The 72,089-nt window shown below is 37.5% G+C and overlaps 1 long non-coding RNA gene across 1 annotated transcript; it reads left to right on the top strand.

Moving 5' to 3' along the window:
• The first annotated feature begins 32,176 nt into the window (after positions 1–32,176).
• On the top strand, positions 32,177–63,081 carry LOC104859055. Its single transcript, XR_004515511.1, has 5 exons — positions 32,177–32,314; positions 34,404–34,647; positions 36,593–36,717; positions 61,199–61,285; positions 63,026–63,081. It is a non-coding gene; the product is annotated as an uncharacterized LOC104859055 (long non-coding RNA).
• The last annotated feature ends 9,008 nt before the right edge of the window (positions 63,082–72,089 follow it).

Raw genomic sequence — 72,089 nt, 5'->3', positions numbered from 1 at the left:
TTTCCTTTCCTGACCAAGGATTTGTCTCAGTGGTTCTGCCACCTACCTCCCAAGTGCAAGGGCCCGAGTTTGATCTCCAGTACCAAAACCCAAACAAGCAAAAAGCCCAAACATTTCCTTTCCTTCAGACACAGACCCCATTTTCAAAGCCACACCAAACAGCTTGACATTTTTTGAAACTGCGTTTCCTTTCTTCTCATATCCAAGCATTTTCACACACTATCACCTTTATCTGGAATCCCATTTACCTAGTAAGACTTTGTTTATTCCTACAGATTCTGCCTGAATACTTCCTCATCTCTGAGGTTACCTTCTGTCTATGGTAGCAGCTCTTGTCTCTGTCTTTTACTGCATGTTGCCCATCCGTTGTTATATATTATGCTGAAATTGTCCTTCCTATTACACTGTGGGCTCTATCGTGAAAAGAACTATATTACTATATTTTGTATCATCCTGTCTCATTTTCTTAGATTCAAACCTGGAATATCACATATTTAACATGGACATTGTGGACCAAAGACTGACTGTTTTTCTTAACTATTACCTCAATATGGACTGATAATGTTTAGAATCTTTCCTGATAATTAGATATTGTTTCTTACCTTTGGGATTGAGGTTGCATTCAAATTTTGAAGATCTGAGTTTAAGTTTAAGTCCTAGTTTACCACTTACTCTGTTATCTTTTTTTAAAAAAGTAGCATTTTATTTATTTAATTACTAATTTCCTCCAGCTTTATCAAAGTGTAATTGTCAAGTAATATCATAGGTATTTACATACAAATTGTGGAATGGTTAAATTAAGCTAGTTCATTTCTCTAATATTATTAGTAATATTATGTGAATAAAATCGAACATAATGAACATTTTGAAAACAAGTGTCCTATACAAACATCTCTGCCCTGTAGAGGGCTATTTCCCATGTCCGTGGAAAAAGACTCATCCACTGTCGGAACATTTATATCATCTCATGGAAAACATTTCCTCTTCTCTCTTATATATGTACATTCCTTTTTTATTTTGATTTAGGTTTTTTGGATCAGGACCAAAACATATAAAATCTGGTGATTTCCCATTAAGCATCTTATTCAGTGGCCATTTGACATCTGTTTCTCCTTATCACTGTGTATCTGAGATTGAAAGTTTAACTAACAGTAGAAATTACTTTGCATATCAGGGAAAAACTGAGTTTTATTTCTTAGATACACATAAAATATGTTTTTAAACCATTTAATGAACTTCTATTTAATATATGACATACAAAAAGTAAAGAAAATGTGACAGAATCCTAAAAAGCATACAGAGAAGCATTGCATTAAAACATCCTAACGTAAGAATATCATTACCACTTATCGAGAAGTGCCCAGAGCATATATTGACTTTTTTAAATGGATGAAATGCACTTAAAACAAGTTGACATTTGAAATTTCCTCACATAGAAAAAATTATTAATGCTAACCTACTATAACTGTAAAGGAAATTAATATAATTGTGATTCTCAAAATAAATTTTATCTACCAGAATAAATAAATCCTATAAAAATGCTAGAAATTCTCACCCCTTGTGACAAGCTTTATAGGAAATGCTTTTTTTGTTGTATGTGTCTAATCTTTTAAATGCAACTTATGGCTTTATCATTCTCAAAGGAAATCTAAAATTATCAAATATTGATGTGTATTCCTGAAATTATTATGAAATCCAAATGAATCTTCATGTATTATGTAGAATTGCTTGCTCTCTTTTCAGTTAGGAAGATTAGTTCTAGTGTGCTATAATGTAGTAGGCTAACTATAATTCATAAGTGTTTATTTATTATATGTTTTAAAAGAACTAGAAGTATTTGAAGCTTCCCAACACAAAGAAATGATACATGTTTGGGAGATCAAAATGCTAATTACCTTGATTTGATTATTATACTTTAAAAATATGTATGTTATTATTCTGTACCCCATAAATATATATGAATATGATACAACAATTTAAAAGAAAAAAACGATTATTTTGAATGTAATTGTTTAGAATCTGCCTTCAGGTCTTATCTTTGTGTACCGAGAGAATACTGCATTGCTCTTCTGGAAACGCCTGTGTTCATTTTACTGCACGACTCCCAGTACTTCTTGGCACCTCAGAAAATGCCAATACACAATTTTCTAACTGCTCGATTCTCTTATTGAAAAGCTGTGGCCAATGTAAGAAGTTTTCTTTTTTTCCCTTATTGCATCAGTATAACACAGTGTCAAAGAGTCTAAGCTTTGGAGTCAGCCATTCCTCATTCAGCCACTTCCAAAACCAAGACAGTGGGTGAGTGGTTTTTCTTGTTTTTTGTTTTGTTTTGTTTTCTTTTAAGGTTGATTTCCTTGCAGAGTTGTCATGTAGATAAAATGAGCTCTTAAAAGAAAAACACATTGTACAATGCCAGGCACACAGCAGCAAAAATATAGCTGGGAGTTATGACTCGAGTTATGACTAACTAGGGAATCTGATGAGTTTTTCCTGAATCAAAATCAAGTAGATATGATCTCAGGCAGAGGATTTCTGGGTGAACATTAACTTGTCTGTTCTCCGTGTTATGAAGAAACTGTTGGCTCTGACTTGGAAATAAAATGAAATAACCTGAAAGCTGATGTTAATATAGAAAACTTGCAATCATTGAATAACCATAGAAAATTAGAACTAGGAGGCTCGAGAAGAATGACGGAAGATAGTTTTTAGCAATAAGGGATCTGAAAACTACAGAGATAACTGATGTATTAACAATTACACAGCAAGGGGTTACAAAGTATGGGGCTGCACTTTGGCTGATTCTTTTGTAGAAGCGGCATGCACAATATTTTTTCTGCTTTAGTTCATTCATCCAGCAGATTTTTACCTAATTCAGCAAATGCAGGAAATGATGTTTTTAAAATAAGCTTAAAATTTAAATTGTATCTGATAAAACATTAAAAATAGTAAGAATTCATAAGAGAAAATGCAATATTTTATAAAACACACTACTACTGGTAATTCAAATTTTCTAACAAAATGATGGTATGTCAGGCTGGATGCACTTATTTCTCACTAGCTGACTGATTCATTTATACGGTACCCAGTTTAAGCACTCTCACTCTGCTCTCGAAGGACTGAGTGTCAGGAAGGAAAGCTGGCATTACGGTCAGAGAAGGTATGTAATCACTTCTCCTCTATAGCTTGGGTCTAGCTCCTGATAAAATCACTAGTTTACACTGAGTTTTTGGATCACTGCCTTAAAAAATAATAGCATTTGGAATGAGGGTGTGGCTCGGAAATCCTACTCCAAATGGAATGGTCTTTCCTGTATGTGGTTCGCAAGATATGTCACTGGAAGGAGCAGATAGGCTTACTAGTCCCGTGGTGAATACAATTTCTCATCTTTGTGTGGGACTGTGAAGACCATCTCTTTAAGGTCATCCGCCTCACACCTTGCATTTACTGCTTGTTCCATGGATCCAGCAGCCCTCATTTTCTTCTTCCAAATGCCAGTTTCTGTACGGGAATGGCTACGCATGGAGTGTGGGTGCTTTAATTCAGAGTCTTGTAGGCAAGATTCAGCAAGCAGCAAGGGTGTAAATGTGCATCCCCAAGGTTTGAACCTACTGATGGTGCACAGCATCTAACTTGGTGGAGGATGTTTTTGCTCTATCTGAACAGTTTTTGATTTGATTTCTCTGCTGTCATTTGCCTTTGCTATTTCTATTTATTGTGCTTTAAAATAAGAAGGAAGTTTGACCCTGGACATAGATTTCAATGATAAAATCTGTGAGCAGGATTCTGAAGGAGCCATAAAAAGTCATATTAAAATAAAAATGATGAGCTGTAAACTGTGTATTACCAACCCAAGAAAGTTTCTTGTAGGTGGAAATGGAATCAAGATATGTTTTAACCATGTTTGTTTGTGAAGTAAAATCTTGTTAGCTTAATATTAGAAGATAGTCCAAATGATCTGGAAATCAGTGGAAGTATTGCTCACTTGAAGTATAGGAAAAACAAATGGCAAGTATTTGGAGAGAAAGATGCCATTGGAGATTTTTTGTTACATCTGTTTCAGAAGGTACTAACATGTTGGCATTTTGATGAGGTGCTTCCAACCTCTCTCTGGATTTTTTCTGTAGCAGGAGCCCTGGCTCTGACACTAGATTAGATTTTTAAGTTGCCAGTAAGTGAACATCATTTAGCATTTTCCATCCTTTAAAAGAGCTCATCAAGTAATTGCTCTCTAATAGCAGGTAAGCAGCATGACAAGCTGGATGAGGTATGATGAAGCTTATGAAAATTTAAAGTGTTCTCCATTTTCTGTTGGCTCGGAGCAGGCCTATGAGAACAATGGCACTTTCATAGATCATGACAGGCTTCCTTGGATGACTGAAACAAAGGTTGCAGAAAGTAAGTTAAGGCTTTTGGTTCTCCCAAAACACAGCCTTCTCAAGGTCATGGTAATAGTTCCTGAAACATGTCTTGACTTTCTCACGTTAAACGGTAGTTTAAACTGGACAGTTTCAAAGATGAAAAGTTGGAGACTAAGATCCGTATACTTAAATGGAACTAACCTTGTAGATGTTTGATATAATGTCTGTGGAATCTATGGGACTTTCACTGTTTATTTTAAGGACCTGAACCAAGTCCTCATATTTCTGAAACTATCCTAGGGCGCTTTTCTTAAAAAATTAGGAAAGTCTCCTTATTAGATAGTTACATAATTCATCCAGTACTTACCAGTGTAGATGATTCGGGCTCAATTTTTCTAGGGATCTTTTTAGAAGCCATGCAGAATGTACTTCAATATTATCTCACCAATGGAAGAAGAAACTGGATTATTTCAACTCTTTCAGGGTTATTTGGCATTTTGGGAAACCTTCCAGGTATGGCAATCTCTTTTGGCACTGAGGCTTATGAGATGGGAATCATCAGAATTTGGGATGGGATGCTTCACTTTTCCTGAGCTGTCGCCACTGTAGCTGCAGGCAATCTCTGAGGACTGAGAGGTTATGGGACATAGCAACAATGTCTCTGCTCTCTATCTTTTGCACCCCTCCTGTTCTTTCATGTATCTTTAAGTCCACTCAGTTATTGACCCTTTGAGGTATTAGAGAGTCACCATCTCTGAGGAAGACATCACTGCAGTTTTCATGGAAAAAGAAACAACCTTCTCCACCACAGCTGGAGCAGAGATTTTACTAACATATTATTATCTTTCTCCTCTTCTGCTCATTCTGGATTCTCCTCACTCTCAGCCAATGTTTCTACTGACCTAATGCAACAGAAGTAGATGGTATGAGAGCCTGTGCTCTCTGTTTTACTTCTATGCTCCACATGTACTCAGGCCCAATCTTGATTATCTCTTTTTTTTTTTTTTTCTGCACCATGGATGGCTGCTCTGCCTCTTAACCTGAAATTGGTGGCTTGGACAGCACCCACTTCGTGGATCCAGTTACAGGCTCACTTGATGTCCATGGCTGGGTAATCTTTATTAGAGTTCAGTAGCAGGCCAAGTAGCCCTTTTCAAATGAGAAGCAGTCAGTGCTACAGAAAGCTTTGCAGTATTCCCAAGTACGGCTTATGTTGTTCCCAAATATGGAATATGTTGTTTTCAAAATCCAAAGCAATATTTTTGGTTCTAAATCTTCTTGTAGGTGGAAATAACTTGGCCTTTTGTTTAGAGAGTGTATCTTAGGATGCTCAGGATCATTTGGCCTCTGGAAACTTCACCAAAGCAGTAAGCCTCTGGATCTTTCCAGATTTTATTTCTAACTCTTTGACATGCATGTGTCTTGCAATGACATATAGGGTCCCCACTTACCAAGTCCAACTCCCATGTGGTCAGTAGGGAGGCAACCATAACTTTATGTGGAATGTTAAAATAGCCCAGATCTGTTTGGACTATGACATTAGCAAGAATAAAGGGAGTTAATAGGCTCCAAAGCAAGACAATAAATGTCCAAGATGAATACAAATACCTTCTAATTCTCCTTTCTTATGGGGATCAAAAGGAACACGCTTCTCTAATCAACAGTTATCCATGGTCACAGTTTTGTAGACATATTTCAGCCAGGATATCAACATGGTTGTCATGGCTTATATCTAGATGACCTGCAGAAGCCTTGTGTATTTTTAGGTGGGGCTTTTGGAAGAGGATTGGAACATGGGGGCTCTGTAGCTGACTTGTTAAGAGATGGGGCTTGGAAAGGGAAGCTACTCACTGGGGTTGACCTGGAAGGATATGTCTTCCTTCTGGGTTCTTCCCTTAGTTCTCTTCTTACCTGCCAGGAACTGGTCCACTTTCCTCAGCCCAGGCCCCCTGCCATGCTGTTTCTGTGTTTAAGCCTGCTTCAGGAAGACTGAAACTTCTGTGAATCAAAATAAATCTTTCCTTTAGGAGGCAGGCGTCTGTATTTTGTCCCAGTAATGAAGAAACTAAGCCAATACTACAAGACCCAGGTAAGTTTGTAATGGTCTACCATGATTTTTTTGAATTTTTCAATGATCATTTTGGTAGACTAAACCTTCAGGAATTGCGGGTGACACTAATTGCTGTAATTCTGCCACACTAAATTAGATTAAAAAAAATTTTTTTTTAATTTTAGGGAGAAGTTTCAAGACTTCCTTTTGGCTTTTCCCATTGTAATGAATCTTAATCTATAGGTCAAGCAACCAATATGAGTGTTATTCTAGCTACATCAGTAGCCCAGGGAATGACTACAAGAAGTTCATCGAACTGTTGAAACTGCTGTGAAGTAGACCTTTGCCTGTAAGTCTCCACTTCACAGGAGTTTAGCACAGCACTTTGGGTCTCCTGCTTGCAGTATCAACTGGGGTTCTATAATGAAGAACTCAAAATATCTGCATAGGTCCCATTCTTCCATGTCCCTAATTCTCTTGTGGGAAGGATTGGGAGACTTTTTTGGCATATACTCGCTGTGACATTCCAGGTTCCTCTTTAGATAAAACTCACCTTCACGCAACTCAGATTTGGATGGTAGTAAGAGTCCTTACAGGATTGCAGAAACCCTTTCCTCAAGAATCTGTGATCTTTTTGTTCTTCTCATAGTCAGAGGTGCTTTTACTAGCTCTTGTCTCATAAGACACCAGGGTTCACCAACCGTGGCTTCAAATCCCTGTGGTCCGGGCTCTCTGTTTCCACTCCGACCTTGCTTGTTTTCCCCTGACAGTTCCCCTGACGCCAGGGAGCCTGTTTCCATGAAACAGTTCCTGCCAACAGACTGGCTTACAGAGGTCTGTGGAGTGCCTTGTGATGTTGGTGTTCCCCTCACTAATGTATTCCACATTGTTTTCATGAAAGGAGTCTCAACTCAGTTCTCCCAAAAACCTGGCGTATTTCTGGTTTCATTCTGACTTCCTTACTTTTTTGATCCCTGTTCTTTTTCATCACTCTGCTAAGGCAATTCTACTTCTCTGCCTTAATAAACATTGGCCACCTTCATGGTCAGTTTCTATGAATACCATAATATCCAGGGAGAGAACCACTAAATCAATAAACTCTGACCCTGCTCCCCCAAGTTCAACACCCCATTTAAATCCACTTTACCAATGTTTTGCTATTATATATTAGCTAGTTAAAGCTCTTTAAGAATAACCTGTTTCTTCATATAGGACATTACTGTTCAGACTATATAAATATTTGACCCTAGCTATTAGTCTAGGGACCATACATTGTAATCTGAAAAAATGTGGCATTAAAGTAAAGAAAATTCTTAGCTTCAAGGTTTGCAGCCCTCCAAAAGGAGACAAAAACACAATATATCTGTGGTATTAAAATTTTATGGTGGAAGTAGTTAGGAGAGAAATATCTTAGAGGGACACTTAGGTGAGAAATAAAAATAAGTTTGAAAAACCCTTGTCTAGACACAATAGCAGGGTTTTCTAACCTCAGTAGTATTGGCTTTTTGGTCTAGATAATATGTGTTGTGAAGGATAGTCTGTATCATGTGCTGTTTAGCAGCATCATGGGCATCTATTTATTAGGTACTAACAGCACTCTCTGCTTCCCTGCCCTGTTCCAACAACCAAAAATGTCTCCGGACATTGCAGTGTTTATGAAACTGCAGCATACATTAGAATCACCTGACAACCTGGTTAAAACACAAATTCCTGGGTCCTACCTTCAAGTGAGTCCTGAAAATTAGCTTTCTAAATGATCCATATAAAATATAAAATAAGGGTAATTGTGGTACCTATTCCTAGGATTATTTTGCAGATTAAATTATTTTTATTTTGAAGATTAAATGAAAGAAGGCTCTGAATGGCTAGTTCCAAAGCTGGATGGCACATGTTTGATCTGGTCAGGAGAGAGCAGGGAGAGGAGACAGGAGCTCAGTAAACAAGTCAGGAAGTAGAGCAATGACTTAGGGAACAGGATAGGATAAGAGTACGGGCCCTAGGATTAGGGTAGAGTAGTGTTAGCATTATGGATAGGGTTAGGGTTACCATTAGTTAGGTTTAGGTTACGTTATAGTTTCGTGTTAGTATTTTGGATATGGTTAGGGTTAGGCAACAGATTAGGCTTTTTGTAGAATTTGGGGTACAGGTTTTAGTTGTGGAATGCAGTAGGGTGATGTTTTAATTTTAGACTATAAATTCAGATTAGGGTCAGGGTATGGTTTAGGTTAGGGTACAGTTTACTCTATGGGTTAGTGTATGGCTTAGGTTTAGTTTAGGGTTGGGATGGTCTTTTTAAAGGTTTAGTGTTATATATGTGTTAGTTTTAGGACTAAGCTCAAAATTAGGTTTAGGGAATGGGTCAGGTTCAGGGTTCACATAAGGGTTAGTGTCTGGTACGGTAGTGTTAGGGTTAGGGTTGATGGGAATTATTGAATTTTGTTTTTAGACTTAACAGAGAACTTATTTGATGTATATTTCAGGAGCTCTGGTGGAGAGGGAGCATTTCATATTGGTGATATGAAAGCTTCTAATCAAACATTTATGTCCGCAAGAGTTTTCCTTTGTGGAAGAAACCTAATGTGATAAAAAAATTTAAAAAGGCCCAGTAATGCCCTGAAGGCAGTAAGGCACTTTGGGTAATACAGCTGACAGGGAGTAGCATCAGAAATGGACAGGTCCTGCCAACTGCATGAGTCGGAAGCCCAGGAACAGGCGTGGCTACTGACCTTTACTTCCTGAAGAAGCCTCTCGCCCTTGTACTCATGTAGACAACTTGGAGCCCATTTATTGCATCTCCTCAGTTACACAGTAGTTATAAGTGCTTGATTTTTAGTTTCCTCAGTTATTTTTTATAACGAATAGGAGGAAACCATGACATTTTATTTACATGAGTACAGTGTCTTATGTGAACAATTTCCATTATTCCAAGCTGAGATCCCAGACAGTTTTTTACTATGGACTCATTTTCCCTGTGGGGCTTGAAATGGTTTTCACAAGGGCTATGTACACCTTGGGGCCCTCATCTTTGCTCCTACTTCTCTGCTCTCCTCCAGAATATCTGAACAAAAGTCAGGGTCCTTAAACACTGTGTCTTGACCATTCAGGTATCCGCTCTGAGACAATTTTAAGTGTTACCTTCCCTGTACTTTCTCCTTCTTCAGTCTCGTCCTGATTCTGTCCCCCTTCTCTCCCCACATCCTTTCTGACTCTGTGACTCTTGAGGCTGAGATTTCCCAGATAAAGCTTATTGTTGAGTGTCTTGTATTTATGTTTCAATAGCATCTTGTATACAGCAGACATTTAATAATTCTTGCCATGGATGAGCCGTGTTTCACTTCTACCATTAATAGGACAATTTGTTTGAATGCTTGGTGTGTGTATTCTTTGAGATATGCAAACCTCACAGATTTAACTCAGAAGTTATTCTCAGTTGAAGATTTCTTATATACAAGAAGAGAATGTTTGTGGGGAAAGGGAAGAGATTTCTTTCAGTCTTTCAACACTTACATACTTAGGAAGCACTTAGTATATTCCCCATGATGTCCCGTGTGTGGTAGGCTCACTAAGGCAAGCTGTATTCTCAGGGGATTAACAAGGAGCTGACATCAGAAAAACTGATATTAGCACTTAGAATTCTTAGAATATTGTAGGTTTGCAATAATCTGTTGCATAAATGGGTATTAAATTGAATTACTAAAGTATAAAACATATTCATTTATTTATTAGAAAAATCTGCTTTTGATTAATATCAAATTTTAATTTCAAGGTTGGAATGGAGCACAATGCCAAATCAAAATATAATTTAATATAATTTCCGTTTACCACATGTCAAAATTACGTATTTCCAAAGTTAAGGTACCTTTGTTCTGCCTGGAGATGAAGAAAAACTCTGTGAATACTGTGCCTATGTTCTCTGATCCCAAGAGCGTTTTACATAATGTTATTTGCGGTTTTGTATCACTTCATGTATTTAAACTTAAAGTGCTACATCTACAATTTTAATTGAAGACCCATGAGATAAAAGAGCACAAGTTTCTGAGCTGGATAACCTCAGACAAGTCCTAACGGGTACCTTACCTCCTGTGTGGCCTTGGTCATGTTTCTTTACCTGTCTGAGTTCATTTTCTCAATCCCAAAATGTACTTATTTAGGGAGATTTTGACGGTTAAATTATGTAATGTAGGTACTATTCCTGGAATACAACAACCTCTTGATACATCCTAGTTTGATAAAAACCTTGAAGATAGAAAACATGCATCACTTACAAAGACTTTTAAACATATTTAGTGCATATTTTGCACATATTTACACAGTAACAAGAAGAATTACGAGCTTGGTTTAATTTTCTAAGTCAAATAAAGCCTACCTGTGTTCCTTTACTCTCTAAGAATGTGAAAAATTAAGTCCCAGTAGATGGTTCTAGTATCTTTTATCTGCCCAAATTCTAAATTTGGAGAGGGAAAGATGTGTAATTGTGTGGTTATAGAAAAATGTGGGTCAAGGAAGAGGACTCAATCATTCTTCTTTACTGTGTGACTCTCTTTCTAACATCTTGCTGTGGTGGTCTGGGTTCTCCCAGAAGCAGCAAAGACAACATTAAATATACATGAAATTTTCTCTGTGTGTGTGTGTGTGTGTGTGTGTGTGTGTGTGTGTGAATCCTGCTGAAAGAAAAATGTAGAGAGACCGAAGAGAAAATTTCAATGCTACCAGATTATAATTAAGGCTTAACCCCAAAGAAAGGGATTGGGTAGAAACAACTTTAATTGCAGTTCAGGCCCAAGGAACATTTGTCAGGGCCATTGGTGTAGCATCGAGGTAAAATTCCCTATCAGGCAGCTCCCAGGGATGGGACTGCCTTGGTATCCCTGCTGCATTTGGTCATTGCCTGGAGAGGCCCATGGGAACAATGGTTTTGGTGTGATATTGTGGTGGATTTTGGCAAATTGTGGCTGTATTAATCAATTAATTATGATCTCTGCTGTTGGATATCAGGGGGCACTATTAATGGGGGGGTCACTTTCTTCTCAACTCCTTGATCTCCTCATCTTTAACAATCTTTTCCTCTCATATTTATTCACTGCCAACAGCTATGTTCAATTTTATCATTTGGTCTTATCATTGCTAAGATCTGTACCACCTCTAAAATGATTCAGGCCATTCTGTAAGCTCTGGAAGCATTCACTACTCTGACTCTGATTTCAGTATCAATTCTCAAGTCCTCATTGCCTTTCTCTCCCAGCCACGTGTCCACAGGGCCTCACTTTGACTAACACCTTGCAACTAGCTCTCTTGCTCTTTCTCCTCCACTGTATGCATCCATTATAACTCAGACTGCACAGACAGCTGGTCATTCTCTTACTTTCTTTTTTTCTTTTTTGGTACCGGGGATCGAACTCAGGCCCTTGTGCTTTCAAGGCAGGTGGCAGAACCACTGAGCCAAATCCCCGGTCCCATTCTCTTACTTTCTAACATAGAAAGAACAGTTGTATATTTCTGAAGACTCTCTTGTTCTCTGTCTCTGTTTCTATCTCTGTGTCACACACACACACATGCACACACACACACACACACACACAAATGAATCAAGTTTAATGCCATAATTGTCAACTGTGAGAAATAATAAAGTCAAAATAATTCATTTTGAAAGGGTTACTTTGGCTCATGGGCCCCAATCCAAGATGTGGATGAGCCTCTGCCACAGTCCTTTGGTACGGTTGCCAGATGTCAGTGGCAGAGATCTTGTGATGAATCAAACTGCTTACCTTGTGAGCCATGAAGAAGAATAAAACAAAGAAAGATGAGGAATCTGGAGTCCTACAACCTTTTGAGGCCACAATCCCAGTCACATAAGAACCTTCCTGCAGGGGCCCCTCCTAAAGGATGAACACCTTCCAGCGGCTTCACTTTAGGAACAAGACTTCAGCACACAGAGCTTTGGAAAACGCTTAACATCCCACTTTTCAGCTTCTCTGTCTCTTATCCATACTTTCTACTCTCACTCCTGTCTATTTACAGTCTGTAACATAAGATCCATGAGGGAAAGAAGCATGTTTTCGTTGTTCACTGACATGTTTGCAAAGCTGGTCCACAATAGTTACTCCGTAAACATTTTGTAGTGGATAGATTGACCGACTGAATAAATAACTATTATTTGTGTCACACAGGAGGCATACAGAACCAAAGGGACTCATAAAATTTCCCCAAGTGTTAGTGAAGTTTTTCACAAGTGACTACAACTCAGGACCTAAAAGACTATGAGAGAGATAGAGAGGAGGGAGTGATGAGACAGAGAGAGAGAGAGAGAGAGAGAGAGAGAGGGAGAGAGAGGGAGAGAGAAGGTGAGAATGAATCTGAGTCAGTCAAACAGTCAAACACCCTTTCCATGATCACAAAGATTGTTGGTATAAAAGGCTGCGTGTTGTCTTTTGGGATCATTTAATTTGTGAGGTCATGAATCAGCATGAGCAGATAGGAGGCTGCCATTAGAATGAGTCAAAGTGATCTTCCATTTAGTTGGACAGGAGTTTGGACAGACCTCCAGCTTCAATTACTCCAACTCTAAAATTAAGGGTTGTATTGTTACAATACCATATACCCCATCATGCCTTCACCAGGTGAGTATCAGCAGGCCGTCGTGTTTGTGAATATTACCTAGGTGGATGGTGGATTACTTGATGCTGTGAAAATGCTGTGCTTGAAACCACCATGAAAGAAGATGCGGGTTTAGAGTAGGCCTTAATTTACACAAAAATCTGTAGTGTACTATCACAATGTTATGTTGCCTTGGCATCCATTTGGAGGATGAGTTTAACCTTCTTATAGCTGTCACCCTTGACACAGTTTTGAGCTCTACATGACCCTATACTGGCTCAAGCCTGTTGCCAGACAGAAGAACTTAGGGGCATCCCTCCTTCCTTGTCTTGTCTGAGAGGTCAGGGTTGTGGCAGACTGATTATTTTCAGGTTAGTACTCAGAGAGGCCCTAGCATAAGAGCTCAGCCTGGGAAAGATGAGCAGGGAAAACACTGAACCAGTTGGCAGCTGCGGTGATCAGAGAAGCCGGGGTCCTGTTGTTGCGGACACATCACACAGATAAAGAAAGAGTTTTGTACACTGTGTATCATTTCCAGAAGCAGTTAAAATTGGCTGATTTTTGCTCTGCATGTGTTCTACAAAACTGATTATATTATTTTCTTGGTAGAAGATGAGGTGCCAGGATCAAAATGTGAGACGCAAATGAGATGCTTTCCATATTAATCCTTAGGTCATTACCATTTTCAGCACCATATTAGATAATAAAATTTGAAGAGCTCATTTTCATGCCAGTTTTAGTAACGGTTGAATTTCACACTGCCACTTTTTATTCCCATACCAACTGCCTTCAGGAAGCAGAAACTTAATTATTGACAGACTAAATATTTGCATCTTTTGGAAACCAGAATATTTCATAATTTAAAAACTGAGCAAATATTTTTCTTAAAACCAGATTTTGACTTACTTGTGGGTTGCATTTAAAAATAGCAGTATAGAACTTTCAAAATGCAATTGGATCCTTTATATTTCTGCTATCTGAATATAGGTTGCTGTTTTCCTTTTAAAACTATTTAATGTTTGCCCACATTTTCTGTTTTCTGTATTCAGGTACATAAAATACCACCTTCCAAATTGGTGGGCTGCTTTCTACTATATTCCTTCCAGGTATCGGTAATTTGCATGCCAGGTAGCTATATTTGCAAAAAGCTACCAATCAAAGTTATTCTGTGCAAGAGGGTCTTGTTTGTGACTGCTAGAGTAAGCTTTTAGTTTCATTGCTCCACAAAGGGCCTGTTTGATTAGCATCTCATTAGGTGTAAACAAATTGCTTTGCTTTGCAGTGATAGACTTCTCCAGGGAGCTCACAGCTATCACATCTCGATCTGTGGAGAAATGCAAGGTGCTATGCAAATAAAAACACTGTTATATTTTTACAGCTTCCAGGTGACCTGCATTTTGAGAATTACCTTTGGGCATTATCTCCAAGTTATTAGGTATCATGGGGAAAAGTGCTTGGTCCATACTTTCAAATCTGTTCTTCATTTTCACCTCATCAAAACAAGGCTGTTAAATGGTTCATATCCTGAAACTGACCGGGCTGGAGTCCTTTCTGTGTTTTTGTGGTGCTCAATCCATTCAACAGCTGTGTTGTGGGAAGGGCACAGAATTAAGAAACGACATAGAGTTCCAATCAGCTGCGCCACTTCCCTTCGACATAACCTTGGAAAATCATTGCGCATATTTAGAATTTTCCACATCTATAAAATGAGGATGAATGTGTTTGCCTAACTTAGTTTTTGGAATTAAAAATAATTCTGGATTTTAAAGCACTACATAAAGTTGGTTATTATTAGGATTTATTTATTGGTGTATTGTTTCTCATTAGAGAGCCCTTTACTCAAACTGCACTGTTTTAAAATTACTCAACTGCATTTTGATAATATTTCATTAGCTATAATTTGAGGAACATTGTAAGGAAATTAAAACTTCTGTTTGTATCTATACTGTAGAAAAGTAGTTGAGGTAGCAATTTATACTTCCCATAGTGTCCTTTTCATGAGTACCTAGACATATAAAGCATTTTTTTTCTCTGAATGTATCAATTTCTTTTAAATAAAGGCTTTCTATATTTATTTTAAAGTAATATATAGGTGCTTGTGTTCCCGAACTGGCTTCTTGGAAGCTCTAAATTAAATCTGTGGTCTGTGTTTAATAAAATACATGTGAATTTATGACACGTGTTTAACTTTGTGTCACTGCCTTTATGATATATAAATTTAACCATACAACTCTTTTGTCTATATTTCCTTTCACTCCCAATTTCCTTGCTTTTTCTTTCCCATGCACTGTGTTTTTGAAAACCACAAGTTTTGGAATGAGGTGATATCTAAATACCCCAAAATTACTTCTATATCTGTTATCGCTTTATCTGATACTGTGAAAGTGGATCCCTAACTGTGCTTAGTCCTTTGATTGGCACTACATACGATGTAGTTTATTTTTCCCTAAAAGGTATTGGTTTCTATATTTTTCAGAAAAACCCTCTGTGATTTAGAAAGACAGATCAATAGACTCATCTAATGGTTCTTCACAATAAATGACAAAATTCCAGCATAGATGTCTTGGCTCTCCAGTATGCATTCAGTTATTGTCAGCTGTTCTTTGGTTATTTTCTAAGCTTCTAAGCTAATGAACTCTTTCACCGATGTTAAAGATGAATATTAAAACCAGTTCAAGCACATAATAGGTGCAGGGTGAATGAACTGCAGAGAAGATTCTTTTAACCAGAGAAGATGAAAGAGGGAATTTAAAGAAAGAACAGTTCCTGTGGGGTGTGTCATGTTTCCTATGCCATCACGCTCCTGCTCCTGGTATTTTAAGAAATTTTATAGGACATTTCAATCAGGGGCTTCCTCTGAGGTCATAGAACTGATTCAGGGCATTAGACCAGCAAAAGTGTAGAAGGCTAAGAGAAAGCCACCAGTTAGGACTGAAAATAATATTACTTACTGGTTGTAATTTTATTTTAATAACCTTGAAAATCACCAACACTTTTGCCCATGTTCTTTTCTATTCCTCTTTCTCTCATTTCCTCAATTCTTCATTTCTTCCATTTTTCTCTAATAACCCCTCGCACTCAGTCTCCACAGTTTGGCTTCTTTCATTTTATCATACGAACACTGTCCCGGTACGCATTTCTTATATATCATCTTTTCATCCTGTCATATTTTCAATCCCATCATCACGGTGGGGAAAGTGTGCGTGCGTGTGCGTTTGTGTAAATGCATGATTATAGTCAGTGCATAAGCTTGTTATGCTACCACTCGATGGCTTTGCATTTGTGTGGTTGGGTTATGCATTTTCTTTCACTGTGAATGAAGGGTCAGGGTCCCCCCAGGACGTGGTTGAAGTAAGGACACGCAGAACTCACACGCCCTTGAAAAATATCCGGGAACTGGATACAGGAAGGGCTTTTATTGGAGAAGCCTTGCTCACAGGCATGTCTTGGAAAGAAGTGGACTTGAGGATGAAGCGAAACGTCATGAATATCACAGTGGACGTTTATTTTCTGGGGTGAGATTCACCAGGGCTTTAGAGGATTTCACATCACCAGGATTTCAGGGGCAGAAATGCTTGTCTAATGCCTATAACAAACAGTTAAGATGAAAATGGAGACAACAGAGGGGAGGATCTGTGGGTGATATCATTAGTCTGAACCTATTCCTTTTGAAGTCAAGATGTGAATAATCCTTACTACAAGTGGCACAGTTGGCTGGCGTTCTGAAACATTCAGATGGCCCTGTAAGTGCCCGGTTCTCAGTTTAAATCCCGGCTATGAAGAAATATGTTATGCATATAGAAGATGAGAGTTCCTTCTCTGTTGTTTTGTATCATAACCATCTGAAGGACTTTTAACTTCAGTATATTTTGATGTCAGAGAAAATGAAGCTACATTTTCAATGAAAAGCGGAAATTTCTAGTCTCCATTTCCGTTTTCTTATCCACCAGTGATTGCAGACCCTTGAGGTAATTTCCTCAGCTGAAAATCGGTGGTGTGCTCGTATAATTTTGCCATCTGTCTTTGTATGTGACACCCCAGACTGACTCTGTAAACAACGTCACAGGCCCATTTCTACCTGGAATCCCAATCAAACTTGAAGTTCGTATTTTCCAAACATGGAGCTTAGGGAAAGATGAAGAACTAAAGAGGGAAGATGACAGTGGATGTGAGCAAAAAGGAAAAGAAATAAAAAAGAAGAAAAGTGAATGCAAGCGGGGAATTAATGGAACAATAGAAGAAGATGGACACTTTTCGGGAGCAATGTTTTCCTCCCACTCTACAGCTGGGGAGCTTCACTGGACTCATTACTAGGAGAAACTCTTTAGAGCTAATAAGTTATGTTAGCTCAATTAATTTTGTCATTTACTGGAACATAAGCCCAAATGAAGTTGTTTTACCCCTTTTATTAAAATCTCTTAATTTAGGTACTATCTAGCTTGTGTTATATTTTACATAAGTCTTCACAAGCAGGTTGGGATTGATCTATTTTAGCTGATAAATCTGGAGTAAATAAAGGATTAAGAATTTATTAAATTAACTGTGCATGTAGAATTACCTGTATATTTTAAGGTAGGCCGGTATAATCACTGCTCTAAGTTTGGATAAGTGATCTCGGAGGTTTATGTATTAAAGGCTTGGTTCCCAGCTCAGTGTTACTGAGAGGCACTGGAAACATTCAGAAGTAGGGTTTAGGAAGGGTCCTCCGGCCTTGGGGGCATCCTGTGGTGGGGATTATGGGACCTCAGTCTCCTCCTCTCTTTCTCTCTCACTTCCCAGCCATGAGATGAACAGGTTTGTTCCCCCACGTGTTTCTGCCGTGACGCACTACCCCTTCCCAGACCTTAAGCATTGGACCAGTTGATCAGGGACTGAAATTTCCAAAACTTTGAGGGAAAAATGTAATTTTTCTCTTCAAAAGTTGATTTACCTCAGGTGTCTGTTTTAGCAATGGAAAACTAACACAACAATCATATTCAAACTAAAGGAGATTCTATGAATTGAAGTGAGAGAGGCATCTGCGTACCAAAGTGCCGTAAAAACAGCACGACGTGGAATTGTTAAGCTCCACTCTTACTTGTGAGGAGTTTTCTAATCAGAATTTTCTTCTTGGCAAATATAACGTTAATCCATCAAACTATAATTCCTTCTCAATGTGTCCTGGATGCAGAACTTCAATTATAGAAGCCCAAATCCAAAATCTCCATTTGAGACAGAAGATTTGTGCTAACTTTCAAACTAAGTGGGGTTTTGGAAATTCCCCAATACATTTCTGTTCCTAAGAGGACATTAAAATTAAGCAATGTGCAGACTACATTATACTTTTTAAAGGCAGAAAGTGCTTCCTGTATATGGATACTTAGTTTTTCAATAAGCATTATAGGCCACACAGCGTGATTCTATATACTTCTTAAAAGTTAGTTATTATGTGGAAAAAAAGATGTTTTCTTATTTGAATTGTGTTCATATTTTGAAACATTTTATCCATGACTAGGGAATAAATGACGACATTTAGCTTGACTCAGAAGATTTAGATAGAATGTGGGGATAAATAAAATTAGATTTATTTATAATGGTTTTTATGTTATTAAAAAATGAAATAATAACATATGCTATTTTGAAAAAAAGGAAACAACCACAGATTGTGCTATTTTCAAATTATAGAAAATTTTTATACCTCTATGCTGAAAGTTTAATTAAGTTTCTTAAATGAGTGATTTTCAGGGAAAATGACCTAAAATCAACACAAAAGAATACTGAAAGTATGACAATAAAAATTAGAGTAGTTGAGAAAAATGACACATATCCCCTCCTCCACAGTCTGTCAGCAAAAATTTATAAGGCTCTGACTGTAAACTGTCAAGGAACTATTTCTATGCTATTTATATGGTTCCAAAGTATAATGCAGAAAAAGTTGAGTTATTTTAAAAATCTCCATAATTTTAATATGAAAACCTTAAGACTTGAACAAAAACAGAAAAACAATCTCTAATCAAGTAAAATGTTTAATGATGAGATCTCAGAAAAACACCAGCAATTTTATTATAAAATGCTGCATGATTAAAGAATAACACATGGGGACCAAGGAAGATTAATTTCAAGTACACAAAGATGAACTGATGTTAGAAAAATTTTACAATATGGTTGAAAGTCTCCTTTGCTTTTATTTCTCGTCTTTCTAACTAACTCAGTGGTCTTCTCATCTGAGCCTGATCTCTGATGACTTATCCTTTCTTTCAAACACTCCAGGGTTCTCTATATTCTCTTGAGAATACCGAATATGTTCCTGAAATGTCCCTCTCAGTTTTGAAATAATTGTTAACGGCGTGTTTTCCCTCTCCTTTCACAACAAGGAGCAGAGTATTATTGAGAGATCAATGAATGGTTTTTCTTTGATTTCTCATCCTCTGACAAATGTGATACTTTGGATTCTTTTTTTTTTGGTCAACAATCAGGGCAAGTGGGTTATCCTTTGACCATCTGCATACAGATCGTCACCACCTGCGACTCCACACACGCTATTCCTGGTTCTTGAGACCCTTCTCTCACAGAGTTCATAAAAATAGGTATAGACAGAGTTCAAGGGTTCAGTACTCTGTGCTTTGCTAAGGATACCCCTTCCAGAATAGATCGTACCATCCCACTTTGTTCTGTCTGCTATATCAACGTTTTCTGCCTAGGAGTTTTAGGCTTTGTCTGAAGAATAAAAACAGTGGAAATAGTAAAAGAAAGGACTTGGATGACCTGAGGGATGAGGCTTGGAAACTTTCCCCCACCAATCCACTGCCAGGCCTATTATCTTTCACTGATATTGGTTCGGGATTCTGACGTAGGTAAGATACGAAGTTATTCAACTGTTTTTGGAACAGGAATAATTTTATTAAACACAGTGGCCTCACAGTGGTGAGTTTACATTAGTTGGTGTGTGTTTTATCATGTGGCCTAGATTCCATGTGGTATAATTTTTATTTTATTTTTTCCCCATTAAGTTTATTGGTACATGATATGTCTTGGCTCTTGTTTCTTCCCCCCTGCCCCTGTCCTCCCTTCTCCCACTTCACCCTTCCCTATTTACAAAGACTTTCTTTCCATTTTTTCCTTTTTTCACATATTTCCCTTTCCCTTATTTCTTTCCCCCTACCTGTCCCACTTCCCCTTTAGCCATTTTCTTCCTATTTCACACTCCCACTTATACCATTTGAACCTTGTTTACATTTTTAGTTTTGCACACGAGAGAAACTATTTGGCATTTAGTCAAAAGTGTGTCCTATTTATTTCACTTAAGAGTAAAGCCTCAATTGACAATGTGAAATAGGAAGAAAAGGGCTAAAGGTGTAGGGGAAGTGGGAACAGTAGGGGAAAGGTAATAAGGGAAAAGAAAATAATATGAGAAAATGAAAAAATGGAAAAAAAAGTTTTGTAAGTAGGGAAGGGAGGAGGGGATGAAGGGGTGGAGGGTTTTAGGGAAAAAATGAGAACCAAGACCTGTCATGTAAAGGTACAAGATCCCAATGATGAATGTAACTGCACTGTATACCTAAAAAGTACCAATAAACTCAATGAGGAAAAGAAAAGAGTATGGTCTCAATGTGCATCCATTTAGCTATAAATGTCTCCAGTTTCTCATTCTTGATGGCTGAGTAGTACTCCATTTTATAGAAAAACCACATCTTCTTTATCCAGTCTCCAGTTGATGGGCATTTGGGTTGTTTCCAAGTTTTAGCTATTACAAACTGTCCTGCTATAAACATAGGTGTGCATATATCACTGTGATATGATTCTTTTAATTCTTTTGGAAGGATACCCAGCAGAGGGATGGCTGGGTCAAATGGAAGTTCTAATCCTGGTTCTTTGAGGTATCTCCATATCGATTTCCACAGTGGTTGCACCAATCTGCACTCCCACCAACAATGGAGAAGGGCTCCTTTCTCCTTATAACCCCACCATCATTTGTCATTGGTTGATTTCTTGATAGCAGCCATTGTTTCTCAGGTGAGGTGGAATCTCAGTGTTGTTTTCATCTGCATCTCTTGAATGACAAGTGATGCTGAACATTATCTCATGTATTTATTTGTTGCTTTTCCTTCTTTGCCTGCGAAATGTCTGTTCATTTCAGATGCCTATTTTTGAATCAGATCTTTATATTGGGGGGGCTGATTGTTTTGAGTTCTTCATGTATTCTAGATACTAGTCCTTTGAGGAGTAGCTGGTAAAATTTTTTTCCCACTTTGTAGGTTGTCTCTTACCTCTGTTGGTGATTTCTCTTGCACTGCAAAAACTTTTTAATGCAAGGAGATCCCAGTTGTTGATTCTTTGTGCAAGTTCTTGTGCTGCTGAGGATTTGTTCATGAAGTCTTCTCCTATGTCAATGTCTTTAAGAGTTCTACCTAATTTACTTTCCAGTAAGTTTAGTGTTTCTGTTTTGATATTTAGATCTTTAATCCACTTGGATTTTAATTTGTGGTGAAAGATAGGGATCTAGTTTTTGTTTGTTTGTTTGTTTTTGGATAGGGATCTAGTTTTAGTCTATGGCAGGTTGAAAGCCGGTTTTCCAAAACCATTTATTAAAGAGTTGATTTTTCCTCCAGTGAGGATGGTCAGCTCCTTTGTCAAGGATGAGGTAGCTGAGTATGTCTGGGGTTGTTTCTGCATCTTCTCATCTGTTCCACTGATCCTCAGGTCTGTTTCTTTGCCAGCACCATGCTGTTTTTATCACAGTGGCTTTATAATAGTTTCAAGTTAGGAACTGTGATACCCCCTGCCATGTCTCTGTTGCCTTGAATGGCTTTTGCTATTATATGTCTCTTCTGGTTCCAAAGGAATTTTTGGATTGTTTTCTTAAGTTCTGTGAAATATACTGATGGCATTTTAATTGAGCTTGCATTGACTCTATATAGAAGTTTTGGAAGTATGGAAGAATCAATACAGCGATTCAATATAGTTCTACCCAGGAGCCAGGGATATCTTTCTATCTTCACATATCCTCTTCTATCTCCTTTTTCAGTGTTCTATAATTTTCAGTGTAGAGGTCTTTTGTCTCTTTCATTAGATTGATTCCTAAATATTTCATTTTTTGGATGTTATTGTGAAAGGAATTGTTTCTCTAATTTTTCTCTAAGAGAGTGTGTTATTTGTGTATAAGACCGCTTTTGATTTTTAATTGTTGACTTTGCATCCAGATACTCTACTAAATCTGTCAGTTAAGTTTAGATGTCTTTTGCCAGAGTGTTTTTGGTCTTCTATGTAGAGTATCATATCATTAGCAAATAATGACAGTTTAACTTCTTCTTTTCTTATCTTTATTCCTTTTATTTCTTTCTCATTTAATTGTGGTGGCTAATGTTTCCAAAACTATATCAAACAGGAGTGGTGATAGTGGACGTCCTAGTCTTGTTCCTGGTTTTAGCAAGAAGGTTTTCAGTTTTTGACCATTTGGAATGATATTGGTTTTTCATAGCCTTTATCAGGTTGAGATAAAGACCATCTATTCTAATTTTCTGTAGCGTTTTTATCATGAATGGGTGTTGAATTTTGTCAAATGGGTTGTCTGCATCTATTGAGATGATCATATGGTTTTTGTCCTTGACTCTATTAATAATGTGTATTATATTTAATGATTTACGTATGTTGGACCATCCTTGCATCCCTGGGATAAATCTGACTTGGTCAGCGTGTATGATCTTCTTGATAACCTTCTGTATTCTATTTGTCAGATGATTTTTATTTTAAAATTTTACCTATGCTGTCTTCAGAGGTAAGTTGAGAAAGGACAATACCTAGGATGTCCACTATCACATTTCATAAATCTTTGTTAAAGCAAAAAATTCATGTTCAAGTGATAGCTGGTTTAACATTTCTGAACTAGATCTACAAAAAAAATAGGAACAACTCTAAAAAGGCAAATAAAAAACTCATAGGGAGATCAAATGTCTAAATATATGTGAAACTTGACAAGTTTGTTCAGTCAGGTTTTAAAGTGTCACAATTTGCAGGTATACATTAGTAAACTTGTATTGAGAAAATTAACTTTTACATGAATTGTCTGATTGCAAAACAAGCTGCATTAGGATATTATTCACAGTTTTTCATTTTAAATTTAAAGACTTCATAAAAACAGGATGAGAATAGCTGTCATTTGCTTTGATTATTAGATCTGCCTTTAAAGAGTTATGTCTTTGATAGGGGAGTCAGTTCAAATCTTTGAACACTAGATTCAGTTTCTATGTCTAAAATGACCACTGTATTGCTGACCCTTCTGGGTCTGACCAGCTAAGATGGGGAGACTCATATTTTTTCTTTTACTGGAGAGACACCTTGAATTTGATCTTCTTCACCCGAGCCTAATTCATTAGCGGTAAATAAAATAACAAGAAAAATGAAAAATTATCTTTTGTTGCATCATGAAAGTTTCAGTGACTGGCATCAAAATCATGTTAGGATAGGATAGAGACTGCAGGATGGGAAATGGAAAGACTTACATTTACTCAATAGTTTTTCATTTTATAGTTCTAAGAAATTTTAGAATGTACACAGTGTCAAGTATTATGTACGGTAGAGTGACTGTGGGATTTCTAAATGATCAGTATGCTACTAAGAGACAGTTCTTCTCTTGGGGAATTTTCTCATTAAAACAAATGCTTTGCCACAGTGATATATTTTACATTTGGAATAAACTACACATCCCGAGGTTCAAGAATTACTAATGGGCTTCAGAGGGCTTTCCTGACTGCAAATCAGTAATACTGTATTGAAGAAGAAATTTTTAAAGAGAGTAACAACAATATTTGTATTCATAACACAAATGATTTGGTATAAGTCTCTAGAATTCAATGCTTTCTCACTTTCCTGTGTCACCTCAGAAAATTGAACATATGGAAGATGCAACTAAGCAGAATTTTCCATCTTCAACATTGATAACCTCGAAAAAGTTTGCATTTTTAGTGAAAAAATCCATATGTTTGAAATATTATTCAAATTTAGAAATGATGAAGTAATGATGGTATTATTTAGTTTATTTATTTTAGTCAGGTAACTTAACACAGGAAAGTCCAATGAGGCCAAAGAGGAACGGTATAGAGTCTGGGATTGTGGTAGGCCTGGCCCTTACTGCAATGGTAGGGGGGATTTGCATAGTCCGAGAGCCTGGTCTGATCACTTGCATCTCATCTGGAAAATTAATTCAAGGAATTAAACATGGTCCTAGCTCTGTCAGACCTGAGAATTCACCATTCCCTTTGAGGGAATTGTTCTACACTTGAATTAGAATAGAGATTGACACCAGTTTCTTATTTGGAAATCATTTAAAATCAGAAATTTCAGTTATTTTCAACAAGCATTTCACATCCACTATGTCCTGTTGTAGATGTTAGAGAAACAGCAGGGAAAGAACAGACAGCATTTCTATCTATGCTCTACTGGCAATTGGAGAGGAGGGATCACTGCGCAAGAAACGTGTTTCATGTCAACCTGTTTGATTTTTAAAGATAAGAAAGCAAAACAAAGTTAGTGATAAAGGAACTAACCTCAGGAAGGGCATAGTAGCTACTGATATTTTATTTTGGGAGTTGGAATGGACTTAACTATAACAACATTAAACTTTTAGAATAAGTAATGCTTGTGACTGTTTTATTTTCCAGCCTCTGAAATCCTCCTATTCCTCCACATTATATCATGTTCCAGACCAGAGTTTCAAAATGCCTAAAAGTCCCAATCCAGTTACTCTATATTTGTAAGTGATTTTCTTTCTTCCAAGTTGAACCATGATGAGAGAGTAGAGTGTCTGAATATGTTCTGTGTTGGACAAAAATGAAAAGAAATCAATAGACAAGGGTTTTGACCCTGCCTTAGATCCTCTTGATATGGGCTGAGTGAAGTCCAAGCTTGTGCTGTGATCTTTGTGAGGTCAAATTTTACCCTGAGAGCTACTTTTGCTTTCTGGGCAAAGTAGAGATAAAGTCCACGAGAGACATTTAGATAAATAAACTGTTGTCCATATATAGACTTTAATTATCTCATCTTTGGGAAAAAATTGTTACTTAGCGTCTAGACTTGAAAGTCTGTTTTTTATCATGGTTCTTCTGAACCCCACTTCCATTCTGATTGATTCCTAAAGTCTAAGATTTCAGAACTCCTTTTTGTCCTTCTTTCTAATTTACTAGTCTCTGTGTTGGAAAAGCCTGAGAGGTGGTTTCCTCCAATCATGCAGCCAAATAGGCTCAGGATAGCCATTGTGAATCAAGGTATTAGTGTAGACGTGGATAAAACACGAGTGGGTAGTGGATGACTGTGCCCAGGGCAAGCATGTGCCACGAGGAGCAAGAGGGCCTCTTAATTTCTCATTCTTGTTTACCATGGAGGAGTTACCACACATACTGACTAGAAAATGTATCTTGGGTTATTTGGCCCGATGGGGATAGAACGCCATACTTTCGTCTCTGACATATAGCTCTCATGAACGAAGGAAAGAAGTGAGCTGAGTGTGATGGCTAATCGTGGTGGTCAGCTTGCTTGGCTTGAGAGATGCCTCGGTGATTGGTAAAGCATACTTTTCCTTATGTCCAGGTGGATTGTGAGGGCCTGACTTTGGGGACTTTACCTGGCTGTTGGACCTTTCTTAGATAGTGATTCCTTGCTCTCTTTGCTTTCCAGCTGCCATGTTCTTCTGCCATGATGTTATGCTTTGGATCCAGCTGATTTACCATGCACTGACATCTCTGAAACCATGAGCCAAAATAGACCTATTCTCCTTTAACTTGTGTAGGTCAGGTGCCTTAGTTACTTTTCTAGATGCCGAGACACACTATTCGACACCGCAATTTAAAGGAGGAGAGGATTATTTTGGTTGACAGTTACAGTTGTGTGGCAAAAGGGCCTGTGTAGAGAAAAAGATGCTCACATTATGGTGGTCAGAAAGCAGGATGCAAAAGGATGAGCTGGGGAAGGAGACATGCCCTCCTACGATACGCCCAGTCACAGTCACCCACCTTCAGCCAAGTTCTACCTTCTCACAACAAGGCAACTGTAGTTCTCACGCAGTCCAATCACCTTCCAAAAGCCCCACCCCTGAGGACACAAGGTCTTTAAGAGACACTTTATATATAAACCGTAACATCAGGTGTTTTGTCCCAGCAACAGAAAGCTAATATACTGAGCCAAGGGTACTGATTGGAGGGGCCCATTTACAAATACTGTTTAAGGATAAAAATGTCTAGCTAAACCATGAAACAATTATATTTGCTGTCTGCCTTGAAATTCTGACTCGGATTCTCTATATGTTCTCCACTTAGAAATAATCTTCAGTGTATGGTAGTGCATGACTATAATTGAAGTTACTCAGGAGACTAAGTCAGGCAGATTACAAGTTAGGGATCAGCTTGGGCAACTTAGAGAGAGACCGTGCCTCATAATGAAATTAAAATAATGGCTTGGGATGTAGCTCAGTGCTCTAGGATTTAATCACCAATATTGTAAAATAAACAAAACAAATCAGCCAACTGACAAATGACAAAATCTAACAACAGAAAACTCTTGAATTGGAAATACATGCATACCTAATATAGATGCAGAGTTTGTAAGTTCATAAGTTTGTAATTCAATGAATTACTTGGCATAATGTGAACACACCTTTGTAATCAACTCCTAAGTGAAAAAAAAAAAAATAAAGAATATTGCCAGCGTCCCCAGATCTCTTTGTTCCCCTTCCAAGCTTTTCTTCACCAAATGAAACCATCATCCTGGCTTCTAACATCTGTTTTGCCTGATTTCGAACTTTGTATAAATAGACATCCATTATATACTTTTTGTTTCAGAAGGTTTTTTCAGCACAGTATTTGTGGGAATTCATCTACACTGGTATCTGTGCAGAAGTCTGTAATTAAATCTATCTACAGTCTCTCAGGCTTATCATTGGAAGGAAGGAGGCCAAATTCCACGTGCTTCAGAGCTGGCATTGGGAGCTGGAGCCTCACCTTTTGCACCTGAAAGTCAGAAATGCAGACAAGTCGATGTTTCTTTAGCAGGCCCTGACGACTAACAAGAGCTCACATGCAAATACTCCAGCTCCCTCACTCCCTGGGCTGGATAATTGCAAACACACAGTTTATTCTGATTCTTCAGGTTTCCCAGAGGATTAAGTCCCACTTACAATGGTGTCAGGTTTTCTAATGTACTCTTTATGGGTTATGTTCTCTTCTCTTTTTATCTCCCCACTCCTCTGGTAATATTTTCTGGAGTTGCCTTCCAAATAAATCAGCTGGGCTTGAATCCCTATCTTCTGGCCTGTTTCTGGGAACTTGATTTAAAAATGAGTATTTTTATCATTTTCATTGCCCTGCGGTACATTACTGTTGCATGACCATGCCTCACATTATTTACACATTATTGTATTAGTGGACATTTGGGTTTGTTTCCCTCCCCCCCAAAATTGGGTTATCATTACTAATATTGCTATAAACATTTTAGCATATGTTTTAGTTAACATCACTGTGGAATTTATAGGCCACAATATATGCATATATCCATTTTTAGTCAATAGCCAGTATTTTTCAAGGTAGTTATAATAATTAATACTGTTACTGGTGAATTTAAAAATTCTGGCTGCGAGCTGGGCATGGTGGCCAATGCTTATATTCTGAGCACTCACAGGCTGAAGGAAGAGGGTCATAAATTCAAGGTGAGGCTAAACCACATAGAGAAACTTTGTGTCAAAAAAAAATTCTACTTTTTTCATAACTTTGTTAATGTCTAGTATATATTATCTATTATAACATTCTATTATATATCCAATGTACATAGTGTTATTTACTATGTCTTCATTTATATTATTTTAAAGATAAAAGAGCTTGATCATATTTCATATTTGTTATTTGGATTTTTTTCTTTTCATTTTTTTAGTAGTACATGTGTTCAGTACATAAAGTTTACATTCCTTGTGTGGAGTTGAGACAGGTACATAACACATGAGAATTCTTTTTTCATCCCCTTTTCCTCTCCTCCCTCTCCCTCCTTCTATCTCTCTACCCCATCCCATTTGAGAAATCTCTACCTCCCTGTTTCCTATTATCTTTTGAAAACAGGTGATGTGGACTGGATGTTCGTGTTCTAGAATTCATATATTGGAGCCCCACAGGTCAGTGTGACTGAATTTGGAGATAGGGTCTTTATGGAAGTGATTAAACTAAAACAGGTTATAAGTGTGACACCCTGATCTGACAGGATCGGTGTCCTTCTGAGACCAGATTCTGTCTCCCTCTTTCCTTCTCTCTTTCCTTTTTTCCTCTCTCTCTCTCCATGTGCATGTACTGAGAAAAGGCTGCATGGTTTGCGGTTACTGTAGGGAGGTGGCCTTGTGCAAGCCAGAAGAGTTTTTACCAGAAACCCCTTTGATTGACATGTTGATCATTGAATTCCAGCTTCCAGAACTGTGAGAAAATAAATTTCTGTTATTTAAGCCACACAATCTATATTATTTTGCTATGGAAGCCTTAGCTGACTAATAAAAATTTTGGTACTGAGAAGCAGTGTTTGCCTGGAATAAATCCTTTTAGGATCTTTGGAATTGGATGATCAGTAAGAGTCTAGAGTAGTTTTGAGAAGGATGGTAAGAAAAACTGCTGTGAAGAGGCTGTTAATAGAAATATGGATGTTAAAGGGGATTCTGGAAAGTAATCTGAAAGAAAAATGATCTGGAAAGAACACTTCCATCTTTTGGAGGATATACATCCAGAACAGAATGCTGGTACAAATATGGATATTAAAGATCACTGTGGAGAGGTCTCAAATGGAAATAAGGAACAGTTTATCAACTGTCCCTAGATGTCCAGCAACTGGTCTCAGAGCGATTTGGCTACAGATCATGTCTCAGGGTGTGAGAGCCTGGTAAAGGTGGTGACTCGAGCTATGAGTTCTAGCTTGAGTAGATGGTGAAAGAAAGACCTGCTAATAAGTGAGTCATTTATGTAACTCTAGGAATTGGTTAGCCCTGGGAATGGCAGTCCCTCCACGGACAACAACACACTACTCTGTCAAAACATGTGCAATTTGGAAGACATGATTAATCCACTTTTCAGGGTTGGACAGAAGACGTCTCAGTTTAGTTTTGGAATTGGTGATCAAGTTTTTCATTTCAAAAAATTCTCTTCTGGTCCCGAAAGACTACCTTCATGCTCACTAATTTCTGTGCCTGATATCTTTTAATAAGGTAGAGATTTTAAGAGTTTCTTTCCACAGCTTTATATTGTAAGGAACATTTTACTTTTCATTTTTAGTCTATTCATGTAACAGCTGGATCTTTCTAAATGACTGGTGTCTCCCTTTCACCCTCACTTCCTTCTCCACACAGAAACTTGTTCACAGCTACTGGAGATTCCATGAGTTTTACCTCAGGCCATGTGTGTCTTTATTCTAATCTTTTCTTCACAGGTAGAGCAAGTACAGAAAGTTTAATTTATTTTTGTTTGTTCCAGATTTCAAATTCAGTAACTTATTGGCTAAATCATGGAGGTGAATTTCCTTGCAGGAGTTTGTGTGTTTTTCTACTCTTTTTTTTTTTTAATTTAATTTTATTGAGTTTATTGGTACATTTTAGGGATACAGTACAGTTACATTCATTGTTGGGATCATGTTCTACTCTTTTTTTTTTTACAGTCTAACTTTTTCCTCTAGGACTTCATTGCCACTAACTTTACTGTGTTGTTTAAAGGAAAGTGTTTCCTACGTAAATCTCCAGAAATTATTAAAATTATATTATTATTATTATTATAATGTGCTTGTTAGGCTGGATTCCTCACAAGTAGTCTGAGATGGGCAAGTGATTTATTGAGGGAATTGCCAGAGAACTGGTTTTCTTAGAGTTTTTGTCCTGTCTGGAGGGAAGAAGGGGGCTGAACTTTTGTACCACCACATCTGGTAGTCATTGTCTGCGTGTTTCTGTCTCATAGGGGGAGGAGGTGGGGTGGCATTGGTCCAGGGCATTTCTCCAGAGGAAGGAATGTTTGGGACCATTAAGCGACAATGTAGCCACTGCAGGCTGGGCAAAGGGAATCCATCCGTGTGGCACCCACAGTGACCCTGTGTGTGCAATGGCTCTAAGGGTCAATCTTTAAAGATGCAGCTTCTCTTTATATTTCTGGTCACTGGATCTTATGTACAGTGGTCTCTTCAATTCTGAGGAAGTGAGCATCAAAGATCACAAAGAATGGTTATAGAAAGACTCAAAAACACAAAATCCTAAAGAGCATTGCTTCCCATGACATGAGTTAATTTTAAATTTAGCAGAAAATAAATACTAAGCATATACTATCTGTACTTCAGAGTATTTATGAAAAATATTACTTCTTCCAGGGGCTCGTACAGTTTGCTAATTACCCATCAGGACTCCTTTTACATTCAAATCCCTGGCAACCTGAGCTGTAGTGGAACTTGTCAATCTAGAAAAGAAGCTAATTTAGAATGCATTAATAGGAAAAACAACGGTTGTTATAAATACTGCTTCTAACGCATTTAAAGCACGGTATGAGCTGTTTCTGAGACTGAAAGGAATTGGGACTATAGCCAAATTTCATAACACAGCCAGTCAAATTAAAATACAATTTAAATTCTATTCAGTTTTGTAGCAGCATGTAAATGCTTAGAGAACAACACTTCTGGGTTTGGGGAAGACCATCACAAAGAATGCAGATCATGGGTCTTGCAGGCATCTACTATTATTAGAAAATCAATACCACAAATTAACATTTTATTCTACAGTACCATTTGCTTTTGGTAACATATGCCGATACTCGCTTGATTTACAGTGAAACTGTGGTTTACCTCCATAATTCAAAACATAATCATGATAAAATATGTTCAGAAAAGAGAGAGAAAATACGGCCATAAGCCATTTACATTTTGTTTTTAAGGAGAGATGTTAGATTATTTTTTAAGAATCTAATAACCTAGAGTATTATCTGCAGGCTTTCATTTAAAAGACTTGGTTATCTATTTTATATCAGGAATCTTACATTTTGTACTGTAGTAGAGTAGAATTCCAGAAGTGACAGTCATGAAAATTTACTGCTTAGATCTCCCCCTACAAAGAGCGTAGCTGACTAACTGCTTCATCCACAGCCCCCCAGGATCCGACACTAACTTTGTTCTAGGGCCATTCTCCTAAGATGCCCTCAGCCAATGACTCAGCATGGTGAGAGTACAAAGGCAAACTCCCTACCGCAAAGACGGTGGGCTCTTCTCTGCGTTTCTGGATCAGGGATGCTTCTTTGGCTTGGCTCGCCTTTTCTTAGAACTGTGCTGCTGACTGATTTCTCCTACTGTATCCTTACTTCCCTTTCTCTATCCAGGAGAATCACAATCTCAAGGTTCCCTCTACCTTCTCCTGCTCCCTTCTCAAATAAACTTCCGGTATGGATAATCTCACATTGCTCTGTGCTTCTCAGTGGACCTAAAGGAACACAAGAGGTAATGAGAGTGGTCCAATAGGATAGTTCTGGGATGAGGACCTGGAAGTAGTAGCAAAGATGATACCATCCTGAGCAGATCATCCCTTGGCACAAGCTGGTGGCTCAATTGCTAAATATTTCATCAGTGTTAACTTGGGAAACCTTCTGGTCAGGGGAACGCCTTAGCAGGTGTGCTGATTCAGGCATTCAAGGGATGCTGGTGGCAGTGGTGGGGGACAAGGCTCATGAAAATAGCAGAACTGGCTTGTTAGGACCAAGTTGCATTACCCTCCTGCAGAGGGAGATTGAGAAACCGGGAGCCATTAAAGTGAGTATAGGAAACATGAAGTGTCTTGGTAGCTTATGAAGGTCCCTTATCCTCCAAATCAGAGCAAAATGAAGATGGACAGAGTGAGAGTGAGTATTCCACAGACATCTGAATGCTCATTATCAACACATGGTCTGTTTTGTTTATGATGGAGACGTGGAATCCTGAAATATAAGATGCAATAACTGGGTTGATAATTCTGGGTCGGATGGCACTGCAGATCCTCCGGAATCCTCAGAGCATGAAGAATATACATTCACTTTTTCTAGAAAGCTTTTCAGTGGTTCATCCACTTAAGATAACTGTGTCCCCTTTGGGATCTCTCCCTAGTTCCTTTCCTGGCTTGCAGGCTGATCGAGGTTAAATCCCAGAATATTCATACATTTATTCATATAAATATTTCAGTTGCTAATCCTGATATGGAAGAGAATATAGACTGAAGGTATTGCAAGACTCCATTTTAACGAACCGGCTGAAGTCAGAGACCACGTAGAAGCGTCAGACATCATGGAATGCTGGAACACCCTTCTGAAGGCACACAGTTTCAGAGGTAAAACTTTGAACAAATGGGGTACTACAGTTTTGGATAAAATATATATATATATTTTAAGTCAGAAGACTCGACAATTCTCAGGGAGGTCCTAGGCCCAGGAACAAAGGAACTAAAGTAGGAGTGGCCTTACATGCTACCTTCTCAAGAACTCCCTGGGACACTGTGCTTCCTGTCCTCACCACTTTGCATTTGCATATTTGGAAATCTTGTTCTCCAAAGAAGGCTAACTCTTGACAGGGGACACAGCAAGCTTCCCACTGAACAGCAGTTGTCATCTGCCATCAGTGCCCTTTGGATTTTTGTGTCCAGGAAGCTGCAAGCAAGAGTCATTATCATGGCTGAGGTGAACAACTCTGGCCAAGAGTGGGTAAAGCACACTTTTATACCACGAGACAAGAAGCAGTCTGTGTGGAGCTCAGGTGTACTTGTGTGCTTCCTGGCACTTCCTTATTCCACTGACCCAGGAATGGATAAGTACCGCAGTGCTTTTTGGTTTTTTAAATTAATTGATTTTATTAGTACATTTAAGGTATACACTGTAATGACACTCATCATTGGACATTTGCACCTTTACATAATCCATCTTGGTTCTTATTTTTTCCCCATTCTCCTGCCCTCCCTTCAACCCTTCCACCCCTCCCTGTCTACAAAGATTTTGTTTCCAGTTTTTCTTTTTCTCGTGTTAATTCCATTCCCATCTTTCTTTTCCCCTACCTTATCCCTTCCATTTCCCCTTCCCCTTTGCACCATTTCTTCCTATTTCACATTATCTATTATACCTTTTAGTCCTTATTTACACTTTCAGTTTCTCATACTAGAGAAACTATTTGGTATTTACACATATGCATCCTACTTATTTCACTTAAGAGTATCACCTCAATGTGCATCCATTTAGTTATAAATGTCTCTAGTTTCTCATTCTCTGTGGCTGAGTAGTACTCCATTTTATAAAAAAAAAAAACACATTTTCTTTTTTTTTTCTCATTGAGTTTATTGGTACTTTTTAAGTATACAGTACAGTTACATTTATTATTGGGATCCTGAAAAAAAAACACATTTTCTTTATCCAGTCTCCCACTGATGGGCAATTGGGCCACTTCCAAGTTTTAGCAATTGCGAATTGTGCTGCTATGAACATGGATGTACATTTATCACTGTGGTATGATTCTTTTAATTCTTTGGGAAAGATACCTAGCAGGGGAATAGCTGGGTCAAATGGAATCTCTAATCCTGGTTCTGTGAGGTTTCTCCATACTGATTTCCACAGTGGCTGCACCAGTCTGCACTCCCACCAGCAGTGGAGCAGGCTTCCTCTTTCCCCACAGCCCCGCCAGCATTTGCTATTGGTTGATTTCTTGATAGCAGCCATTCTTTCTGGAGTGAGATGGAATCTCAGGGTTGTTTTCATTTGCATCTCTCGAATGACCAGTGATGTTGAACATTTTTTCATACGTTTATTTGCTATTTATACTTCTTTGTCTGAGAAATGTCTGTTCATTTCAGATGTCCATTTTTCAATTGGGTCTTTAAATTTGGGAGGTCTGATTTATTTAAAGTTCTTTATATATTCTAGATATATTCTAAATAGATACATTCTAGATATATTCTAGACCTTTGTCTGAGGAAGAGCTGGTGAGAAGTGTTTCCCACATTGTGGGTTCATCCTTCCCGCTTGCTGTGCAGAAACTTTCTAATAAGAAGACCCATATCTCTCACATGCACTAAACTAAGATCGAAATGGTTTAAAGATCTAAATATTAAAACAGAAACATTAAACCATCTGGAAGAGAGGTTAGGTAGAACTCTTGAAGGCATTGGTGTGGGAAAAGATTTTGTGAACAAAACCTCAGTTGCCTGTGAACTAGCTCAAACCGTTGACGAGTACAGCAATGTTTGTTGCGTACTTGCAACCCTCACGATGGAAGCCTTCGGTCCTCTCCAGACCTTTTGAGATAATAAAATCATGGGAGATTTAGAATGGCAAGTGGATGGGGAGAATGAATGCCGGTTGTGGCTCTGTGATAAAAACCAGTAATGGGTCTCCAGCTCATGCCACAACCTCCTTTTTTTAAAATTTTATTTGCAGGAGAGAGTCCCAAAGGCACTGTGGAGGGGCTGATCTCTGGACTATCACGGAGGAGTGGCCCTGTACCTCCAGAGTGGGGGACTTCACTGCCGAGATCTGCACAGGAAATGTGCTTAAATGATGGGCCCCGCTGCTCTTCTCCGATTCCTCTCCCAGCGCCTGTGCACCGCTTCCTGATGGCTGCTCCTATGACAGGCTTTCTGAGGCGGGCTCACTCTAATCAGACGCAGGACAACTCATACGGGTGACATTAAAATATTGATGTATGGATAAATACACACACATGCAAGAGAATGAAAAAGGTTTCTGTTATTATTTTAAATAAGATTTTTATAGTAAAAATCTCAGGAATGTCATAATTAAAAATTGGCAGAAGACATGACAATTCAGATATAAAAATACATGGAATATTTCATTTTCTCATAATTAAAAAAGGAACAGAATTCTCATATTTAAAAAAGAAGAATGCAATGGAATCTCTTATGATGAAAGAAATTAGCAGCGAAGTATTGCTGGGTGTGGTGTGCCCGCCTACAAGTCCAGTCACTCCGGAGGCTGAGACAGGAGGATTGCAAATTTGAGATCAGCCTGGGCAATTTAGAGAGACCCAGTTTCAAGAACTTGGTTCAATCCCACAAACAAGTAAATAACTCTCCCCAAAAGAAAGGAAAGCAAAATAATAATTATTTTCCTACTTTTCAGATTTGCAAAAATTGGTTGAGTTAACCCAGTGCTGGAGAGGATATTGGGATGTGGCTGACCTCATGAAACCACTTTGGGAATATTGTTAAAAAGTTGGGGGAGGGAGATTTCTATTATTTACCCAAATTTTCAACCACATTTCCTTTGACCCAGGAATCCTCTGAGTTAAGAAATTTTCATAGTTACATAAATACAAAGATATTGATCTATATCATTGTTTATAACTGTATTAGTGAGGATTAACAATGAATTCTTACTATGTTTCAAACACTGTTCTAAACACTTTATATGCATTCGTGCATTTAATCCCACATCCCCTAGTATAGGTAATTTGTGTTTCACTTTACAGTGAAGAATATAAACCACAGACAGACTCACTTCTCTAAGTCGCTCTCCATTGGTGAGTGGTACAAATGGAACTAAGCAGATTCCCTGGTTCTAAGGTTCATACTATTGACCATCATGCACGTGACAGTACTTCCTAATACATCGAGGCACTGATTCGTAATTGTTTAGCCAGAACTAGAACGCAGTTCTAAGAACTGAAAAATCTTACCAAATTCTACATTTGTTAGGAAATCTTGAACTGTCTGAATTTATATGGCAGTAAAACTTGAAGCAAACGGATGTGAAGCTATAGGTAGTATTTAGTCTAATTAATGGAATCAGGGTTTCACTGCAGAAATATTAATATGTTTGATTGCATGTGATGTGCCAAGGCTGCTGAGGATCTTTTTACTATGTGGACTATGCTGTGCATTTGGATGGATAAAATCAATATTGATGGCAAATTGGGTGAGAGGCGAGGAAGGGGCTTAAAGAAGAACTCATGTAAGCTTATATGGATGACTGAGCCATTCTTAGAAACAGAGAAGATTACAATGGGATGCCTTTGGAGGAAGAAGGAGTGCAGTTTGATGTACCTTTGAGACATCAGCTGAAGTATCACGTAGGCAGTTGGATAGATTGATATGGAAGTCAAGTACAGCTCTCTGCAGAAGAATAAAGTCTTTATTTCAGAAATAGGACATGTGAAATTCTCCTGAAATATCAAATAAGGAAGGACTTGATTTATCCACTTGTAGCTTACAGATAATTTCAGTAAAAGCTATTTCATTGTAATATACTAATATTCTTTAGAGTGCTATTGGTAGATTCTTGGACCAAAGAGAGAGTCTTAGAAAGGAAATTTAAATTTAAAAATATAAATGATGCCTTCAAGAAATTTGTCCCTTATGGGCAGAGAGGAAAAATGGTAGTGGGTGGACTCAGTGAGGCTGGAGAGACTATGGAGGGTTGGCCATACTTAGGAGTAACGTGGACAAAGCATGATAAGTCCGTACGTTTTCTGAGAAAATAGAGTGGGGCAGAATCTGAAATTCTAGTGAAGGGCTTAGCTTAAACCAGAAAAAAAACACTTGTTATGGGAGAGAAGTGAGAGAGCATGTGTTCACATTCCTGTACATGGGTCTCAATGTTTTCCTCAGATCGTTTCTCATCTGCTGTGTCATGGGTATGGAGTGCACTTGGAAGTTTCACTGGACAAGAGATTTGCGATGACTCTGCTCACTGTGGCATATCATTAAAAAGATCTCAGGACATTGCCATACAGGTATGAGAATCTCTTGAGAGTTAGCAGCTTATTTTGCTACTAAAGCACAGCACCTTCTCCAGCACGACTTTCGCCTAGCCAGGGTACAGGATTTAGAAGTAATCCCTGTTCCTTCAGGAGATCTATCCTTGTTTCATTAAAGACTCTTGGCTGCTGGCTTCAGTAAACTTGTAGTTGCCCATTTCTGAGTAATTATTTAACAAAATTTGTAAAATGAAAGTTACAGTGTAGAGTTTATATTTCTATATTCTTTTGTTTTGAGGCAGGTTCTTGCTATCTAGTCCAGGCTGGCCTTGAACTCATTATCCTCTTGCCTCCAAGTTCTGAGGGCATGATTATAAACCTTGATCTTAGAGTCAGGCAGCCTTGACCCCTAGCTGGGCAGTTACTTGAATGAGTATTTTTGGGCTTTTTAGTTCAGTATTCCTACTGCCTAAAATGGGTTAGTTTATGGAAAACAGTTCAAGAAAGTGCTCAAAAGATGTACCCTGCGCAGGGGCTCCAGAATAGCAAAGGAAAGCACTGATACACCAGGCAGACTGGCTTCAGAGTCTAGGCTTTTAAATGTCATGTTCAGAGAACCTAAATGTTAGGTGCAATTTTTAAAATTTATGAATACCATCTAAAGAAGTATGACTTTTGAAGTATGCATTCATTTTTTGTTTGTTCACTAAAAGTCAATAAAGAACAAGTACCTTATAAAACATGCTCTTCAAAGACTGTCCTTGGGTGATATAGTGGATTTACATTTTTATATTATGCTACATCCAGATCCCATGCAACACGGTGGCATTTATATTCCAGTACATGTGATTGTATCATACAAAGCAGAATCTCTTAGGAGAGCAAAGTGGTCATTCAAATAAGGAAAAATCGGTACACAAGAGACATATAAGTGTTTTGTATTTTTCAAGATAAAATGATTTTAAAATCAAAGTTTTAAGGCTTTAAACCCAAATCTGTAAAATGCTGTCATATTTTCATTTCAGTTATGCTGTTTCTCTGTTAGACAAAAGGATAGCAGAATATAGTTATCCCTGTGGAGTTATCCCTAAATCCCTGTAGTGTACGTTAGAAATAATAATGATTAATAATTAAAGAATTAAGCAAAAAGAAACATGGTTCTTTTTGTGCTGAAATTGAGGTCTACTCAAAAGTGAAAATATCTAAAAATTACCAAAAATCACTTCTAGAATAATAACAAAGCTATCAGACAGGATAAATGTCCTCTAAACTTTTTTTGTCTTATGGTTTATATTTCTGCAGATGATTGGATCCTATTTAGCAGCTTTCATTAATTTCAGGAAACATTTTCTGTTAAACTGAAATAACAACCTGGTCTTGAAAACTCGGTCAGATTGAAATTTCCGCCCATCCTGATGGAGTGTCGATGATGTTAACTTGGGTCCACAGGTTCCTCATCCCCAATTTACTCTTTGCTACTTTGACTGACAAAGATTCAGTGATTCACTCAAGCCTAAGCCTGAGCTTTATCTTTATTCTTCCCTGCCCACAGGGTACATCATGCCCCTCCTGTCCTGGCCCCTGACTGGGGCTCTTCCACTTCATCTTGATTATTTATTTATTTCTCTACCCTAAGGTCTCCTACTACTCAACTACTTGCAGGTCTTTGAAGGCAGCACTTTCATATGGCAAGTTGTCCAAGAGCGAGTGCTTGGGCCTTCTGTGGGAAAACTGTCTGCTTTTATCTTCTTGGCACATTGCTAGTCATTGTATGGAATCTTTCTCAAGGGCAATGTCATCCTTGAAGCCTTCGTTGGAATTCTTGTAATCCCTTTGCTCGTCATTTATTTTACCCACCACAGACCTGGATACCACTAGGAAGAAGTTATGTACTTTGTGCTCATTTGTAGAAGTATTCATCAAAAAAATATTGTAATTATTAGATCGGGTTTCCTGTCTACTAAACATAGAATTTACCTTATTTTCTTAATGCCTTCTACATTGCATTTTATATAGTGTATTCTTCATCTGTATTTGTTAAACTGAACATCAGATTAGGTGAACTGGAGTATTGAAAATACTGTTAGACTTTTATAGATTCAAAATTTCATTTTTGAATAGTCAGAGACTTCTGAATATGATTTGTGAATTTAAAGTATTTGTTAAATGAATAGCTCAATTAATGGTAAATGGAAAGCTCCAAGAATACTCATGTGCCAGGGTTAATTGCTCTGACTATTCCATGTGCTACTCAGCTCAGTGCTGACTGAATGGTTTTTGACTCTTCTAAAGTTTCTTCTTTATATTGATTATAGTTTAGTGTTTTCTTCCCTCTCGGTACAGTTCTCCCTAGAGAGTGTTTCCTGCTGTCTCTCTTCTGTTCCAAGGTTCTTCGTATTTATGAATGTTGCTACTTAATCGGGGACCTTTTAAACCTGACTTGTGTATTTCCCTGTGAGATGATTGCCGACTTTTCAAACCATGATAATGAAGATAAAACCTTGAGTTCTTGGAATACTGAGGAATAAGTTGCTCTGTTCTTCTCAAAGGAATCTTCTGTAGGCATTGAATTAACACTCTTGGGATTCCAAGTTTGTGCTTTAATCATTTTTGAAAGAAATATATCTTTTGTTTGCTTTACTTGTTAACAGTGTATGGTCAATTTGACATATAGACAATCTATCAGTATTATAAATATTACGATTATTTTCTTGATAGAGCATTACCTTAATGAAAATTTCAGACTGAAGCAGTAAATTGTTTTGAAAAATAGTGATAAATTCATTTCTTGAGAGAAACTCATTATTTGACTTCGAGTTAACTGTCAATTATATTTTCTTTATCCTTATTTTTTAATTTTCCATAGCTCATGCTTATATGTCCAGAAATATAGACTGTGACTCTTTGTTTTAGTGCCTATAAAAGACTATAACATAAAATGTACTTTTTGCATCAGTGTAGTATTCAGAATCCAACGAAAATACTTTCAATATAAAAATCATTGTTTTTAAACTTTGTTCCTTTGTGTTTAATCTCACTTATAGCTTCTTTCAAAAACCCTCCTCCCCGCTCAAAAAAGACTAGGGTGACATGCACAGTTTCTATTAAATGTTATTGAGAAGCAGGGTTTCATCTAACATTTGGTGCTGTGCCCAGTATGTGGTAAGGCTCTGCAGTTTGTGAAAATCGACGTTATTATTACTGTCACAACACCAATAATTTCAAAACAGAACAACCTTTAATTTAAAAATAAAAGTGAAGCAGCAGTAAAGATGTTTCTGCTACCAGGAATTCTGTACATTAGAATACTTTTAAAGCAATATTTTAATACTGTGAGTTATAGAATATTGTGTTCAGAAGAAAAGATAAAAGAGAAACAAAACATTTCTGAAGTTATTTTAAGATAAATGGACAAAATTTGAGTACTGTACCATTTAGAAATTATTCTTAAGTATAATAAGAAGAATATTCTTTCATCACCTATATTTACTATTATGAACCAAATTGAAATTATTTTCTGGTGAATTTCTTAATCATCATAAAAGCAATTTATTGAGATTTTCATTGCACATAGTACTCTTATACTAAAGAACTGTAAGAGTTGCGATAATTATGGGGAAATATTTAGCTTTTGTGTGTTTTGTTATTGCATTTGTTATTGAAACATGATCTTGCTCTATACTCCAGACTGGTGTGGAACTCCTAATGTGGGCTAGACTGGCCACTAATTTACGATCTCCCTGCCTCAGTCTCTCAAATGCTGGGATTTTTAGATGTGCACCAACGCACCTAGAAATATTAAAGGAAAATGTGTGTTTATTAATTTCATCTGGTGGGTTGTACCTTTCCTGAAACAGTAATAGAAACATCTATTGTCTAGACAAGTGTAAATGACAGCATAGAACCCATAGGCTTCTATTAACTCTGGAAAAATTTGCCTTAAGAATGGAGAATAGATCTTTTCCACAAATGTTCTGATTTTACTAAATTCTTTTTCCAATTCCCACAGCACTGACTGACATCATAAGCTACCTCTGTATTTAGAAAGACTGATTGTTTATGCTGTTTATTATAATAATCTTCATATTTCTTTTTGTAACCACTTGTAATTCCTCCTTCCCTTGTCCCTTTAAATGTGGCTCCCCTTAGGGATATTCTTTGGTCTACTTTTATTTTTTTGTGTGCACATTTTCTTGAAATGATCCTTGCAGCTTGCATTCCATAGCTTTAAGCATTTTAAAACTATATAAAGAGTATTTTACAAATTCTTGAATTCATTCTTTTATGAAAACTTATTAGGAATTTCTGTATCAATGCTAGGTGATGGGGAAATAAGAATGAGAAAGATACAGTTCCTGCTTGTCGCGAACCGGCAACGCAGAGCACTGTCCCGCAGTGCCTCAAACCTGAAAGAGCAGCGGGGTGGAGATGGGGCAGAGAGAAAGGAAGGACGCCAAGACAAGAGTCTGATCAAGGCGACGTTTATTGCCGGCAAGCACCGGCCTTTTAAAGGGAAAGGCCGAACTATTATGGGCTAGGATCACCATAGTAACCTCAACACCCGCTCCACGGGAACGAGGGTTCACACGGGCCTCAACACCTGGTCCACGCGGCCCGGGAAGCTCGCACTCTGCACAGTGGTCCCAGCGCGCCCCGCCCGCCTCCCACGCCCCTCGCCCGGCCCTCGGGGCTGTCCGAGTTTCTCCCGTGCAGGGTCAAAACAAGTTTAACACGTGCAGTCCTTAAAAAGGAACAAATGTTGTCTTTCAAAAAGCCAGTGGGCCATGGCTGGCTTCCCACACCTGCTTATTATCTAAGTACTTAGAAAGAGAGATATAGAAGTAAACATTCCTCCACAATGTTTTATAAGGATTAGATTAGAAGTGCAAAATCATTCCACAAAGGAACAAAGGGATGACTCACCAACTTCACTTTCTTAGTTAGGGCAGCTCCAATCAAGAATGGATCAGTAGCCAATTTCCTATCCAGAAAAGCATTTCCAAACTCTATTGGTCACTTGCACCTACAAGTTCTAAACAAATGCATCTTCTACTTCATAACCTCTTTTGACAAATCTAATCTGAAGCAAGAACCACTGATAGCATCTAGTTAAAAAATTATAGTGACTTAAGATACTAAAGTCTTAATATTTTTCTAATTTATGAAATAGAAAGTTTTTTTTTTTTTTGATAGGGTCAAGGAACCCATGGAGTGCTGAGCTACATCTACAGACCTTCTTTTAAATTTAGAGACAGGGTCTTGCTAAGTTGCCCAGGCTGGCCTGGAAGTTTTGATCTTCTTGCCTTATCCTGCAGAGTGGCTGAGATTGTAGGTGTGTGATATCATACTTGGGAAACTTTTTAGCATGTGTCTGTTATGGTATATGTGTGTGCACGGGTACATCTAGAGGATAGAGATGGTTGGTCTTTCAACTACATGTGCAGACAGATGGTAAAGTTGGCTGACATTTAATAGGAAAGTGATATCAGGATAGCATATTAGCCTTTCAGTCGCTGTAACAACATAGCTGACACCTGAAACTTAAGTGAATTAAGGTGTGGTGGTTAGGGTGGAATTTCAACTTGATTGGTTTTGGGATCTGTCCCGTGGATTGATAGTGTGTGCTTCTAGTTGTGTTTTAGTAGGTTCTGCTCTGGCACTCTGCCCTGTTTTGCTTCCCAGCCTCTCTGAGCTAAGCATTTTTGTTCTTCTGTGACATTCCGCCATGATGTCTTTGCCTTAGAGTCAGTTGTTCATGGACTGAAGTTATGAACGAATTAGACTCCTCCTCCTTTAAGTCATGGGTGGTGGATATTGTATCTCAGAATTGAGAAAGCTGATTAACACAAAGGTTTATTTGCCTAAAGGTTTTAGAGGGTTCAGTTCATAGCGGCTATCTCCAATGCATAAACAGCATTTCAGAGGGGCTGGTAAAGGAGAGCTGCTTAATTCATAGCAGGCAGAAAGTAGAGAGTAGAAGGAATCTGGAACAAGACCTTCCAAGTCATGCCTCAGTGACTCTCTGCCAACAAGGCAACATCTCGTAATAGCTATGAAGTACAAACTCATCAAAGGAATAATCCACTTCTGATATAGCACCTTCTGCTTCTCAGAAGCCAAACTTTTGAATACCTGAGCCTTTTAAGGCACGTTTTAGATCTAAACAATAACAGATGGAGTAGGAACTTCCAAGTGAGAAACACAAGCAAAGCAAAACAACTGGGTCACGAAATGTTCTGGGCAATTCCCTGAGTTTAAGGACAAGTTCTCCCTTAGGGCAATCTCCAAACTGTTTCCCTCTAATATTTCATCTTTCTATTTTGACTTTTACTTTTTAAATTAACCTCTTCTGCCTTTAGCTTTTGTGTTGCTTTGTGTTAAATTTAGAGATGTGATTTTATTTTTAATCACTATAGTGATTTTAAACTTTCCTTCAAGAAATCATTTTAATCAATTATTTTTAATCAGTTCTTTCCATATTTGTTTCTTTTCTTTTGAATTCCATGTTTCATTATTTCTTATTCTCCTTTATGGATGTTCTTGCCTGAATTTTCTAATTCGCCCTGTGTTTTTACTTCATCTGGACTGAACTATCCTTCCAACTCTTGCTTTAATTCTTTACAAATATTGGAATTAAATTGGCATATTTATCTTGAGTTTTCCCCACTTCTTCCTGTCTCTATTTTCACTTCGACCACTTGAAAGTCTTAGCAGTTGTCTTTAGCCAAGCCAGCCAAGCCACAAGTTCTAGAGTGAGAGAGGGTTGCATTGCCCCATCAAGGTGAGATATTGCCAGTTTGTTCACATTTCTCATGGTTGGCAGTCTCAGGACAGGTCGCAAAGTATTCTTATTTTCCTTAGTATACTTGGGAGTGCAGTGGGAGTGGCAGCTTTATTTTTAGACACTTAGTGAATTGTAACCCAAGTTCTTGTTCTTATGGTTTCAACTCTTGTTTTCCACTTCATATGGAAATCTTTATCCTATCACCCCATAGGGAGTTTATGGCGAGCCATTATGGTGAGCCTTGACACAGGCCTAGCCATGATTGAACTTTGAGTCACCTCGCTGGCAAGGATGTGCTCTCGCCCATAGCCACGGGCGAGTTCAGCTGGTAGCAGATGTAACCCATAATGTTTGTTATTGTTTCCCTCTGGAATGTGTGGGCGGTACTCTCGCTCCCGTGCAGCCCTCGCTCCCATGCAGCTGGAGAGTATAAAAGGAAGAGGTTCTGTAAGCGAGCAAGCAAGCAAGCAAGCAAGCAAGATGAAACATGAAACATGAGAAGAAAGGTGCCTCCCGTCTCTCTGTCCTCATCCTTTCAGGTTTAGGACCTGCTGGCAGGATCCTGACGTCGCGGCTCGCGACAGGAGTTAACTCTAATCTGGCTCTACCTGTTTTTAAATGTGAGAATCAAATATGTGTGGCTACAACTAAACCTACTTCTTGGCCCACAGAGATGGGTCAAATCTTGCTTTCGAACCAATCTTGATCTTTTATATTACTTTTATATTGTATCTACCATTTCCATGTGTTCTGAGCAGAGAATGAAACAATGTCAAATTATATCTTTATAATGCCACTCTGGCTGGAAAACCCACATTTCCTTCTGTCTATGTGCTAGAGTTGAAATCCAAAAAGCCTCCAAAATGGCTCATTGTAGTGAAGACTTGGTCGACAGCTGATGGGATTTTGGGAGTGAATGGATCACGAGGGCTCTAATTTCATCAAGTAGATTAATTCACTGATGAGCTCATTAGTTAAATGGAATTTTCAGGTGATGGAACCTAATTAGATAAAACAGGTCACCTGGGAAGTAGCTTTGACGGATGTATTTTCTCTCTGACTCCTTCTTCTGGGGCTCGCTCTTCCTTCCTGATTGCCATGAGGTGAGCAGTTTTCCTCTTCCAGACCCTTCTGCTGTGATGTTCTGCCTTGCCTGAGGCCCTCAGTAATGGAGCTAGCTGACTATGAACTAAAATCTCTGTAACCATAAGCCAAAACAAACATTTAAATATATTTTCTCAGTGATAACTAACACCATAGGGGTATTACTTTTCTATTCTTATGTAGCAAATTACCACAAACATAGCAGTTTAAAATAATACCAATTATTATCTCACACCTTGCATAGATCAGAAGTCTAGATATGGGTTAGCTGTGGTAGTTTCATGCCCAAATCAAAGTACAGTGGACTCTCGAGTTATGATTGGCCTGATATGCAAACAACTGGGGTTATCACTAGATTTTTAGTTTTAACTTATGACCAAAGTCTTGAGTTATGACAAGCCAGCTGCTTGTGCTTCCAGATGATCTCAAGTACAGATCTAACCCTTAAAGAGCTCTGGAAGAAACATTACAGCATCCTTTCCTGTGTGGAGTTAATTGAGAAATCCTGGGCCAGTGTTTCTCTAAGGTCACTGAGATCTGCCTGTATGCAGGAAAGAGACTCTGAAGGCTGTGCTGAGGAGCCTGAGCCTTCATTGACTAACTCAGAAACAAATTAAGTTCATAAGTCAAGGGTCCACTGTATTGGCAAGGGTGTGATTTCATCTGAATTCCTTTCTTGTGGTTATGAATATCCACCTTTCATTGCTAGTTGTTGGCTGGGGAATGCTCTTAGCTTCTAGCAGCCACACACAATAAGCAGACTCTTGTTTGGGACCCCATCTCTCTCAGTGTGAATTTGCTTCATTTTCACAGACAGCAAAGCAATGTCTCTCTGATATTTCACCTTTACCCGGTGAAATCAGCCCCACTCCATGAACTCAAATCAACTCACTCATTTCCAAGAAGGCAAAAGACAGGTGCATTTTGTCTTTATGATCTGCTCCAAAAGGTGGTTAGCTTATCTGAATATGATATTGTGAAGAGATTAGAGACTTTACCTGTGTGTATCTATAAATGGACATTTTGTTAGTCATCCTATTTAGCTCTAATGTGTCCCACTTTGTAGTCGATCATTGCTTGATATTGTGTGTTGCTCATTGATCTGGCAAACTTGCAGAACTCTTTTAGCAATTCTAATTGTTCCTGGAAGAGATATTCTATCATATTTGCTCTTTTAAATAGCCTTCCAAAGGGAATTACATTCCATCACCTTTGCTGTGTTTTCTCTCTCTTTTTTTTAATAAGTAAACTACACCTTTTATTTTTATTGGTACATTTTAGGTATACAATATAATGACATTCATCATTGTGCCATGTTTTCTTTGCAAAATTTTAATGTGCATTGAGCTTTATAAGTGAGTTTATACATGTTCATCATTTTCATAATTTATGAAATAGGTAAAAAATTTTAAAATAGTTTGAATTAGTTGAGAATATAGGACCTATATGATGAAAATTAATATATAAAACCATATTCCATCATCTGGGGTGAGAATACTGAATAAATGTCAATTCTCTGCAAATTATGTGTTACATTATGTACAAAAACATTAGTAAAATATCCTAAAGACATAGTAATAAAAAAGTGTGAATTAGTACAAAAATATAATAGATCTGTATAAAGGATGAAAGAACAGAAACACGCCTCTGTATATGTAAATAATTTGTGAACACACACACATATATAGCCACACTTTTTATTATATGTATGTATTATAAAAATAAAACAAGAGAAAAGAAAACAAAAACCTGACAGACCTCACGAAAAAAAAAACTTAATTGCTACCCAGTAGAAATATGATCTCCATTTAGATTAAATCTGTGAAATTTAAAACAATAATAGTTAATACAAAAATATAGTCTCCTACCTAATAAAATGGTTTAAATTTTCAAAGTATAAAAAATAAAACAAAAATTTATAAATTTAAGTACATCTAAGTACAATCTGTTAATAAGGAATATAACGACAAAGTTAATAAATGGCATAATGGTAAAGAGATGTAATGTCAAAATCTACCAAGGTTTTAAGGTTTCTTCATCATTTAAAATACTTTGCCTTTTTAAACAAATTTTTGTTTACTTTTTCAAATCTTTTAAGACTGAATTTTTCTGTTTTTTATACTATTTTATCAGTCTTAAATTGATTAATTTAAGTAGGTTGTATGAGTGTGTAATACCAGTGGAGAAAATAAACATTGTGTTTTATAAAGAGTGGTTCCGTGCCCATCAAAACCTGGAAAAACTGTAAAAATGAAGATTCCTATTCCCACACTAGTGCTATTTAAACTCACTCTGAAACTGGGTAATTCTTTCCAGAATTTTACAAAGTTGGATTTGTTCTTTCTGTTAATGTTCTGTAGTATGTAAATAGAATTAATTTCTTCCCAAGAATCTCCAAAGCAATCTAACATTTCTTCTATAAGTTGATTCTTAAATTTGCTCCCCAGAAATCCTTCCTGTACTAGCTATTAGGAATTATTTAGTTATAGGTTTCTATAGTTTTCTCTGGAAAAGATGGACAGTTGATGTAGTGGAACTGTAATTTTTTGGACAGGTCAAAGTATTTAATTCTGAATTAAATAATTTAATTTTAATACCTTATATGTTGTAAATTGCATAGTCTGTGGAAATTGGCTTTTTACTTGTGCAAAAATGAAGAGTGGGTAAAGTAATGAGGAAAAATTAAGAAAACTTGAACAAAGGCGGCCATTTCCCACAATGATGTTGACTGATTAAGTATAAATGCCTTTTTTTTTTTTTGAGATTTGTTGTTTCCTTTTGCCTGCATTCAAATTTGAAGATTTTGAGAGAGCCACGGAATTCAAAAGAAAGGCATTTTGTATGTTGTCACAATCTTGATCATTGTGGTACCTACTCTGGTGATCACAAATGAGGGTGATCAGTGTTGATTTAAAGTAATTAGTGCAGATTAGGGTAGTTAAACCTTTTTGGTAAAGAGCCACATGATAAATATTTTAGATTTTGTGAGCCATATGTTCCCCATCACAAGGCCTCAACTCTGCAATTGTTGGGCAAAACGAGCCAAGACAACTTAGGAGCAATGGTCCCTGCTGTGGAAAATTCATTTGTGAGGACAGACTGTAAACTGGGCTGAGAGGCAGTGATTTGCAGACCTCTAGTCCCATCCTAAAGCAGACTGGTTCCTATTTGGCTGTGGTGTATAGTTCAGAATTAGTTATTGTTTTTAATCCATAAAGATCAAGAGTCGGGAGCCCAGTAGGACTGGTACTGGCAGCAGAAAAACAAATGTCTTGGGATCGAGACCTAGTTATAGAGTCAGGATTTATTGAATGGAATGTGTTTACAGTGACAAATTAATGCCTTTACAGTATTAAAAAAAAGATAAACTAGTGGGTTTTCATTTCCATGGAGATCTTATGTAACACAGTGGCCTTTTCACTATGCCATTTTAAGTAATTACCATTAGCACTGAGGCTATTAGTTCAATATAATCAAGGAATGTAAAGGTCAGCTAACATTGCACTGTATCCATCACTAAAATATTTCTCTATTTTTCTACATTTTATAATTGAGTTTTCTTGTCAGACTTTTTAATATTGAGATTTGGCTATTTGTACCAAAATGAAATGAAATTATTAACAAGGATCACTTGGCATTCATTTACATTAAAAACTCCATTTAAAAACATTTTTTTCTGTTACATTAAGCAAAAGAGATTTTCATTTATTTGAAATATATCCTTGCTTGGTTGGGTAAGTGGAAGGGACATCATTTAGTGATCTAAGTCCAATTTAATGAGCAACAGTTACTTATGAGCCTGTATTCTTTAGTTATTGCTCTTCTCTTGCCCAATCATTATGAGGAACTTGATGTGTACACTTGCCAAATCATTGCTGATTTTGCTGTCATTTAAAGTCAGACACTCTGAGCTTATAACCCTGACTTTCATGTGCCAGTATCTGTATGTAGTTTAAATCATACTCACTTTACCACTCTCCAGTTTCTTTGCAAATAAAATAAAATTACATTCTTCATATACTATTACAGCAAATATAAACAAACTAAAAATTACTGTATAGAGAAAATACTTGAAAAATATCTAAGAGCATACTGTTATGCAATCTCCAGCTTGAAAGCTTTGGCTACGGGACTCAATTCCTTTCTGCAAGGTCTTGTATCTTTTCCATAAACCTCCTGGAGAAATGTGTACTAATTCCGTGGAATTTCTTGGGAAGTAGGTAGGTGCCACAATCTTTCTGAATTCCATCTTTTCACTTCTCTATGAGGAGTTGTGTACTCATTTCGACCAAAAACAGGTAAGACTCTTTCCACAGCCATTTTGGCATCTAAGGTCATGTGATAACTAAAGCTCAACTGTCATCTTCCACAGTTTTTACAAAATTTTCATCATTCATTTCACAGCCTTATCCTCTCTTCTCATTCTGTCTTTCCATCTCCATTTTCATTTCTGGAGTTTAATCACTCATGGTTGCCTACCATTTGGATTTGTTTCAAAAATCTGTCTTAACTTCTGTAATTCATTCTTTATACGATTGCCAAAATGACTTTCCTTGACAAAGGCATCTCTCTTTCCTGCTCAATATTGTTGAAGGATTCCAAAGTGTTCAGAGACTCTGAAATCCTAAGAATGCTACCTTAGTATAGGCTCATTAGAAAGCAGAATCTAAGATGAACTTCACGTGGTTTATGTGGGAAGTGATCCAGGAAGCATGAACCTTTCGAGGCATCTTAGCAAATGTTTTGGAGAACTCACTGCTAGAGATTAAACAGAGCAGCATTTATACTTTAGTTCCTGTTCCTACTGGTGAAGAGTAGTTCTCTGGGTTTCAGCTTTCCCTCCCTTCTCAGTGGTGAGTGCAGTTGTCCAGTATGTTCTTGCAGATGTCCCCAGGACAGTGTAAGAAAAGGTGCTGGAAAGGAAGTGAAAAGTATCTGATATGAAAAAAGGCAAAGGCCTGTAAGAATGCTGGAGTGTTTGTAGTGCTCTGTATCTGAGTCTTAACATTTCAATATTGGTAACCTATATTCATCTTGTGGTTTATTCTACCTTGCAGGTCTTTCCTTCTACTTCTGATGACTAGTTTAAATGTTCTTCACTGTAAGTTAATTTTGTTTCAGTAAGTATGAGAGAGGGAGTATAGTGTAGGTTTAAAGGGTGCAGACGTTGGAGTCTGAAAATGAGGATTTAAAAGCTAAATTAAAATGTAAGTTTGTGACAGTGCAAAGATTTAGCATTTAAGAAAGGGCATCAATGACTTAGAAATGCTTCCAGAAAGTAGAGGATAGGAACCTCGCATATAGGAGCTTGAGCTTTGTAGTTAGAGGTTCAGTAATGAATGTATTAGTTAATATTAGTTCCATGATCTTGGATAATCATTTAATCTAAGATCAGATTACTTCATGTATTCACTGTGAATAATTGTGTCTCCTTCATAGGATCCTTGTGAGGTTTAAGCAACATAACTGTATTTAATACATTTAGGACGATTCTGGACACATTTTATGCTCTCAAAAGTGGTTAGTATTATTCTCACTATCTGTTGTATGTCTTGGAAGGGAATGACACAATAGGCTAATGATGAAATGGATTATCTGTTGTTGGCCTTCCTCAAAGACTTAATTTGGAAAGTATTTTGTTCAAGTGCTGAGCCAGAGTGCAGGCATCCTTGCTGGCAGTTTTGAATTCTATGACCTTTAATTATGATATCTCAGCTTGAATGGATTAATAAATGCCCAGCTCTGGAAGAGTCTCTGGACAATTCACACGTAGGCCAGCAAAATGAGGGGGAAAGCCCCACACCAACTGTAGGGAGGTAGTCACCAACCAGTAGGATTTTAGTCTGGATTAGATAAAGTCAGAAGAAGGAAGGAAGTGTCCCCATTTCAGAAGAGCTCCCATCTTTGCCATCAACTCTGAACATTAGTCTTCAGTTTCTTCAGGCTCCCAATGCACTCAAACTGCTGACCCTAGCGAGCATCCAAGTCTTCGACCTGGTGCTGCATCTTTGATCCCTTTTGATCTGCAGCATATATATGTATACGTTTCTGTTGATTTGGTTCATCTAGAGAACCCTAATATAAATTTCATCTTTCCAATCTAGAGTCAAAGAAAAAATCGACTTGGAAATAATGAATCCATTATCCTCAAGGGGAGAGTATTTAGAAGATCATTTTAAAAATCCAGAATATTGCTGAATAGAATGATGATTCAATTTTCACATACAATTTTACATATGCAGTTTTTCTAACGCAGAGTAATTCAAGGACTTTATTGGCAAGGGATAGTTTTAGTTATGAGGTCTAGAAAAATCCGCTCAAAGAGGCTTAAACAAAGGAGATTTATTTTTCTTCACACACAAATAAGTTCAACTGCTCATCAAAGCTGTTAATCAATGCTTTGGTTTTCCTCTGGCACATGGTTGAATTTTGCTTCTTTCTCCCTTGATGTTAGGTGTAGTTATGTAACTTCCTTTGGCCAAAGGAATGTGAACAGATGTAGCTTGTGTTATTTCTGGGCAGAAACCTTTAACAGTGAGCATTCCTGCCAAGTTCCCTTCCCCTGCCGTGATGCCTGGTGACATCACACAACAGGCTGAAGGAACAGAACCATCGCTGGCCACTGGTTGTTTGTTATATCAGCATATCTAGCAAATAAAATATCCTAGCTGATCCAGATGTCATGAGAGATGTACACTTTATTTTTTCCTGTTTTGCCATCTTTTATTTTTATCCTTTGGTTTATCACCTTATAATCTCAAGATGGCTGCTATAAATCTAGAAATTAAGTTCCAAATAGAAAGAATCAGTAAAGAAGGGCGGTATCATGTGCATGATTCCTTTTTATCAAAAATCCTCAAAAATATTCTGGAAAGCATTTTAGAAGAACTCCCCTTACATCTCTCTGAGCAGCAGATCTAGGTTATATGGCTCCACTAGTTGTCAAAGACCATGTAACTGCCACAAGTGCACAGTTACCATGGGAAATTTTAATAAAATTAAGATGAAATTACTATGATACTATAATTACATCAGTCTTTACAAGACCCACTCAAAATCCCCATTTTTAAGTCAACAACAAACTATAGAAAACTACCTTTGAAGTAATTCTTTAGAGTACTTTTTATTTCAACCCATTGTTTTTATGAGCTAAATCCTGGTTCCTAGATTATTGTTGGAGAATTATATGGGTAGCAACTTTTTAAAAAATCTGGTTGAAGCAAACAATACCAGTTCTGTTACATCTTTCCACTTGTAAAGCACCTTGTATTGATATACTACACTTGATCTTAGACAAAAGGCCGAGAAGTGATAGCACCTTGTATAGATATAAAGAATTAAACTAATATGGTCACCACATTCTTCCACAGATAGACAGATAAACAGATAGACACATAGATGATAGATAGGTAGAATTACCATTATAAAACACAAGGAGTTATGATTTGATTATTAGTTAAATCTTAATGACTTCTTGGAGACTTAAAATTGACTAGTGGTTTGTTCCAGTATTCTAGTATATATTAGAGTTTCTGGGTTTCAGTATTCATGTTATAATACTTTTATTCTTTCATGTTTTCCAGTGGGGGAAATTATATGTACCACTCTTGTCCTTTTTAAAAAGATCAATGTTTTTAAAATGACGTGTACTTTTTAAAGAAGAGTTTCATTTTTATTTATTTTTTTTTTTTTTGGTACCAGGGATTGAACTCGAGTCCTTGCGCTTGCAAGGCAGGCCACCGAACCGCTGAGCTAAATCCCCGACCCCAAGAGTTTCATTTTTAATCTGGTCTTCTGTATGTACATGATACAAAACCAGTATTGCTTTTTATATTTAAATATTCTCTGTTGATGGTATAATGTTTTCAGCATATGGATGGGGGTGGTGGCTGAGAAGACAGGCATTTAAATAACAGTTTCTCCTAAACTTGAGGGCTTTCTTTTGATTTGGGTTAAAAATACTGTCACTAGTCACTTTTTCAGTCCTTGGAGATCTTAATGATCTGCACGAGCACCGAGTCTGCTGCTGTTCTAGCTCTGTCTTTCCTTTTGCTGAAAGATCACGCAAATACTCTGACTTTGACATATGTAAGGCTGGGCTGGCTCTGCTATTTCTGTGCTTTGCTTGGACATCAAGGTTATGATTGTGGAGGCATGTTTTATGATTCACTCTTGCAGTAGCTTTACTTCAACCAGGCATTCGACAGAGGCTTCAGTACACTAATTACCAGATATTCTTTCCAGCTTCCCTTTTGGTCTAGTGGCATATCATAAAGGATTTGCTTAGTAAATGTGATCAAAGACTGCAGGTCAGAGATGTAGCTCAGTGGCACTGCCCCTGCCTGGAAAGCTCAAGGTCCTGAGTTAGCTCTGCAGTACAAAAAGAAAAACCAACAAAAACAACAACAACAACAAAAACAAAACAAAAAACCCAGACTGGGCATAACAGCGTCCACTGATACCCATGAAGTTTGTGACTAGATTGCAGTCCTATAGATACATGATCCTCTTTGGGGGAATCATAAGAGACTTTTAAAACTGAATTGACTTAAATGCTTTTGTAGTAATTATAATTGAGATTTAGTTACAAAATGTCCTCAAAATTTGACATTCTGAAGACCCATCAAGTCACCTAATGTTACCAACAAGATGACATGTAAATACTAAAATGCCAAAAACTATAAAGAATATAAAGTTTTATGATACTGATAAATTCATTTGGTCAATGTGCAGTAAAAGATTAACCAAGCCCAAAGAATGATTTGGACTTTGATTAGCTTCTAGAAGAGAACATCTAAGCCAGTGCTGGCAAAATTATGGTATGTGTGCTGCAGATGGCTGTCACTGAAAGTTCTAAAAGGTTTGCCATCGCTGCTTTAAGTCTTTGAAATGTCCTGCCTGATAGAGACAAGTGTTTATTACCATAGGGTCTTGGGCCGTGCCCAGTACACTGTGGGAAGACTTGGGCCATGTAGCATCTTAGCTGAGTCCCTGAGGGATTGCAAGCATGTCATCCAGGCAGAGGATTAACTGTATCTATATGGTTGAGCCTCAATAAAACCCTGGAAAATACATCAAGGCTTGAATGATGTTATGGTTTATATCTGATGTCCCCCCAAAACCTCATGCATCCATAGGGGAGACTTTTGGGAGGTCATGGATAATTGTAGCACTATACTCATTGGTGGATAGTCCACTGATGAATTTATGTGATGTCAGGTGCGGGGGGGCTTGGTCCGAAGAGGTGGGCCACTGGAGTTATATCCTGGAAGGTATACCCCCTTTTGCTTCTTGGCCACTGAGCTCTGAACAGCTCTCCTTTGCCATGCCCCACTGCCTTATCATCCCTCCTTATAGCCGGTGAAATACGGACTGAAACTAACGCAAGCCAAGTTAAACCTCTCTACCCTTAAGTTGTGAGTATCAGGTATTTTGTATTAGTGAAGAGGGAAGAAAGTAAGATAGAATTTTGGTACTGAGAAAAGTGGGGTCATAGCTGGGATCTGTATCTGATCATATGGTTCAAATGCCTTTGGAACTGATCTGTGGGGGAACTTTGGAAAGATGTGGAGATGCTGACTGGAGAAGCAGCCTTAGAGTACTGTAAGCTAAGTTTGATAGGAGATTCTGGTTGAGCTCCGAAAACCAGAATATGGATAGAAATGCAAGTGACAAAGCCTAGGCTTAGACGATTTCAGTTGGGAGCAGGGATTCTCTTGGTAATTGGACTCCAGGTGTGAAAGAAACTGGCGCCTGCCAAAGATCACTCTGCACACCAACAGAGCAGGAGCTCTGTTGAAAGATTTTATTGTAGAGCTGCTGCAGCAAGGTGGCCTGCTCGGTGGAAAGAGAACAAAGGAGAGGAGGAGGGAGAGGGGGAAGGAGCTTGGTTATATAGTGGCTGACGGGGGCAGGTGGGTCCGGGGTTTGGTCGGGCTGCACGGGCAGCCACTCAGGGGTCATTATTGGACATCCATTCCTTATACACACAAGCTTTGTTCTCGCGTCGGTTTTATTTATGACCAGTGATGCTTGATGTAGGAAATGGAAACTTTAAGGTAAAGAAGGAAGTTATTTATCAGAATGGCAGCAGCCATTCCAAGGCACTTATCTTACAAGGTGTGTTATGTTCTGGCAGGTAATTTGTCTACATTTTCTTCATGTCCTGAGACTTCCCCTGAGATTAATGGCAGTGGAAATTTTAAGTGGCTGAGGAAATTTCAAGACAAAGCAACGGTCAGGCCATAGTATGATTACTGCTTGTTACTTTTAGAGAGATCTATGTGAAAAACAATAGAAAAAAAATCCATATGAAAGTTTTAAGATTTTCTGAAAAGAAAGTACCCACAGGGATGGAGGAGAAAAGAGCTTTTCTGGTGAAAATATTAGCACTAAAAAGAAGCTAAGCAGTTTGGATCAGGAAAACAGCAAAAAGAGCTTGAGGGCACGTCGGGAATGAGGAAGGCCCTACTCTTCGTAGGCTCTAAATTGCTAAATTGAACGACTGCTTTTGAGAAGAGAGGCCTTGGGGAATGTATTTGAGAATGGCTGCCTAAATAATTTGATTCTTGGGGATTTGGTTCATAGTGCTCAGCCATCCAATCATTCTGAGGCCTCTGGAGCTATTATTGCCCGAGAGGGTATGGCCACTGCTTGAGCTGATGGCAGGCCTTGACATCTTCCATGTGGTACTGATTTTTCAGACATGCAAACTGCAGGAGTTATGGGGTCATAGCAGCTTCAGCCTGGGTTTCAGAATGCCTCAGAGGCCAGGCAGTGTGCTCCAAAGTTGGAAGTGCTCAAAGCTGTGAAAGTGAAGCTGAATGTACCAGGAAGTTGGAGAAGCCAGGAATGTAGAATGTTCAAGGAAAGCTGCAAAAGTTGAGTAAATGCATCCCAGGGAAGAAGTCACCAGGGCTTAATCACCAGCAACATGGTAAGGGAAGGGCTGCACAAGCCCTTTGGAGTTCATATCTCACCACAGCTTGCCTCAAGCGTAGGACATTGAGCTATAGGTTTTAAGATTTGCCCTGCTGGATTTTGATCTGCTTTGGTCTCATTTGTTTCTATCCCTGTGTTCTTCCCTTTTGGAATGGAAGTATTTATTCTATACTATTGTATGCTGGAGGTGTTTAACTTCCTTTTGATATTTACAGGGGATCTCAGCTAAGAGTTTGCTTTGAGTCTCAGAAGACTTCCCATGTGCACACTTTTTAGTAAAGCTGAAACTGTTAGGACTTTGGCAAACCCTTCATATGGACTAAATTAATTTGAATAAAGAGATACGCAGTACTTCTTTCATATGACCACACATCACTGGTTATCAAAGTGCTATGTTTGACTACCTTTAAAGGAAATAGTGGAAAGCTCTTCACATGGTCTCTGCTAGACCCTGTGGAATGTGCTTCCTCCCCTTGCTGCTTTAATCTCTATCCTTTCATAGTAATAAACTGTGACTGTGGGGATAATGACTTTTTAAAAGTTTTTATTCAATTTGTTGGTATATTTTAGGTATACAATACAGTTGCATTCATCACTGGGCTCTTGTACTTTTGCATGACTTATCTTGGTTCTTATTATTCCCCTTTCTCCAGCCCCCTCTTCAGCCCCTCTACCTTTCCCTGTTTACAAAGACATTATTTCCATATTTTTCTTTTACTTTTTACCTTTCCCCTACCCCTCCACTTCTCTACTCTTTTAGACTTTTCTTCCTATTACACAATATCAGTTATACATTTTGATCCTTATTTACACTTTTACTTTTTCACACCAGAGAAACTATTCAGGATTTGCACATGTGTGACTTATTAATTGCACTTCAAAGTATGGCCTCAATGTGCATCCATTTAGATATAAATTTCTCTAGATTTTCATTTTTTGTGGCTGAGTAGTACTCCATTTTATAAAAAAAAAAACACGTATTTTTTATCCAGTCTCCAGTTGATGGGCAATTCGGCTATTTCCAAGTTTTAGCTATTACAAACTGTGCTGCTATAACATGGGTGAGCATATAATTCTTTTGGTAAGATGCCCAGCAGAGGAATAGCTGGGTCAAATAGGACTTCTAATCCCAGTTATTTGAGGTTTTTCCGTATTGATTTCCACAGTGGTTGCACCAGTCTGCATTCCCCACCAACAATGAAGAAGGGTTCCTATCTCCTCACAACCCCACCAACATTTGTTATTTGTCGATTTCTCGATAGCAGCCATTCTTTCTGGGATGAGATGGAATCTCAGTGTTGTTTTCATCTGCATCTCTCAAATGACCAGTGATGTTGAACATTTTTTCATATATTTATTTACTGCTTTTTCCTTTTGTCTGAGAAGTTTCTGTTGATTTCAGGTGCCCATTTTTGAATTGGGGTTCGATTTTGGGGTGTGGTCTGATTTTTTTGAGTTCTTGATATATTCTAGATAGTAGTCCTTTGTCCGAGGAGTAGTTGGTAAAAATTTTTTCCCAAATTGTGGGCTGTTTCTTAGCTCTGCTTATGATTTCTCTGGCAGTGCAGAACTTTTTAATAAGATGAGATCCCAGTTGTTGTTTCTTTGTGCTAGTTTTCATGCTACTGAGGATTTATTCATAAAGTCTTTTCCTATACCAACGTCTTCAAGAGTTCTACTTAACTTATCTTCCAGCAATTTTAGTGTTTCTGATTTAATATTTAGATCTTAATCCACTTGGATTTTAGTTTAGTGCATGGTGAAAGATATGGGTCTAGTTTTAATCTATGACATGCTGAAATCCAGTTTTTCTAACACCATTTATTAAAGAGACTATCTTTCCTCTGGTGAGGGTGTTTGGCTCCTTTGTCAAAGATGAGGTAGTTGAGTATGTCAGGAGTTATTTCTGTATCTTCTAATCTGTTCCACTGATCCTCAGGTCTGTTTCTTTGACAGTACCATGCTGTTTCTGTCACAGTGGCTTTGTAGTATAGTTTAAAGTTGGGGAAAGTGATACCCCCTGCCATGTTTTTGTTGCCTAGAATAGCTCCAAATAAATTTTTGGATTGTTTTCTCTAGTTCTATGAAATATACTGTTGGGATTTCAATAGGCATTGCATTGAATCTGTATAGCAGTTTTGGTAGTATGGCCATTTTCACTATATTGACTCTTCCTACCCAGAAACAAGGGATTTCTTTCCATTTTCTTATATCCTCTTCAATCTCTTTTTACAGAGTGTTGTAGTTCTCAATGTAGAGGTATTTTGTTTCCTTTGTTAGATTGAATCCTAGATATTTCATTATTTTGTATGCTATTGTGAAAGGTATTATTTTCCTAAGTTCACTCTCAGTGAGTCTGTTATTTGTGTACAAGAAGGCTATTGATTTTTGAATAGTTACTTTGTATCCAGCTAATTTAATTTACTGATTCTCTCAATTAAGTCTAGATGTCTTTTGGCAGTTTTTTTTTTTGCGTCTTCTGTGTAGAGTATCATATCATTAGAAAATAATGACAGTTTCACTGCTTCCTTTCCTATTTTAATTGATTTTATTTCTTTCTCATGTGTAATTGCTGTGGCTAATGTTTCCAAAACCATATTGAATAGGAGCGGTGATAGTGGACATCCTTGTCTTGTTCCTGATTTTAGCATGAAGGTTTTCAGTTTTTGACCATTTAATATGATGTTGGCTGTTGCCTTTTCATAGATCGCCTTTATCAAGTTTAGATAAACACCATCTATTTCAATTTTCTGCAGGGTTTTTATCATAAATGGGTGTTGAATTTTATTGAATGCTTTTTCTGCATCTATTGAGATGATCATATGGTTTTTTTGTCCTTGATTCTGTTAATATAGTGTATTACATTTATTTAATCTGTATCCTTTCATAATAATAAGCTGTGACAGTGAGGATAATAGCTTCCTGAGTTCTAAAAATTCCCTTAGGAAATCATCAAAATGAGAGTGATCTTGAGCACCTCCTGAATGCCACTCAGATTACCATCCTTTGCCAGAAAATTTACTGTAAGTCTAGAGATAGTTACAAATTCCCACCTCAATCCACAAGAAATTTTCCCTCTGTGCTGGGTTCAGAAACATTGCTGTTGCACATCTTGGGTGATTGCTATAGTGCTTCATTGAACCCTCCTGAAGAGGTGGTGCCTGGTTTCCAGTACAAATGCTGCTTTCCTTTAGTTTTAGTGATTGTCAACCTCATGCATCCTCTTCTTCATCGTGGCTACTTCTGTGTTCACTTCTAGGCAGAATAAAAAAGAGGTTAAGAATATTTCTATCTACTTCCTTTCCTCTGTCATTTCCAACATCTTATTGCCCTTGCTTCTGTTTTTCTAAATATTGAACTTTATCTCAAACTACTGTTTTTTTTTTCTGTATTGCAGATCAAACTCAGGACCTTGTGATTACAAGGTAGGCATGTTGTCACTAAGCTAAATCCCCAGCCCTATCATAAATGACTGTTAAATCTCACTAGTTTAAAATAGCATAGGACGCTAATGTTTTGAAAAATTCCTTTAGGATTAATGATACAGAAAACTGGTTTTTGAAGGCAAAGCATTACACATGAAGTATTTGGAACAAAGATTTTTTAATGTATCTTTACAATGGCCCACTTGGGTATGAGGTAATAAAGAAGGTATTCTTTCTGATATCACCCAGCATTTCTCCTGAAAAGAGGAGTGTTGAATTGCATTAGAGATAACTACTATTCCTTTGACCATTTCCAAAGCTGTATCAAAATGCATATGTACATTCTTACTGTCAGTAATCACTTTCTCTCAAAGAGAAAGATCTGAAGGACTTTATAATAATTTATGCCTTGGTACTTAACTGATTTGAAACTGGTAGAATTTGGTGTTCATGCAAAAATTGTTATTATTAGATACTCAGTGAGTGTCAGTGTCCCACTCTATGTCTCTGAGAAGACTCTGGAGCCTCTACGATCCTTCTTCCTAAGTTCCTTAATCACTTAGTAGTTTTTTTTTTTTTTGCTTTTTGCCCACTTTTCATCTCTTTACCAGCTTTTTGGAATTAGTCTTTGTTTGGGTCATCTGTTTAATTGGAGAGTCAACTTTTCTCCCTTCTGTCTTTTTTGGATTGGACTCAGGACCTTACACTTGCAAGGTCTCCTTTCTATCTCAATTTCATCAACTCTAGCTTTTATTACAACCTTTTCTACCACATATCTTTCTTTCTAGAGTAAACAAATTGTATCTATTATTTTTACTTTTGTGTTACTACAACCTAACATAGTTCCTAAACTACAGTATTGGCTCAATAATCAGTTGCTGAGTTGAAGAATTAATGAATTAGATGATAAAAGAATTCAAGCTAGTCCCACTCAGTTTCCCTGTCAGAACTGCCTCCAGGAATGTCAGAGTAGATCAGACACTTGACATGATGGCTAATTTTGATTGTGAATTTTATTGGAATGAGATATTAGCAAGCCGTTCCTTTGGGTGTATCTGAGGGTGTTTTAGAGGCCATTGGCTTGGGGAACAATAAACAAATGGTTATACATGACATGAATGTAGATGGCACCATCTAACAAGGTGAGGATGTAGGTGGAACAAAAACAGGAAGAAGCCTGCTAGCACAGCCTGTCTTTCACTCCTCTCTCTCTCTCTCTCTCTCTCTCTCCATCCTTTCTTGTTGCTATAAGATGAGCAGCTTTCCTTTGACATTCTGCCTCACCACAGGCCTAAAAGCCTATGGACTGAAACCGTGAGCCAAAATAAATCTTTTTCCCTTTAACTTATTTCTTGAGTATTTTTTAATAGCAAAAGTTAACTGACTGATGCACTTGACATCTCCAGTTTCTTGGTTTGAGCATTTTGATGAGAGGTGATAATAAAAAGGCATTTTTACAACTTGGTGATTTAGAACATCAATGAAAGATTTGCTTTTCCAAACGCTGTCAACAAACTGTAGAATATTTACTTAAAATCAATAGTTAACAGATAGATGAGAGGTAGCAAAATTGCTACAAATGAAATAAAATAAAAATTAGGCCACTGAGGGGGGCAGGTAGGAAACAGCAGCTTCTTACAAGTTGTCATTCTTCAATTAAAGAGTGCGTTCTATTTTGGTAGCGTCTCTGCTAAGCACATTCCCACAGTTTTTTTATAGCTCAGTCTCAGCTGTCAGGAACATTTGCGCTAATTTTTTCTGTTCAGCACACATAGGCATGGCTATGCCTCTTGTTTGTAGATACCAAAATTTGCTTCCTAATAATGTGACTGAAAGTGCTCATCAACCATAGCTATAAAAATTCCTTTACGTTTCTTTAAAATCTGGGAATATTACATGATTCATTTGGTGGGATAACAATTCATTCTAAAAATTATGTGAAACAGTAGACATACTTGAAAATTATGGGTTTTTTTGCTATATTAATAGACTGTGATAATGAAGGAATAATACTTTATGATTATCTTTTTAGACTTTGTTTTATTAGTTTCAGGGATAGGTGGATTGAAAGCATTAAGTATATGTGGACCACAGGTACAGAGAGAATTAAAGATGACTCCCACATATTCTTTGGATTCAAATGCTTCCTGTTTTTAATAATCTTTTGAATTTTCCATTGCGGATATATTCATTTGGTATAGCTGCCATAACAAATTACCACAAATTCAGCAATTACACACGACATCCATTTGTTTTTTCACAGGTCTGCACATCTGAAATCCAGATGCAGGACGGCTCAGCTGGTTCCCTGATTCAGGTTTCTTAAAGCCAAATTCAACGTTCTGACCAGGTATGTTGCTTCGAGAGTCTCTAGGAATGAATCTGCTTCCAAACTCACTTGGATTGTTGGAAGTATTTAGTTCCATGGGTTTGTACAACTGAGGTCCCCATTTCCTGATAATCTGTTTTGTGCTTCTATGGTTGGCCTGAATTCCTTGGAATATGGCCTTCTCTCTCTTTTTTCTAACTCCATCATCATCATCGTCATCATCATCATAATTATATTTTACATGGCTGGGGATCAAAGCCTGGGTCTCATACTTGCTGGACCAGTACTCTACCACTGAGCTACACACCTAATACACCCTCCTCCAGTTTTAAAGATTAATTTTAGTGTTACGTTTAAAGCATAAAATATGATGACATTCATTGTTGGAAATTTGTACCTTTACATAGTCAATCTTGGTTCTTATTTTTTCCCCATTCCCCTGTCCTCCCTTCAACCCCCTCCCTCCCTCCCTATCTACAAGACTTTGTTTCCATTACTTTTCATTTTCTCACATTAATTCCATTCCCCTACCCCTCCCATTTCCCCTTCCCCTTTGTCCCTTTCTTCCTATTTCACATTATCTATTATACCATTTAGTCCTTATTTACACTTGCAGCTTCTCAGACTAGAGAAGCTATTTGGTATTTACACGTGTGTCCTATTTAATCAACTTAAGAGTATCTCCTCAATGTCCATCCGTTTAGCGATAAATGTCTCTAACTTTCCATTTTTAATAAAAGCTGTGGAGATTTGAGCACAGTTTTTATTCAGTTTTTCTTTCTGCTTCATCATACCTCTGCTTTCCTGTTCCATTGCATCTCTGTCCTAAGGCAGATAGAGACATTTCTCTCTTTAAAGGACTCCAGTGTTAATATTGGAGTGTCTAAATTATCCAGGGTAAACTCTTTGTGTTGTGGTATATAAACTTTATTACACCAAGAAGTATGCAGCAGTAACTATGTTAATGCTTGGCAGAGTAACAAGGTCTTGGTAATATTGGGGGAGCATCTTTAGAATTCTACCTCATACAAGGGGTCAAGCAGAGTCTATTGTATCTATGTGCGTGGTCGGTAGACAATAGCTTTGCCACTGACCACATAAACTTTCAGTAACTGCAATGTTTACTTTGCACTGAGGTCATTCTCTGCAATAAAAACTTTAATGCATGGGAGGTAATCTTGAAACATCACTGAAAATGAGTGTGTATCATTTCAGCGGTGAGAAACTCAGACCTAAAGACAAAGCCACTAAGTAACTTCCCCACTGTGGTGTAGTTTTTAACTTGTGGAGCAACGATTTGAGCTCAGCCCCGATTGGCTTGGTCTCATAGTCTTGTGAATTAGGCAAACGGATGTATGGAGGGGAGTGATGGCTCCATCCCTCCGGGCTTCCCATTACCTGTCCCCTCCTTGCTCTTCCTACCCATCACCTTCTTGCTCCTGCCAATGACTAGGAAACTAAAGAAAGTGCTACGCTCAACCACAAGAAGGAAGAGAGAGAGAGGGCGAATTCCAGATAGTAAGGACCTGCTGCATACTAAGTATGATGCTAAATATGCTTCGTTCTTTTTGCATTTTTGTGCACAATATTAAGAGTAAAACTCTAAGACAGTGAAGGTGATATTTTAAGATGGAGTGGTGTGAAGAAAAGGAAAACATATTTATTTAATTTCCCCTATATACTGGGCAAGAAAATTAATGATGATCTCCTTCAATCTTCTTAAATAATCATGAAAATTGATTTTTATTACTTCCATTTTAGCAATGAGAAAACAGACTGAGAAAGCCATTCGATTGAAGATACAGCAATTAGAAAACTGATGTCACATTTAAAACTTTTTGCCAGAACATCAACAAAATGTTTCCTTCACATGAGGCATTTTGGGTTCTATGTATTCATTCAGCTGATCAAATAATGTCATTGTTACATATTGTATTACTTTTTAAAAAATCACTATAAACTGTACTAAATTAACAACAATTAATTCAAATAGATTTTTATTATTTCAGTGCTTAATCTATGCTAGACTTGTACTATGGATACTATGATGAATGATCTATCTTCTGTCAAGAAGTTAGCTATTTAAAGAGAGAAATAAAAACAAGTAATTGATAACAGATGCTTGCAATTTTATGCAAGGAAAAGAAGAGAATGTGCTTAAAATACAAAAGACTTCACAGAATAAGATGGAATCTGAGTTGGTCTTTCAGGGTAACTTGAAATTTAAGAAGTATAAGAATAATCTTCCAGTCGCTAGGAAAAGTAGACACAAAAGCATAAGAAAGTATACATTTTTGTATATAATTTGTGTGTGAACTCATGTTTAAATATGGGAGAATTTTATTTTTTCAATAATTATTACCACTCTTCTCTGTCAAATATTTTTTCTGCCAAATAGCTAATTTTGCTAACATATCTGAGCTGATTTCTTGACTTTTTAGTCATATTCGTTTTTTGACAAGTCAGTCCCGATGACATTTCAACTCAGAAGTGCTCCACAGTTTCTCTTTTCTGCCCTCCCAGGACAGTAAAGAGCAGTGGCAGGCACTATCTCCCTTCATAGATCCTTTCTATTTAACCCTACATCAGGGTTGGGGACAACTCTGCCCACAACATCTTTGACTTGTAAAGAACTTTGTTTTTAGTCTACTCTTAGGTTATCATCATGTTTTTGAAAATAAGAGTTCACCACTGAATCTTTATTGCTTGAGAGTAAAAACACAATGCATTGCTGGGTGTGGTGGTGCAGGTCCATAATCCCACCTTCTTGGGAAACTGAGGCAGGAGGCTAGGATCATCAATTCAAGATCAGCCTGGGCATTTTAGTGAGAATTCATCCTAAAATACAAAAAGGGCTGAGGATGTGGTAGAGGGCTCTGGGTCCAGTGCCCATAAGCACAGACAACAATAACAACAAAAGGAAAACAATCCCATTGCTTTAAGAATAAGAGATTTATTTTATTAAGGACTTTTCAGGAAGTACTAATTTGCTTAATTATATAGTAAGAGAGCTACTGAGACAACACTTCTGACTGAAAATAAGTGCAATAGTGTCTTTGAACAGCCCACAAAGGGAGATCTCAGCCATCTTGGAATAATGTTACCTGTTGAAAACTGTCAGGTGCTTTTATATTTCTTAATAGTTCTCCAAAAAATCTTGGATAGGGATATTGAGATAAATGTAGATTTTCAAGGGTTGAAAAGAGCTTTATTAGTCATAATAAAGGCATATGGGAGATAATTGTAAAAATCACTAAAATCCACAATAAAAGGGCGAGTACTGGGCAATACAGACACGAATGTATTATTGTCCTCTACTTGAACAATGTACTTTTATTTCATGATAACAAAATAGTGATGTTAAAAAGATTTAATATATGCTTCATAAATTGCCTTTAAAGGGGACCCTGAAGACTATTTGGTGCAATGGTAGTTCTGCTAGTATAAATGGGTAAACCCATTGTGTAGTCAGGGTTTTGGTAACATAATACATTTACTATAGGACACATAGTTTATAGGACTATTTTATGGTAATTAACCCAAAAGTCAAACGCAAAGGAGTGTGCTAGAGGCCCAAAGAATCCTGCCAAGGGCCTCAATCCCAGCAGTTTCCTATACAAGTACAGCTAAAGGCTTAGAGTCCAAGGCAATGTCCTCTACGAGTCCAGCCAGTGGCCTGGATCCCACAGCAATGTCTCATGCTTGTCCCTATTGAGTGTCTGCACCTGGAAAGCCCAAAGGCCAGTGGTAAAAGCCAGAAAACCTAGCTGGTGAGGTGAAGAATTTGTGCCACCAGGCTGAGGGATCCACAGTGGAGCTGGGAAGTGATGCTCAAGGTGGAGATCAGAGCTCCTCTGATGAAAACAGCAGCCATTCCCAGCGACAGGGAGGCCCTGAGCTTCTCCTCCTCCAAGAACAGCCTAGTTCATATCAGGAAAACCATCTGCAGCAATCTTCTTCTAGAAAATCAGCAGGCTAAGATCTTCTCCAGTTCTATTTTTATGGCCATTGACAACAATCCTCAGATGGATCCTCCATGCCCAGACCACGCTGATTCAGTTCAGCTGGGCGTTACAAGTTGCCCATTAATCAATCCACCGCACCTTTACTGGGAATGATTAAAACAAAAACACTGGTTTGAGTGTTCGCTAAAATTATAGTTACATTAACATATCATCACCAGCTCCTCTTTTTCCTATTTCTTCTTTCAGGGTCAGCTTTCTGGATGTGTGGCTTATGTAGTAAGATAGTGGCTGTTTCTTGAAGAGGTCTTCTTTCCCCTTCCCTCTTCTTCCTCCCTTCCCCTCCCCTCTCCCTGCGCAGTGTCCTGTGCTGTGTCCATCTTGAAATTCCGTTTCATCTTCGTCCTTGGGTTTGGTAAGGAAAGTCTGCCGTGACAGTGGATCATATGCTGTGCGGAAATATGGGTACGATAGGGCTCAAGCCAGTGGCCCTGGTGGCCTGGTTACTTGGTTGTGTCTCTTTCTAGGGAGTCCGGAGTGAGAAAGTGCAGGGCTGGCTGGGACCTGGATCTGCAGTGGCAGTTCAGTGATGCATCAGTAGCAGAAGCCTGAAGAGAAGAACGTAGGCAGTGGAACAGAGAGAGGAAGAGAGTAGGGCTGCTCAGAGTGCTGGTGTGAACCTGCTTGTCAATTCCGGACCCCAGGCCCTATTTCTGCGGCATCCACAAATGCTAAGTATGGCTTCTAGGACAGCAAGTAGTTGACAACACTCAAGCATTGAACATTTTAGTACATTTTTGCAAAATGAAGGCAAACACATGATATGTGGCAATAAAGCTTATCAATCATTATAATTCATCGAAGTTTGGAATCTGTTTTTTTAAAAGCATTGCCACACAATAAGGCAAATATTCACAAGCTTGTAATTAGAAACTAAATTTAAATGTCACTGTATTTTATTAAAAAAACACTATTTATGTGATGTGGATTCCATTAAGCCAATATAAGGGACAATGACTTTTATCATGTTTTCTTGTTATTGGAGAATATGAGGTGTGATAGAAAAATGCAATGAATGTTTAAATTTTAAAAAAGTAATTACCATAAAGGACACATTAACAGTTGTCACCCTGAAAACATTTCCCTACCCAGCTGGGGATGTGCTGCCACCTGCCAGGCAAGCGCAAGGTCCTGAGTTCCAACCCTGGTACCAAACCTAAAAGAAGTATTTCCCCTCCCTTTGAACACACTTATCCTATCCTTTTTGCTGCTTTCTGAAGCCATTCTTGAAATCTCTTCTGTGTGTTTTTAGTTGCACTGTTGTGGCTGCCTAGATGTCCTGAATGGATTCAAAATTCTTACTTTTCACAGTCATTTTGTCTTTGGGCAAGAGGTGGAAGACACACAGTGCCAGACCTGGTGAACAAGGTGGATGAGGACACATTGCAGTGTTTTTAGAAGCCTGCCTTTCTGTTGCTTTAATTTCATATACATTTTATATGCTACCCAAAGTATGATATGCTTGAACCTATCTGCCAAATAGATTTTTTGTTTTAGTTCTTTAACCCAATCTTCCTTCAGAGACAAATAGGTATAAAACCAGACACATTACATCAAGTATCCATATTAAAATTTTTCTTTTACAAGAAAAAATGTATTTGGACAGCATAGCAATTCACATCATGTTGTTGACAAATTTAGTTTATTTTCAGGGGTTACTTATTACCTGTGTATAAGAATCTAGTGAGGTTCAGTAGGCATTTTAACCTTAAAGGATGAAATATGTGATGCTTGCTTCCAGGAATGACTTTGGAAATATTGCTTCTCTTCCAATTTCTTTAAAGAGTTTGAGGAGTGTTGGCATTAGATCTTCTCTAAAGTTCTTCTAGAATTCGGTAGTGAATCCATCAAGGCCTGGGCTTTTCTTAGTGATTCTTTCATTACTTTTTCAACTTCATTGACTGATATTTGATTACTCAAGATTTTTTATATCTTCTTGATTCAGCTTTGGTAATTTAGGCATATCTAGGAATCTATTAATTTCTTCCAAATTTTCCATTTTAGAAGAGACAAGCTTGTTTGTGCAGATGAGGTGTCTTTATTGAAGACAAAAAATAGCTGGATGATGTTAGTTTTTAATCTGTGTCTTTCTGAGAGTTAAGACCATTAATATTAAATATTTTATTGAAAAGTATACCCTAGTTCCTGTCATTTTTTTGTTTTACTGATTTTTCATTCATTTCTGTTGTTCATTTATTCTTTTTTCTCCAAGTGAGATGTACTCTTTCCCATTGTCTCTTAGTCATCTTGGCCTGTGTGTAGAATTCCCTTATACATTTTCTGCAATGCTGGCTTGATGCGCATACATTTCTGTAGTTTACATTTATAATGGAAGGTCTTTATTTCTCTTTCAGTTTTGAAAGATAGCTTTGCAGGATGTAGTAATATTGTTTGGGAATTATTTTCTTTCAAGGCTTAGAAATCTTGGTTTCAAGTCCTCACGGACTTTAAGGTTTCTATTGAGATATCTGCCGTTATTCTGAAGCATCGGCCCTTCTTTAATTCTTATAATCCTGTTTCTTTTTTCTGAATTTCTAGTATTTTGTCTATGATATGATGTGGAGAGGTTCTTCTTTAGTTCTGTCTATTTGGTGTTCTAAATGCTCTTTTTAAAACTCTGGGTGAATGCTTATATCTCACATTTGAACAATTTTCTGTAGTACCCTCAGTGCCTTCTTGTAGCCTAACAAGCCTTAGGATATTATTATGTTTAATGGTAACTTTTTTATTTATTAAGTTTATTGGTTGGTTATTTCTTTTCTATTTATACATGAACTCCCACATAATCTGTTCAGAGCTCACTTTTCTTTTTGACTTTGATCTGGTGTGAGGGTTTCAGCACTTCTAACCTGTCTTCAAGTCCTGATTCATTTTGCCTATTTCCTAGACTTTAATTGAGTTTTAAGTTTTACTATTGAGGTTTACATTTCCAGGATACCTGCTTTGTTCTTTTCCAGAACTTCTATCTCTTTTATAAAATGATATTTTATATCCCACATCATCTTCCTTATTTCAAGTAGCGGATTATTTGTGTCATGTTTGAGTTTATTCATCATTATAGAGATGGATTCATTTAGCCGTTTATCTGTTCTCCCTTTGATGTTACCGATCCTCTGAACTCTCAGTTTTTAAAATTTTTTGTCAGACTTTGATCGGTTTCAGTATCTGTGGGATCAATGTTGGGGGGTTGTGTGGTTTGAAGGCATCATGCTGCCTTGTTCACATTTTAGTTGATTCTGTGTTGAGGTTTGTAGAAACGTTGGGTGGAATATCTGTGGTGTGCTTTTCTGTAAGTGGCTTTGTGTGTGTGTTCTGGGCTGTCTGTTTGTCTTCATGGGAGAGTTTCCACTCAGGCTACTCTGGGAACTGGGGTTGAGCCCCAGCACTGCTTTGAGAAGAATTTCTATAGCATCACATGAAGTGACATAAGGAAGACATTACAAAATATACAAACATCATTTATGAAAAATTTGTTGTTTCAGGGAAGTTTGATTGTGATATCTCTGAAGTTTTTTTTAATCATTTAGAATAAATGTATGGGGATAGAAAAATTATTATAGAGCACAATTAGAATAATGACTGTTAAAAGTTGTGTAAAATTCACACCCAAACAAAATTATCTCTACATACATGTTGCTGTGAACCAGTTAAAGCAGTTAGTAAAAATAGCTTAGATATTACAGAGCAGCAGGATGATTAGTCTAATAGAGGTAGATGGATACCCAGAAAAACAAGGCAAAGTGCCAAAGTTTTAACCTCTTTACTATTGTTTTATTTTAACATAAAGGCATTTTCCAACTTTTTATTATAGAATTTGATTTTTTTCCCCAATTTGTCTTTTCTGTAAATGTTAACAGAACAGCATTTAAAAAGTTCTACTGGTATTACTTGACTGACATATAATCAGTATGATTGTCTTAAGCAGAAATATGAGTGTGGATATTTTAATAGAAATACAAATAATTTGATAATAATTTGGTTTTGGAAATGTTGAGAAGATGCCTCTGTAGCTGAAGAAATTGTAAAGAGATTTCATCTCTTTGTGTCCCTCAGTATTCATGAAAGCCATTATTACTTCCAGATGCAAATGTCATCAAATAAGTAATTTGAGGATAAAAATAAAAGAGTATTTTTTCAAATATGAAACTTTAAATTATCTTAGCATCTGTGTACCCACCATAATATTTTCTGTGAAGACTTTATTGTTACTTATTTGTAGAAAGATTCTATTCATGTGTCTCTGAAAGACTGTGGACAGTGAGCGAGAGCTGAATGAAAAACAGTGGAGCTAAAAATTTCAACATGATTTTCATTATATTATTCTGTGCTTTAATAAATCAAGGTTTCATACGTTATATGCTCTGACAAAACAACATTTTGTCAACTTAGTGGCTATACTTTTCCTTTCTGAAAGGCTGCCCAAGAATATGTTCACAGGTACAATCATGTTTGGCCAGGGTCTGTTTGTGTCACTGATGCCTAAAGTCAAAATTTGAAGTAATCAAGTGACAAAAAATATCCTCTGAGTATAAGTCAATTTATGTTAGGAAAGAGCCTGAAATTCACTATCAGAATTAAAATAATGGAAAGGATGGTAGGCAAGTCTGTTTTCTTTATCTTCAGGACACGTAGCCTCTTTTTCTCCTGCTGAATGAGGACTTCACATGGGAATTTAATGATATTTACATGGAATCTGAGCAGCTAGTTAAACTGTTAAAAAAGTCAATTTACAGTACAGAGGTGCAAGCTGTATAGTGCTGCCTAGCAAAGCAGACATTTTCTTCCACTCAATGAATGACAGGACAAAGTCCTTTAAATAGAGCAAATAGATTGTATTTTGGAAACAGCTCTCCTAGATGTTGATTAACTTTTATGGAATTAAGATTTATAAAAAGTAAAAAAAATCAGTTTCAAATTATGTTTCTACTTCCACATTTCTTAAATATAGCTATAATGTAGGTCTGGAATTGAGAAGGAGACCTAAAAAAGAGGGAGCACTTTAACAGTTAATTAGGGTTCATATATACATGTGAGGACTGGTCAGGATCTCCATGTGCAGTTAAGACATTGTTCAGTGGAAGAGGGAGAAAGAGAGAAGAGCTTTATTTAAGAATGAAATGAATTGTTCAAATATTGAAGAAAACTTCTTCACTCAAAAGAAAACCGTGGTATGGTAAGTACTAATAACACTGACATCAACAATTAAACAGCTACATTAGTTCAATCAGAATTTTATAGATTTGACCTTTTAGTATTTCTCAAGCACTGGCCCTTCTTTGTCTTCACCACCACTGGTCTGGTCTTCATAAACCTGTCCATTTCTCTTCTTGTAGCCAGTTTCTTTTTCTGCTGATCCAAATTCCTTACAGCCAACATAAACTTGATTCATTTCATCTAGCACTTGAAACCCTTCCACGTCTCCCTGAAGTCCTGTAACAGAAATCAAGCGATTTATAACTGAACTGTGAATTCCTTCCTGTCTAATTCATCATTAAACTACCCATTATATCTCCTTGGTTGCTGGCACAGATCCATCCACATGCCCTTTTAATTTACTGGTTCCGTTCCTTCCAGTGCTCTCCTGTCCCGCTGCCACCTTTGGGAATTTTACCTGTCCCTTGAGACCTGGCTTGTCATCCCTCAGATTTTCTGGGCAGAGCAAGTTAGTTCCTCCCCATTATTTTTACATTCTGTTAAAAACACTGTGAACCATTTACTATATTATTTTTCAATTATTTGTTGATGTGTTTCTTTTTGTCCTACAAAGATGACAGGTGCTGAGAAGCATCTTATCCCCTCATCCGTCAAAGCCATGGTGATGCCTAATCTAATAGATGATTAAGATCCAGTTCTGAATTTGCAAGAGAGATTTGAATAAATGCAAGTTTACAGCAGCTGCCTTGGAAATTATGGTCAGGCGATTAAGGCAAAATATGTAGGAATAAAGGATATGGAAAATTGCAAGTTAGCTGTTAATTATGACTAGAGCCATAGGAGTTAGGTGAAATCAAATAAACTTATTTATGATAAATTGGCATTTCTAAAATATTGCATACACTTAGTTCTTTTCTGTTTTTCCATTTTTTTTTTTTTTTGCTGGGAATACTCTGCGTGCTTAAAAAAATGACTGCATCCAAAATGAGTAAAATAGAAGTATTTTACATTCAAATCTCAAAATAACTCTGCAGATGGTCTTCAAACTTTCCAAGAAAATAAACTTTGGAAAGAAATCAAACATGAACATTTTCAAACTAAAAATATACCCCTCACCCCCAAGAAAGTTATGGATATGAGGTAGAGATCATTTGCCTTTGACTAATTAGTGCTTTTGTTACTAATAGTCATTTGCTGTAGAATGATAATTGAATTACTACTTATAAATCTATATATATGTACATATACATATATAGGCCAATAAATATAACATTCAATGTTTAAAATTTCATTTTTTATTCATCATCATCATTATTAGAACATCATCATCACAAGCATCATGAGCAATACTAAATTATAATACATTGTCAATGAGTTTACTTGAGCTCTTCATTTTTTCCCCTCATTTAATATTTAGACATCTAGGAAGGCAGTGAGGCAGATTCTGAGAAGGGCTCCCTTAATATCTACTACAATTTCCTTCTCCCTTATCATGGTGTGTCATGATGGCTGAATGTGAAACATTAGAATTCAATCTTCCTGCAAGAAGGTATATGAATGTAGCAAATATTGACCGATGAAGTACAAGTAGAAATCTCTGCAGGAAAATCTCTCCCCAAAGCTGTTCATGGAGCATTTGCCCCATGTCC

The sequence above is a fragment of the Fukomys damarensis genome, unplaced genomic scaffold (genome assembly GCF_012274545.1).
Source record: "Fukomys damarensis isolate Sample0158 unplaced genomic scaffold, DMR_v1.0_HiC HiC_scaffold_5, whole genome shotgun sequence".
Lineage (NCBI taxonomy): Eukaryota > Metazoa > Chordata > Mammalia > Rodentia > Bathyergidae > Fukomys > Fukomys damarensis.
The sequence above is the reverse complement of the archived record's forward strand: the minus strand, read 5'-3'. Positions and strand labels throughout refer to the sequence as shown.